General features: G+C 40.1%; 2 protein-coding genes across 2 annotated transcripts; both read right to left on the bottom strand.

Annotated features, from left to right (window-relative positions):
* Positions 1-7,614: 7,614 nt before the first annotated feature.
* Positions 7,615-42,012, bottom strand: PAXBP1 (PAX3 and PAX7 binding protein 1). The gene is made up of 18 exons (XM_060010385.1): positions 41,528-42,012; positions 39,963-40,091; positions 35,049-35,225; positions 33,267-33,488; positions 32,638-32,741; positions 31,510-31,727; positions 30,811-31,000; positions 27,118-27,241; positions 23,613-23,712; positions 23,410-23,525; positions 21,343-21,542; positions 19,731-19,875; positions 18,926-19,047; positions 18,018-18,094; positions 17,590-17,656; positions 13,966-14,112; positions 12,153-12,307; positions 7,615-9,424 (listed from the first exon to the last, which is right to left on the bottom strand). Exons 1-18 carry the CDS (start codon positions 41,868-41,870, stop codon positions 9,307-9,309), a joined length of 2,754 nt encoding a protein of 917 aa, XP_059866368.1. The 5' UTR covers positions 41,871-42,012; the 3' UTR covers positions 7,615-9,306.
* A 15,570-nt stretch (positions 42,013-57,582) lies between these two features.
* EPCIP (exosomal polycystin 1 interacting protein) lies at positions 57,583-59,432 on the bottom strand. Its single transcript, XM_060009813.1, has one exon. It carries the CDS (start codon positions 59,430-59,432, stop codon positions 58,773-58,775), a length of 660 nt encoding a protein of 219 aa, XP_059865796.1. The 3' UTR covers positions 57,583-58,772.
* Between the last annotated feature and the right edge of the window lie 6,394 nt (positions 59,433-65,826).

The following is a 65,826-nucleotide window of genomic DNA, read 5'->3' as shown; positions in this document are numbered from 1 at the left end:
TAATGGCTGCTTTGGAACAACTCTGTTCGCTGCCTTTTCTTCTGGTGTGCTCTGGAGCCCTCAGGAGCACTATTAAAAAAGAGTGCTCGTAAAATGTATATCTCAGAAATAACTAAATTTCCTTGTCAATTGCATTATTATGAACTTTCAGCAAATCTTTAACCGTGGTCATTTTTAAGTCTTTTGTCATTTACAGACAGTTCTGGGTTTACTCTGATGCTTTTGCAAATATGTTCCTATAAAAGGGTTTCATCTTCAAGGAATTCATGGAAAAGACTCTGACAAGTACAGGTTTCTGGTAACTGACTATACTGCTGAACTGGATGAATAAGCATTTTCAGAACTCTAATGGAAAACTGATGAATTCATAAAAGTTTTAACAAAAGATCAAGATGAAAAAATAATTAATTACATGGGACTGAATGAACTGATGAGGATGATTATAATTCTCGTGACTTTCTGTTTGAATTAAAAAAAAAAATCCCACAAGGACTCAGAGGCAAAAAATATACAAATCAATTTGCACTGCAAAGTAAAGGAGCTGTTACAGTGGAGGATTCCTGGACTGAATGTCAATATTATGACATAGTATGAGTGTGTTTCGTGTTTGGTAATTGCAACATTGTTGCTTTTGTTGTGGTCATCCATTTACAATGCTTGGTGTCAGTTTATTTATCTCTTGTAAAAATAAAATACAGTGTGTGTGTGTGTGTGTGTGTGTGTGTGTGTGTGTGTGCGTGTGTGTGTGTGTGTGTGTGTGTGTGAAAAAAAAAATAAGAGTGCTCAGCTGTATGTACAGTGGAGTGGAAAGTTCCAAGTCAGGATCTCCAGACTCCAACACGGCTGTACGCAGGCCGAGGCAGCTATGGTCAGCACTGAATGGTGAGTAGCTCCTGCCATCCGTGTTATCTCGTAACTAAAGACATCTTATCCTTTCATCCTATCCTCATTTTTCAACAAATCATTTTTCCTGGTTAATATCAGTGTGTCCCACGGACTTCTCATTCCATTTCCACTTAATAGACGTAAATGCGGGAATGAAGTCAAAACCCGGAGGGTCAAAAGGAATTGAAAACCTGAAGAACTCAGCACCCCGGGAAACTGTTTCCTCTTGCCTTTGCTCTTTCTTTGCTTCTTCCCCTTCTTGCTTTTATTAACAGCAAAAGCAGAATTTAAATCTAGCGTGTTGCACAAGATCATTTCCCCCTCCAGGCCCTGTCATCTGGCTTGATTTAACATTTCTTCATCCATTTTAGAGAAGCTGGACCCACCCTGGTTTCAGGATACTAAAGTAGCTATAGTTCATTAGAAAAGAAACCACTTCCTTTATAGAAGGAGATATGCAGAAACACAGGTTTAGTTCTGAGAACTGGAGGGGATTTCTCTCATTTAATATGTACTATCTCCTTAGAAAAACTGTTTTGCTCTTGGTAGTGGTTACTAACAGCAGCCTCAGAATTAAACTCATTAAGATACTCTACTGGTCCTTGCTTGCTCCCCCCCACCCCCCGCCAGAAGAACCCACTTCAATTGGAGGTTGCACTGGACAGAGAAAAATGAAATGGGAGTGGGTGAGAATGGATTTTTTCTTATTTGCCTTTTCAGGTATAATACTTGTATAGCCCCGAAGGAATACCAGACAGATATGCACCAGAAAAACACATGTAAGGTTATGGCTCCAGAAGATGTGTTGATGTTATTGAGTATGTTGCTTGGAAGTTGCTTCTTATGACAACTGAGACACAGAAAAGTTAACTTGTTAAAAATTACTCAGTTTGAAGTGAAGTTGGGACCACAAACAAACTTGCCCACAGCAAAACTTCCAGTGCAACTGTGTCTGCGTGCGGCTGCTCTAGGAACCTCTCCTTTCTCAGAGTGGGAAATATCTGTGCTAGGCCCTTTTAGAAGTAGATGTTCTGCCTACTCCTGGTTTCTTTCGATTTTGAACTAAGGCAATTTAGGTCAATGTTTCTTGGTTCTTGGTCTGAATTGCTGCTTTTCTTTAAGTTAAACTGGACTCATTAGTAGAGCTGTCAGTAGAAGGCCACAGCTTTACCAAACCCTTTCTTTTTGTTTTTTTTTTTTTTTTGGTAATGGTTGGATTTTATTTTATTTTATACAGCAGGTTCTTATTAGTTATCTATTTTATACATATTAGTGTGTATGTATCAATCCTAATCTCCCAATTCATACCACCACCATCACCCACCCCCGCTTTCCCTCCTTGGTGTCCATACGTTTGTTCTCTACATCTGTGTCTCTATTTCTGCCTTGCAGACCGGTTCATCTGTACCATTTTTCAAGATTACACATATATGCGTTAATATACGATGTTTGTTTTTCTCTTTCTGACTTACTTCTGTATGACAGTCTCTAGGTCCATCCACATTTCTGCAAATGATCCAATTTCATTCCTTTTTATGGCTGAGTAATATTCCGTTGTATATATGTACATCTTCTTTATCCATTCATCTGTCAATGGACACTTAGGCTGCTTCCATTACCTGGCTATTGTAAATAGTGCTGCAATGAACATTGGGGTGCATGTGTCTTTTTGAATTATGGTTTTCTCTGGCCAAACCCTTTCAAAATAGATCACTGTAGTCATGAAATAAGCACATGATCAGGGTTTAAAAACATAAGGGCCATTTTATTAGTGACTTTTAAAAACTTTATTTCTTCTTTTTCTTGTCTCTCTTTCTTATTTATACTTCTTTATTACAGCACATGAAAATAGCTGGACAAATTGTCAACAAATTTGAAGAGTGTCTTTGGGCTTGGCTGACTTAAAATACAAGTTAGGTGGTATACACAAACTTCTTAGTGAGGTCCTAAGGGCTTACAGAGATGGGCTGACACCATCTTGAACCTTGAAAATGAGCATGAGGGGCTTCCCTGGTGGCGCAGTGGTTGGGAGTCCGCCTGCCGATGAAGGGGACGCGGGTTCGTGCCCCGGTCCAGGAAGATCCCACGTGCTGCGGAGCAGCTGGGCCCGTGAGCCGTGGCCGCTGGGCCTGCGCGCCCGGAGCCTGTGCTCCGCAACGGGAGAGGCCACAGCAGTGAGAGGCCCGCGTACCGCAAAAAAAAAAAAAAAAAAAAAAATTAAAGGTAGCAATTGGACAGGCCTGTGGTGGGATGAAAAATACCACCTCCAAAAGATATCCACATCCTAATCCCTAGAACATGTGAATATTAATTTACAGGGAAAACAAGTCTATAGATACGATTGAGTTAAGAATTTTGAAATCATTTTGGATTATCTGGGTAGGCCCTAAATGCAATCACAAATGTACTTATGAGACAGCAGAGGGAGATTACACACACACACACACACACACAGAGGCAGTGTGAAGACAGAGGTAGAGACTGCAGCAACGTGGCCACTAGCCAAGTGATGTCAGCAGCTACCAAAAGCTGGAAGAGGGCAGGAAGGATTCTTCCCTAGAGCCTTAGAAGGGAGCATAGCGCTGCCAATAACTTCATTTCGAATCTCTGGACTCCAGAACTGTGAGGAATGAATTTCTGCTGTTTTAAACTACCCAGTTTGTGGTAATTTGTTACAGCATCCACAGACAATCAGTAAAACAGCCCAATAGGTGTTTCAGATAACAGCTCCAATAGCTTCGATGAATTGAAGGCAAACATGATTTTTAGGGACTTCCCTGGTGGCCCAGTGGTTAAGACTCTGTGCTTCCACTGCACGGGGCATGGGTTTGATCACTAGTGGGGAAACTGAGAACCCGCATGCTGCAAAAAAACAAAGAAACAAAAACATGATTTTTAAATGTTGGGTTTTGACCAAATTATTTCTCCTACGGACAATTCCCTGTATCAGGTTGAAACATGTATTTGCCGTTTCTTTAGGTCAAAAACACTTATGTCACCGGTAAATGATGGGATTTATTAATTTAGAAATGAATATCCCAATGACAAAAAATATACCATATGTTACAAGGCTATGAATTTTGACAGATTCACCATGTAAATTAGTAATAGGGCCTACTTTTCCTGGATTTCCTTATCAAAAATACTAGAAAGCATTTGGCAAATTTGGGGAATGTTTACAGCCTGATTCAGTTATCTTTTTTTTTTTTTTTTTTTGCGTTACGCGGGCCTCTCACTGTTGTGGTCTCTCCCGTTGCAGAGCACAGGCTCCGGACACACAGGCTCAGCGGCCATGGCTCACGGGCCCAGCCGCTCCGCGGCATGTGGGATCCTCCCGGACCGGGGCACGAACCCGTGTCCCCTGCATCGGCAGGCAGACTCTCAACCACTGCGCCACCAGGGAAGCCCTGATTCAGTTATCTTTAATAGCTTTTTTTCAGGTTACACAGCCTAGAGCTAACCTTCATATCAGGATCTGCAGAGACCTATTATACAGGCAGGGATGACTCCTTGTTAAAGAGAAAATGGTGGTCTTGAGAGGCAACACAACAGTAGGTTACAAATAGCGTTAGCTGTTTGCTTTGAATAAGTTCATAGTAAAGGACAAGATTTTAAACTGGAAAAACAGAAATTTTGTCAGTCAAAAATATAGTAAGTTTGAGAGCAGAATCGTTGTGAGAATAAAACAAACAAAAACTTCAAAGACTGAAAAATTGCTCACACATACCAGAGTGAAGAAAATTGCAACTGGAGCAAACAAGGAACTTGTATGTGACAAAAATGGTTTTCATTTGGAAAAAGAAACCAAGTCAAGAGAGCTAGGATGGTTTTAGTGACACACAAGGATTATTGTGGAAATCAAAGGACCAGAGCCATAACAGGGCTTGGCCTTCCTGAGATCAGGGCTGCAGGATGTTCACTCTTCAACATGGCTCTTGGTCCCTAAGCAGCAGGCACCTCTGGAATTTTAACATCTAAAGGTACATGTAAAAGGTAAGCTTTCATGGTCAAAGTGCTTTTGTAAAGTAGCTTAAAATGGTTTCTACAGGATTTGTCAAACTTTTTATCATTTACCATGTATTTTGAATCATCAAGCATGGGGTATAAGGTACATTTTCCTAAAGATCTTTCTTCTTAAAATTTATTTTATTGAAGTATAGTTTATTTACAATGTTGTATTAATTTCTGCTGTACAGCAAAGTGATTCAGTTATACACATATATACATTCTTTTTCATATTTTTTCCATTATGGTTTATCACAGGATATTGGGTATAGTTCCCTGTGCTATATAGTAGGACCTTGTTGTTTATCCTTTCTCTATAAATAAAGGTTTACATCTGCTAAACACTAACTTCCAATCCACCCCATCCCCCCGAACTTGGCAACTACAAGTCTATGTTCTCCATGTCTGTGAGTCTGTTTCTGTTTCATAGATAAGTTCATTTGTGTTGTATTTTAGACTCCACCTATGTGATATCATATGGCATTTGTCTTTCTCTTTCTTACTTCACTGCTATGAACATTGGGGTGCATATATCTTTTTCAATTAGAGTTTTGTCCAGATCTATGCCCAGGAGTGGGATTGCTGGATCACACGGCAACACTATTTTTAGTTTTTTGAGGAACCTCCATACTGTTTTCCATAATGGCTGCACCAATTTACATTCCCACCAACAGTGTAGATGGGTTCCCTTCCCTCTACACTTTCTCCAGCTCTTGTTATGTGTCGATTTTTTTTAATGATGGCCATTCTGACCAGTTTAAGGTAGTACCTCATTGTAGCTTTGATTTGCATTTCTCTAATAATTAGCGATGTTAAGCATCTATTCATGTGCCCGTTGGCCATTTGTATGTCTTCTTAGGAGAAATGTCTATTTAGGCCTTCTGCCCATTTTTCAATTGGGTTGTTATTTTTGTTGAGTTGTATGAGCTGTTTGTATATTTTGGAAATTAAGCCCTTGTCAGTCGCATCATTTGCAAATATTTTCTCCCAGTTCGTAGGTTGTCTTTTCATTTTATGGCTTCCTTTGCTGTACAAAAACTTGTAAGTTTGATTAGGTTTCATTTGTTTATTTTTGCTTTTATTTCTATTGCCTTGGGAGATGAACCTAAGAAAACATTTGTATGATTTATGTCAGAGAATGTTTTGTCTATGTTCTCTTTTAGGAGTTTGATGGTGTCATGTCTTATATCTAAGTCTCATTTTCCTAAAGATCTTTTAAAGTAAGAGCCCGTGAACTGGTGGACCACAATATACATTCTGAGACTCTGTGCTTGGCATTCTCATTGTACAGGATGACTCTAACCTCTGAGCCTCTGCTAGAGTTAGCACCGACAGGGCTGGGAGGAAGCCAGTACAAATTACCGGGGCCCGGAGGTCCAGAAGCAGACCATGGGCCAGTCAACACTGCCTATCAATACCAATTCCATATAACAATTTTTAGCCTGTCTGCCTTTGCTGGGAAATCTGTAGTCACACTCAGCAGCTGTGAACCTAACACCCATAGATAAGTTTAATTGTTCTCATTTTCATTTACTTGACACCACAGACCAAAGTGTTCTTTGCCATAGTCAGGGAATGGCAACACTCCCTTTACTATATGGATATTACAATGTTAGAAATGAGAAGAGTTACCGTAACCGTAAAGAACCACTACAATGTAGCAACTGACCTTTTCATATTGTATTTTGCAGCTCTAAAACATTTGACCATTTTTAGGAGGATTTCATGATTTCAAGGGAAATTAGCATTTAAAACAGAATTAGGCATTCGTCCACACTCACTGAACTATACATGTTTACAGAGGGTAAACTTTACAGTTTATAACTCATACCTCAATAAACCTGTCTTTAAAACAATTAGGGAACTCTACATTTTAGTATATTCTCATGAGGAAGGTACTTGCTTGAAGACTTGTGAAATTCTTGGCCAGTTCTGGGTGATGAGGTTATCACTGCAGACAACCATGGTTCAAATCAAATGAAGCTCTCTGGGAGATGATGTGAAACCTAACTGTTTTCCTATGAGATTAGGAAGCTGGTGTGGTAGACGTGAAATTGTGCCTTAGATTTTCTACAAGAATCTGGTTGTACAGGCCATGCTCCCCAAGAACTGCTCTCCACCAACTACTGAGCACAGTGGGGTCCAAAGGCAGGCCAGCTCCTGGAGACATGAAACTCCTTAGAATCGTAACTTTGTACGATTCTGCAAGGCCCTGTCAGCCTTGCTGGAACTTTCTTCGAACTGCACTGATGTCTGACACCTTCTTTAATTCCTTCCCTGCCTCACGACCTCTCAGCACTAAGGCTCTCCCAGCCTCCTCCCGCCTCCTCTCCTTTGCCCCTCATTGTTATTCCCTGCCCCAAATCTCTTGTATCAATATACCTAACGCCATCTCAGAGACTGCTCCCCAGATGACCTGAACTAACGCACTGGGGGATTTATCGCCCCCCCTCCTTACTTTGGCTGAGGGTTGCTCCCAGGGACATTAGGCAGTGGACACTCCAGCCTGTAGCACAGGCCAAGAGAAAGCCCTCAGGCAGAGCTGCAGGTCTATGCAGGACACCATGGCATCAATAAGGATATGGGTCACCATCCTCACCTGGTAGAAGAGCAGTTACAGTTCCTTATGCCTATGGTTTACGTTGTCTCAATAAAGTAACTTTCCTTTTCAAAAATCTTCCTCATCTATTTTGGAAGTATTTTGGAAGACTGCGCCAAAAGAAAAAACTGCAAAGACAAAACCTCAGCTTTATTAAAATGTCACTCTCTGAATTTATCTTTTGACAATTTCCTTCCTAAGAAAGAATGTCCTTTAGCTATTTCAGGAATAAAAAACTTTGGGTTGTGAAACGAAAACCACTTGTTTTATGCACAGTTCTATGCTAAATTCACCTGACATCAAGGTCCTAGCGTGGTGTTCAAACTCATTCCTAAAACAGCCTGATGGATGTCACATGATGAAAAATCTGAGTTTACTTTAAGAGTCCTTAAATGCAGATATAGGAAAAGTAATCGGTTCAGTGCATTTGGAAACACAAATTTAAGAAACAAATGATGTGCATGTCATATATATATGCGAGTTTATATGTTTTAGTCCATTTAAGTTGAGAATAAGTGTTCTATTTTAATTCTATTTAGTAGGCCACTTTCTCCAGAATGAATCTGTAGGGATAAGCAATGATCCTACAATAAAGATAAAATTGACAGAGCAATTAGAGTGCATGACACTGTTCTAAATATTATTTGACTTGACCAAGGGTACACATGCTAATAGTCTCACTATATTAGTCATTTGAAATGCTCCAACTAAAATTAGTCGCCAGCCAAATATAACAAAGGTTCTATTTAAAAATTAATTTAATGCTTGGCTAAAGCTTAATTACATATATAATTATCAAACAATAGTCCTTAATTTCCAAAAAGTTCCTCTTTTGAAAATCACAGAATCAGAAAGCATAAACTTTAAAACAAGTTCTCTGAGTATTTACAACATGGTATAAACATTACAGAAGACCATGGATATTAAACTGCTTGGGTGTAGCTCATCAGCAAGGCGTGTTCTTTATTGCATATCATAACTCACATATGTGAGATTTAAAATATAATGCTAGATTACTAAAATCCAAATGCATGTATTTTTTTAAGCTGGTCAGGGAGTAAAATCATGAATGAGACAGGAGAGTCAGCCCCAAACCATGCATTAGGTTGTGGATCTATTATTTCCAAAAATGAAACTTCTATGTTCTTTTCAAAAACCTACGTTGCATATATTTATTTAGAGCTCACATTAAACGTACAGTTGACTGTAATGCTAATTCAAGGAAGAAAAGTTCACCATTCACCAATGACTAAGTCCACACTCAACTCTCAATTTTAAGGCAGCACAGCTACGGTGATAGCAACTGCTAACCAAAAGGTGACGAATACTTAGTCACTTGCCAGCCCTTTTGTTGCAACAGTGTAGTAATTTCCCTAAGACAATTCGCTACTGAATGATTTTCTGCTGTTAAAAGGCTTACTCTGTAGAAAAACACCACAAATTTCCAGTGTGAAAGTAACTCCATGGTGGTATAAATATATATATATATATATGCATAATTATACAATATACACTGCACACATTGTTTACAGAGAACAATTAGCTGAGAGAGTTAATTTAAATGACCATATAAAATACTTCTGTAAACAAAGTATGACAGGCAGTTAAGGAAACCATTCACAGACTTCCTAGAAATAATCTGAATTCATTTCATTCTGAAGAAATCGCATTTAAAGACACAGTATTGAATATTAATAATGTTCTTTGTATTAAAACAAGAGTCAATATTTTACAGTTTAAGAAACTTTACATATATACAAAATTTTTACATTGGGAATGGTATTAGAACAAATAGGCTTCTTTTCAGTCTCATAGATCTATTTTCCTTCGATCAAAGACTTAAATTCTTTCACATTGTGGTCACTTGCAACAGACATAGCGTGATCCAGAGCTCGAACACTTGCAAGGAGTTTTACTATCTGCTTTATGTTTTCCCTAAAGGAGAAAAAAGGAAACACGGATCAGCAGGTTACAGCATGTGGAAAACAAAATTGTCCATATTAAAAAAAAAAACCTGCCCATGTTTAAATACCCAGAAACAGAGGACCCATTTTCAAAACTAAAAACACCCCAAAATCTCATTCAGATCCATGATTTTCATTAACACCGAGAAAGGAGAGAAAGCACTCTATTGCCTAACTTAACTACTTCAGAGCTCTGCCTTCCATTCCTTTCCAAACCAGAGTCCTAGCTCTCCTAGAGTACACCTGGAACACAAATTATATTCGTGGGTATTCATGACCAACCCATCAAGAGCCAGAGTAATTTCCACTCCTCCAAAGTTCACTAATAAAGTATAACCTGGCTTCTTTTTTTTTTTTTTTTGCGGTACGCGGGCCTCTCACTGTTGTGGCCTCTCCCGCTGTGGAGCACAGCCTCCGGACGCTCAGGCTCAGCGGCCATGGCTCACGGGCCCGGCCGCTCCGTGGCATGTGGGATCCTCCCGGACCGGGGCACGAACCCGTGTTCCCTGCATCGGCAGGCGGACTCTCAACCACTGCGCCACCAGGGAAGCCCAACCTGGCTTCTTTTATCACCCAGCTAGAAGTCATTCTCAGTAATCCTCAAATTTTAGCATACATCAGGATTACCTAGAAGAGTGCTAAAACACAGATCACCAGGCCCCACCTTCAGATTTCTGTTCAGTAGGTCTGGAGCGGGGCCTGAGAATTTGCATTTCTAACAAAGCTCCCAGGTGATGCTGCCAGGAACTACTTTTAACATTCACAATAGTTTGAACCACTTGTGAGAAACAACACACAATGTGACATTACTGGCTGTCTCTTCTCTACAAAATTGTAGTAAGCACCTTTTAGGGAAGGATTATAATTTTTAAGATTTTGTGACTCACACTCATAAAGTAGAACCTACTTTATGTGCACTGCACACAGCAGGTGCTTAAACAGCTGCTGAAATTCTTTTCCATAAAAAAGTAAATAGTGTTTGTCGATACTTACTCCCAAACAAAAACAGTTACATATATAAATCAAAGTTAAAAAAAAAGTGAAGTGAATAGGATTTATCTGGTAAAAAACAACACATTGAGAAGAAATATTAGTGCCAATAAATAACAACCAACAGCAAAATGACATGGTAAGGATGAAATAAAAATATAAACCAGGGAATTTCCTGGTGGTCCAGAGGTTAGCACTCCAAGCTCTCACTGCCAAGGGCCTGGGTTCGATCACTGGTCGGGGAGCTAAAACCCCACAAGCCACACAGTGTGGCCAAAAAAAAAACCCCAAAATCACCTGGCAAAGATTTTTTTTTAACCACTGAAGTATTTACTATCTACTTTGCCTTTAATTTTATTATAAAAGATAGCAAATTTTCTCTCAAGAAAATAAGGTTCTTTTTCCTGGAAGGGGAACAGGGGAAAAGAAAAGGATTTTGTTAGGGGGTATGACTAATGGTGTGATCAAAATGAAAATGAAACTCTGACATTAGGAAGAATATATGAAATGAAACTTTAAAAAATAAAATTCGTCTTTGGGAATTCCTTGGTGGTCCAGTGGTTAGGACTCGGCGCTTTCACTGTGGTGGGCCTGGGTTCAATCCCTGGTCTGGGAACTAAGATCCCACAAGCCATGCAGTGTGGCCAAAAGAAAAACCAAAAAAAACACGAAAAACAAAACAAAAATAAAAATTCTTCCAAATGGTGGTACTAGTTGTTATTATTACTACTACTTACTTTTTATGCTAGAGATCTACCCCCAAATTCCATGAACACCCAAGACAATGTACTGGAAAAGGGGTAATGGTTTGTTCATTCCTTCCTTGAAACCTTGATAAAAAATATGTATAAGCTGCTCCCCATAAATCATGAGTGATGACTTAGTCTATGATACGGATATAGAAAAACTCAACATAGAGCAGAAACATCTCAAAATTGAGATATAACCTTCAATATACTTTGGGTTTCAGTAGCTATCTTTTCTAGGGTTTATATCTGTAAAACGAACCTCCAAAGACCAAGATCCATGACATTCTAAGAGCCTGAGATTTCCCCAATTATTCAAGGGAGGAGACAGAAAAAGCAATGATTCACTTACCAGAAATCTTCCCTTAATATCTTCATAAATAAAATATTGAAAAAAGATTAGGTAAAAGTTGCAAAAATGAAAAATATAATGTGTATTTTTGGTAGGTTTATCAATACTAAGTCAATGTTTACAATTTAAAGTAAAATATAGGGCTTCCCTGGTGGCACAGTGATTAAGAGTCTGCCTGCCAACTCAGGGGACATGGGTTCAAGCCCTGGTCCGGGAAGATCCCACAGGCCGCAGAGCAACTAAGGCTGTGCGTGCGCCGCAACTACTGAGCCTGCGCTCTAGAGCCTGCGAGCCACAACTACTGAAGCCCACGTGCCTCGAGCCTGTGCTCTGCAACAAGGGAAGCCACCACAATGAGAAGCCTGCGCACCGCAACGAAGAGTAGCTGCCGCTCTCTGCAACTAGAGAAAGGCCGCGCGCAGCAACAAAGACCCAGAGCAACCAAAACTAAATAAATTAATTAATTTAAAAAAAAGAAAGAAAAGAATCAAAATAAAATAAAAATTAAAGTAAAAGATAACCATGTCTCTACTGAAAACATTTTAATAATACTAAACCTAACAACTAAAGACTCTAGATCACTGTTTCATTCTATAATTACAAATAATTACCTTGCATTTCTTTTTTCCACATCAGAGCACCCGATACTGTTTCTGTAAATTGTATCTGCTAAGTGTACAAGGTATCGACAGAAGTTTTCTAACTGAGAAATAGTTCTTTCTCCTTTCAGATTCATGAACCACTGCTTGGGGAAACAACTGATCACCTATGAAGAAGAAAGATGTAAACAGTTAAAACAAAAATAAATTAAAGCATCTAAAAGCTGAGTCTAGATAATGCGTATAATGTACTTAACTAGAAGACTTGCTATTGAGCAACATATAGCTAATTACTTAGAAGGGATATTCTTTTAAACCTGATTTTCTACATAAACTATACAAATACACCTAGATATACCCTAATTTTAAACTTCAATATATAGACACTCAAAGTAAAAGATAAATAATTTCTCCAATATTTAAGTAAATTAGGGACATAAAATTGATAACCAATTGCTTCATTTTCCAGTCTTCCAGAAAGCCCTAAATGAACTGAACTGTCCTTTGATCAGCAGCTTTCGATGTAAAAACATGTATAGCATAAGTACCAAACTGCAGCCTCTCCCCGTGCCAAACAGTTCAGTAAGCAGGCATCCTTGCTGGCAGTAGGAGCCGTGCTGGCCCAGAGAAGTGAAGAGAGCATCACACCGGAGGGGCAGCCTAGGGCAAGAGCCCAAGCAGGACGCGAACAGGGCATGGTGGCAACCTGGCATGGGGTACCAAAACCCGAGCAAGGGGAGGCTGTTTCCCACCCGGGTGAAAGCAGCCAGTGGGTAGAGACAGCTCCCCACCAAAGAACCCAGGGATGCTTGGAGAAACAACGGATTCCAGAGCTGGGCCAAGCAGGTACAAGATAAGCCTGGAACATCGTGTGCCAGAAAGCAAGAAAGTGCTCCCCCCAAATTAGAGGACATGCCACAAGGTCACAGAGGTCAACTTGAAGGGACTCACACTAATGAAGTCTAGGACAATTCCTGACAAAGATGCAAAATCTGAATCTATTCATGAGAGAATATCAGACAAACCCAAATCGAGGGACATTCTACAAAATAACTGGCTTATCATCTTCAGAAGGTATGAAGGTCAAGGAATCAAGCACTCTTCCAGATTAAAGGAGACTACAGAGACGTGACAATTAAATGCAAAGGATGATCTGGGAATTTCTTTTGCCAGTTCCTTTGGATATTATTGAGATAGCTGATAAAACGTGAAAAGGGGCCTAAGGATTAGGTGACAGTAATATATAAATGTTAATTTCCTGATGTTGATGGTCATATTGTAATCGTGTACAAGAAGATCCATGTTTATAGGAAACAGACACAAAACTATTTGAGGGTGAGGGAGTATCATGTCAGAGAATTACTCTGATATTGTTAGGTCGAAAAACTGTACTGTACTTGCACATTGTCTTTAATCATATGATTGTTTAAAAAATAGTTTAAAAAATTATCAAAACTGTATAACTCACGTATATGAAGTAAAAAAAAATTAACTAAAATTATTTCTTAAATGAGAGAAGAGACCATTTCTTTAGTAACACTTAAAATAGCATTCATTCAACTGTTAAAAAATTATCCCCAAATTAAAACTTTTATTAATACCTATAAAAATATTGATACAGATAGATGGATAGAAGGACAAATATACACATATATAACAGTACAACTTTTTATGTAAAAAATGCTAAGGGGAGATTGTCAACATTATACCAACTTCGATAATCAAAGGGGTTTTCATGAAACTCTCAAATCTCTTCAAACAAGGAAAACTTAATCCATCTTAACTCGTATGCTTTAAAAACTACAATACGTGTCATTTAACTCACATTTTGGGCTTTTTTGATGCTGTCATCGCCATATTCTGAATTCTGAAAAGCCATGAGAATGTATCTATTTAATAAACCGTCTATTGATAATTCCTGAAGAGTTTTGTTTGAGAAAATGCCATACCATTGAAGAAAATTCCCTAAGAGCTAGAAAGAAGAAGAAAATTATTTTCCCCCAGTTTTATTGAGATATAATTGACATGTAACATTGTGTAAGTTTAAGGCATACAACAAAATGATTTAAATATATATTGTGAAATAATCACCGTAAGTTAACATCCTTCCCCTCACGCAGTTACAAATCTTTTTTCTATTCTCTTAGCAACTTGCAAATATACAATACACTATTGTTAATTACAGTCACCATGTTGTACATTACATCCCCAGAACTTATCTTATCTTACAACTGGAAGTCTGTACCTTCTGATCCCCCTTTATCCAATCTCCCCACAACTCCCCACCTGTGGCAACCACAAATCTGATTTCTATTACTAAAAGTTTGGTTTTTTGAGAAGAAAAAAAAATTGAGAGGCAATGTAAAGCAGTTAAGTACAAAGTAAATTACTTACACAATAAAACACCTTATGAAATACCCTGGACCATGTCTTGCCAAAGCACTAATAAGCAGTTTTGAAGGGTCTGAATATTTCTGATAATGACTGAGGTTAACTAAAATTTAAATAGCCACATGGAGCTAGCGTTTACTATAGTGGACAATGCAGATACAGACCATTTCCCATCATAACAGAAAGTACTGGTGGGCAAATGATGATTCTTAGATAAATGTCCTCCCTTGAAAATCATGCCTAAACCAGTCCTGTGACCCTGCAAAAAGATGGAAATTCTTTTTTCGACTACCACATTGCATGCTTACCAGACTTCATGAACCTGGATATCGGAACTACTTAAGCTCAATACATATAAAATGGAAGCCCCCGCCCATTCCACCATAAAATTCTAAGTTCCCAGTATTTCTCATCTTAGGAAATGGCAACGCTATCCAACAATTCAATCGAGCCAGAGCCTACATGAGCCTCATCATTCTCGACCTCGCCCTCAAGCTGTCGAACCCCACCTCTCCCCATTCTGTGCCTCTCTCTCAGTCCTTGCCGCCATGCCCCTGATCGAAGCTGCCGTCATCTCTTTGTGGGCCCTGCAGTTATTCAACTGACAACGAGCAACAGCGCTGGTCTAGTTCTCCTCCAGCAGGGCTCTGTGAGAGAACTAAAACCTACAGAAAATGATCTGAGTGACTCCTTACATAATTTTCCCAAGGATGGTACAAGCTAGTACCATTCTAGCTGCATACGCAATGGAGGCCTTAGGGCATCAGGTATTAATTCTTCCACAGAAACCCAGCTGAGAAGAGCTGCTCAAGAGTTTGACTGGCCTGAGTTAGACTCCCATCTCTGCCACTTAACAAAGGCATGAGCCTGGGCAGGTTATTCTGTGCCTCACCGTCCCATCAGCAGAGTCAAGCTCATAGGGCTGCTGTGAGGATTCAATGAGATAATGTGTGCTGCAGTGCTTGGCACACAGTAAATACGTAATAAGTACTAATTTCCATTGTCATCATTACTATCCTCACCTACTTCATTTCATTATCCCCACACAGAAGCCAGAATATGTTAAAAAGGGCAATATTTTCATGTCACTTCCCTACAAAAACCCTTCCACAACCCATATAAGAGCAAATGATTCTCAGCAAAGGAACAAAAGCAATTTAATTTTAAAAAGGATAGTCTTTTCAACAAACTGTGCTGGGACAAAGGAACGTCAAGGCCTCATGCCCTATATAAAAATTAACTCAAAATGGATCACAGACTTAAATGTAAAACCTAAAACTATGAAATGTCTAGGAGAAAGGATAGGAAGAAAACTCTGTGGCCTTGTATTAGGCAAAGATTTCTTAGCTGCAACACCTAAAGCACAACTCATAACAGGAAAAGATAATAAGTTGGACTTCATCAAAATGAAGAACTTCTGCACTCTGAAGCACTGTTAAGACACAGACGGGGGGGAAAAACTCTTTGCAGATCACATATCTGATAAAGTACTTGTTTCAAGAATACAAAACTCAAAGCTCAATAATAAGAAGAACCAATTTTTAAAAATGGGCAAAAGATTTGAACAGATACTTCATCGAAGAACATATACAAATGGCAAGTAAGCACATGAAAACATGCCTGGGCTTCCCTGGTGGCACAGTGGCTAAGAATCCGCCCGTCAATGCAGGGGACATGAGTTCAAGCCCTGGTCCGGGAAGATCTCACATGCCGCGGAGCAACTAAGCCCATGCGCCACAACTACTGAAGCCCGCGTGCCTAGAGCCCATGCTCTGCAACAAGAGAAGCCACTGCAATGAGAAGCCCGCGCACTGCAATGAAGAGTAGCCCCCGCTAGCCGCAAGCAGCAACGAAGACCTAACACAGCCAAAAATAAATAAATAAAAGAAATAAATTTATTTATAAAAAAGAGGAAAAAAAAGGAAACATGCTCAACATCATCAGTTGTTAGGAAAATGCAAATTAAAATAATAACAAGACATAACTATACATCTAGGAGAATGACTTAAAAAAAATAAAAACCCTGAAGATACCAAGTGTGGTGAGTGGTGAGAAAGAAGAATAACTAGAACGCTAATATATTGTTGGTTTAGAAAACAGCTTTGCCTAGGTATTTATCCAAGTGATGAAAACTTATATACCCAGAAAAACCTGTGTGCAAACAGGTTTATTCATACTTACTCCAAACTGGAAACAATCCAGTGTCCCTCAATTGGGGAATGGATAAAAAACAAAACAAAAAAAACCTGTGGGATATCCACCATACGATGGAATACTACTTGGCAATAAAAAGGAGTGAACACAAGACAACACTGATAGATCACGAATGCATTCTGTTAAGTGAATGAAGCCAGACTCAAAAGGCTAGTTAGTACGTAATTCTATTCCTAAGACATTCTTATAAAGAAAACTACAGGACAATAAGAAGGGGTGGCCAGGCTGTAGGGGTGGGCTTGACTACAAAAGGGCATGGGGAATCTGGGGGAGATGATGGAAGCATTATACATCTTGATTTAGGGAGTGGTTACATGTCTACATGTAAATTAGAGCTCCCCTATCATCTGAACTGCTCATCTCTTCCCTAACTCTAGTCATCCTGGCCTTTTCTCAGTTCTAGTATACCCTGCTCTCCCTTACCTCAGGGCCAACTAATAACCTAAATATCACTTCCTCAGGGTGGCAGGGAATCTTCTGTGATTCATCTGTCAGGTATTTGTGACCTTTGTCATATGCTCCCATACAACTTTGAATTTTTTTTCAAAACTCATCACACCTGAGATTACTTATTTGCTACTGCCAATTGAGCGTGGTTATAAACGCCATGAAGGCTCTACTTCTATCTTAATTCAGTGCTATATTTCCGCAACTTAGAGAGTATCTGGTACTCTCCTTGCTGTGGTTTAGTAAGGCATCTTGTTGGCTAGTTTGGACCTTACTGGAACTCAGAATACATTTTCACCTCTGCAAACATCAAACCTGAATAAACTTTTGGAATAAAATTAGTTTGTATGAAGTCAAACAAAATCTGAAGTCTTTTAGATAGCCTACAGACACGTACCTTAACTGAAGACCAAAACTGTCGTTGAAAAAACAAGTAAGGCCCAGAATTTTTATTTTCCAAGACACTAAGAAAAAAAGAGAAACACATCATGATCAAAGTTGTGTGATAAATGCCATCTGATTCCTAGAAGATTTCTGTAAGTAAAAGGGGTGAACATAAGAAGTTAACTAATTCTTCAAATTTTCAAACAACTGTATTCCAGAAGGTAATTTTAAAAGGTAATGGCAATTTACTGTGAGACACTAAGGGTTATGCTGCATAAGGGAGCAATTTCCCCACTGAGCCACTCTCTTTGGGCTACACGTTTATACTATGTAGGTAAAGCTTGTATTTCAAGCTATGCTTAGTTTTCCGGAGTTTAAGAAGTCTTCTCTGAAAAATAATGGAGAATATTATCATCTTTAATGTTCTTAGGAGTTACTTACTTTTTGGGATACAAGGGCATGAATACATCATCATCTAAAGTTCTTCTCATTCTCAATAGAAGTGCTTTTAGGTACACCTAAGGAGTTAAAAACAGATCATGCATTTTAATAAGGGTTATGATAAAAGTTAAATTTTAGTAAATAAAAATAAGCAATATTCCAAATCATACAGAGTATTCAATTTTGAGTGAACAGCATCTCAAATTTTTTAACTTTCCCCACTGACGGTTCTAAGGTCTTTAATATTTACTACTTACTCTTCGTTCAGCCCTCATGAATTACCAAGCAATGAAGCCATTTAGAAATCTTCCAACCTCTTAACCTACTATATAAAGATTTAAGACCAGACCTATAATCTGGTTCCTCTCAAAATGAGGTCAGTGAAAATAAAACAATGATAAGGAGTACTTTTTCATATCTAAATAGCTCATAAGAATGTTCAGTGCAGGCAGTGGCAATCTGAAGTTCTGAAACTTTATAAAACAATACCTCATTATTTTACATGCTATCTAAATGTTTCAGCATTTAAATTATCAATTGTTACCCATTCCAGTAGTTTTTCTTTTCCCGAAAAAAATACAGGTCTTCAAGGGATGTGTGATTAGTCCGATTGAGAATGGGGGTGGGGTGGTGAGGAGGGTGAAAACAGTACAAACGAGAGGCTATCTAGACTAATTACATCATCTTTCCCAATCGATATTCTGAAACTAAAAACTACTATCTCAAATTTTGTATATTTCAGGCTATAAAGGACAGATGCCTTAAGTGGGAGAATCAGATTTTCTTGCTGGCTCAGAATATAACCACTCATTCTCTCAACTCTTGCTCATTTTCAAAGGGAAAGGAGAAGACAAAATAATAAATTAAAAAAAATTTAAAAAACCTTTCATAGATAATAATTAAATTACCTGTGTATTTTTGTTTTCTGCATTCACTACTGAAGGATACCCATTTATTAATTTTAGAGTAATTCCAACCATTCTTGAAGTCTGTGTTGTAGAAAAGGGGTCCCACATATTTTCAGCTATCACTATTAAGGGAAAAAAAAAAGCAGAATGTACTGAGATACAGAAGTAAACTGCTGCTGACTTGAATCTGACGTCAAGCAGTCCCCAACTTAGAAACGCCAATCATGACGTTTTTCTTCCTCTAGAGTGTAAGCTTCAGTCTTCTTTGTCCTCTTAACCGCGGGAATGTTGAAGATTAGGCGCATGTGGCGAGGGGACAGATTCCTATGATTTTCTGCTTCTTGGTGAAAATAAAGATTCGGGAAAGCAGGATTTCTGTATCCTAGGAGATGCTGTGCCAGCAACAAGAATTTCCACCTGAACTTGAGCTTTATTTTTAATATCAATATTTTAAATAGGTCAACAATTCCTAATTTGTTTGTGAGAAATGGATGAAAGTAATGAAACTGCTCCCCAGAAAAAGGCATATCCCCCCTGAAACTATGTACTCAGTTCTGCTTCAGGCAGTTCTTAAGAGCCTGAAATTTGCCTGTGGATCAATTACTGCCCCCAATTCCAGGCCCTCCCCAAGATGGTCTTTAAGTCCCAAGTTAAAAGATAGGTACCCTTTAGCCATCTCTGGGTCTGGTGGTAACTTTATTATTAATAATATAATTTCTATGAGAAAATATGTTCTGATTAAAAACTCCTAAAAATAGATTTGAAAAACCCAATGTGTTTGAATGTTCAATTCAGTAATCTCTACCTGTTAGTTTAGGGAGAATCACCTTTTCCACAATGGTAGGTAACAGTGCAACATCTACATCATCTTTTTCTTGCTCTCGCTCTTCACAACCGTAAAACAGCAAAGATTCAAACCACAGCATATTCTCAAAGTCACGACATTTTGCCTAGAAAATAGTTAAAAGGTTACCCAAACATTTAAAATAGTGGCTATTTCTGCTTCCAGTCATGAAAAGAGTAACAGGAACTGGATTTAGCCTTCAGTCATAAACTAAAAACTGGACAAATATATGAAACATCTATTTTCAGACAATGGACCACAGGCAGTATAGGACTATGACCCCTGAAAGAACGGAATCAAATGAGGTGAGCTCCTGGTCAGAAGAGGAGATCAGGGTAGGCAACTGCAAGCAGAGCAGTCCTGCTGAGTTAGTAGACAATCTAAGCTCAGGAAGGCTGGAACGCTAGAAGCTGTGGGGCAGAGGAAGGAGCTACACAGAAGGAGAGCTCCCAGATTCACACGAGTGTCCCCGAGTCTCTGCTGGACACTGAGAAACACATGCACAGGGTGGGACTCCACAAGGTCTGGCAAAGAGCAATCAGGAGCTGGGAGCTGAATGGTTCCCAGAGCTTAGATTTCTTTCCTCTTGTTTTCAGGGCTTCAACCTCAGTCTTCTTTTCGTTACAGTTCACATATTCAACCCAGCCCATCTCATTCATGCCCACGGCTCCATCCATATGTTGGTAACTTCCAAAACCGTATCATAAGCATGACCACTACATGTAAACAGACAATTTGAGTTTCCTCCCTTATGTAACAGGCAAAGAGGTCCTATTGATTCCACCTCTTAAATCTATCAGTTTATCTCATCCTCCTGATTTCCATCACCACTGACTTAGTTCAGGGTCCCATTTCACATCTTCCTCATTGAGCTTTCCCATGATGTTCTGTTTTTCTGGAATCAAAGAACCAAGTTCTTATTCATTCATGTTCATATCTCAGCGTCACTACATGTAATTTTAGTTGACTGAGAAAGACACTGTATAAAAATCGAAAAGCAAGAGGCAGTTCTCTTGAGAAGGGACAGAACATAAAAGGAAAGATCGTAAGATTATGCCCAGTGATAATGTGTCAATTATAGCCCTGTGGGTGACCTATCTCCCCTGAAAAACACTTTGCTGAGGCTTACATCTCTAGCTTTGAGGTTACAACTGCCCAAGGCATCATGGTATATTGCTTTTTTTTTTCTTTTAGAAGAAAGTGTTGCTTTTGTTTTTTTAAAATTAATTAATTAAATTTATGGCTGCACTGGGTCTTGCTGTGTGCGGGCTTTCTCTAGTTGCAGCAAGTGCGGGCTACTCTTCATTGTGGTGCATGGGTTTCTCATTGTGGTGGCTTCTCTTGTAGCGAAGCATGAGCTCTAGGTGCGCGGGCTTCAGTAGTTGTGGCTTGCGAGCTCTAGAGCTCAGGCTCAGCAGTTGTGGCACATGGGCTTAGTAGCTCCCTGGCATGTGGGATCTTCCCGGACCAGGGCTCGAACCCATGTCCTCCGCATTGGCAGATGGATTCTTAACCACTGCGCCACCAGGGAAGTCCAGTATATTGCTTTTCAACAGTGATAGAAGCCACTCACCTCAAGAGGAGTCCAAGTGAGAAGCTGCAGCCTTATGAGGGGGTTGAACAACTTTGGCAAGCAAAGGCCGATGTAAGCATCCTTGTAGGATGTGTAGTATTTTGAACGCCATGCTTCAAACTGGGATTTAATACAATCGATTGAACAGAAACTTTCAAGGACATCTTCAAATACCTTGCTGGACTCTTTTGAAATGCGATCTAAAAACAACAACAACAAAACCCCACAGAGAATCAAAACTCAGTATGCAGTACAAAAAACACAGTTCAAATATTTTCAGTGTTTTCTTTGTAGCTTGAGTATCAATAAGATAGGCTCATTAGCAAAGGAATAATTGTTAACTGCAACTTAAAAGAAAAGAACCAGAGGTAAGTTTAGGTTCCAAACGTCTATCATGCAAACCACAGTGCAGGTAGTCTCCGTTCTGCATAGTTCCAATATGTACTATTATCTGTCACCACAGTCTAAATAACACCTGTCCCCAAAAACTCAGTTCAAATTTCAAGCACCATGGAAGAGTAACTGTGAGTAACTGCAGAAGCACAAACTCTGTTATCCAGCTCTTCAGCCCACAAATCACCACGTAAATAACAGATGTGTAGTATCATTATCAGTGACCAATCACATCTCATCTTCTGTTGGTGATTGCAATAACTGACATAGACAGGAATCAGCAATGGATACTAGGATCTTTAAGTAAAAGGTTATTTAACGCTCCATATGACTTGGAACAGCAGACTCTTTATAACGAGGAGACCAAGTCGTGACAACCTGCTTCTCAAGACCCATCTTAACACCACTAATAGTGGGCAACCTAACACTTGCCGTCTGGTATCATGCTGGTAACAGCATCTGGTGTGACGTATTCTTGCCAAAAAAGCTTTAACCTGAATCTACTCAAGACTTAACTTCCAGTTTACAAGAAATATAGCGACTGGAAGAACAAGTTAAAACCATGAGGAAACAGACAAATTTAGAATGTAGGACGTTTTACAAGATAAGTGGCCTGGTCTCTTCAGGAAGTTAATGCCTTAAACAAATAAAGAAAGGGGTGTGTGTATGTGTATAAGGTATCATGATATTCACTAATTCTACATAAAAAGATGTAACAACCAAGTGCGATGCAGAACCTTGTGTGGATCCAGGTTTAGAAGATACAGAGTAACAGCAACGGTCCCAGGAATTCTGGGCGGGGTGGCGGGGGGCTGTTACGGAGGAAAACTGAATGCAGACATGATACTAAAACTTCTAGGTAATTTTCGCAGGTGTGACAACAGTGTGGCAGTTAGGTAGAAAAGCATCCTTTTTTTTTTTTTTTTTAAAGAAGACATTAAAGATGTTAAAGTTTTTAGAGGGAAGTGCCACGATGTCCGTAAGTTAATTTCAAATGTTTCAGCAAAACACACACAAATCCAAAGCAAACTTGGCTAAACGACAGTAAGAATTGCTGAATATGGGTGACAGGTGTATATGGGTGATCACTGTGCTATTCCTTCCAGTTTTCCGTATGTTTGGAAATGTTCACTGTAAAAAGAGTGGGAGAAAAAAATAAGCTTATCCAACTAAGTTCCAAAGGGCTCGCAGTCACTACAATTCCAAGTAATCACAGCCAGTGGTGGGAAATAAAGACTTTTACTAGGGGATCCTTCTGGAAAGGTCTTCATGTAACAGAACTAACTATTCCTCTTGACTGAATTATTCGGGGCTCCCCAAATCAGGAATTCCCTTCAGGGCTGAATGCCCTACTGCCAACCTTTACCTTTCTAGACCAGACAGGCTGCATTAGGGCTGCCCCTGGGATCTGAAACATTTTCTTGTCACTTTTAAAATTCTGTGATTCAAAGAGTGATATCATTTATAATGCAAGTACTAGATGAACCCCACAACAAAGTGTTACCCCTAATTTTGAGAACTCCTCAATAAAAATGGGTGCGAGTTTTAATAATTAAACCAGAGTGCCTAGTTCTAAAGCAGAGGCCACAAAACTTCAAATGATTTCATGGTAGAAACCACAGCCAAGGAGAAAGCACATTGACAGTGAATCTCATTTCCAAATAAATGTCTAACCTTTTTCCAGATTGAAATTTGTAATATCTGTAGATGTTTCTTCGTCATCACTGGACAGGCCTTCAAGGTGATCTGCCATCTTACCGGTTTGCTCTCTGGCTTGTCTACGACGAGTCCTAAATAACAAATATCAAGTTCCCAAACCAGATAAAAGAGACTCCTCCCTTCACAAACAAACCAACAGCAAGCGTCTGTAGAATTACCTTCTGGCCTCCCGTTCTGCAATCCGACGTTTTGCGTGCTCTTGATACAGTGCCCGATCTCGTCCAAAGGAATCAAGATTTGGCGCCATCAGAGCTTTATCTGTAAAACAACGATGGTTAAAATTAAAAGCCTTCCTTCAGCAATCTTGAGGAAAGAGTTTGCACAGAATAAGCCATAATGATAGACTGCTTTCTAATCTGAACAGCAGGATTCTGCAGTAACCGATAAACTGGACAGTTTTCTAGTTTAGAGCAAATCTCAGTATTAATCTGTGTTCCCACGAAAAGGAAGAGAAAAATAAATGGAGAGTTCAACAACACTACACAAATGCAAATGGGCTTAATCCCTGTTCTTATGTCTAAGTAACAGAACTAGTTTATGCTATCATGATGACCAAATAAATTAAAAATCTAAATTACTTGTGTAAAGGGAAAAATAATACATTACTTTTTTAAGGACGAACTTAGGCATCACATGTTGAATGATACGACAGCAGAGACACAAGTAGGAAGGATGAAAAAACAGCTTTGTTGCAGGAGTTTAATCATTTATTCTATTTCATTCTAATTTTTCTTTGTAGAAATTTATTCTCTATTACTATTTTAAGAACAAGGGCAGAATCAACATATAGACTGAAAATCATATCTGATAGGACCAAGTTGTGCTTTCTCAAACCCTACTTTCAAAGCACAATTCCCTTATTTCTTTTTTCCCCTATTTCCCATCTCTCTTTTTTTAATTTCTAGGGCAATTTTCTAGCTTTAGCTTTCAACCTTCCTATTTAAATTTATATTTCACTTACCACATGTTTAGTTTCTGAGATACAGCTATTCTTCTTAGAACATTCCTTTTCTATAGCATCCTCTACTTGTGCTACGCGTAGGATCCCTTCCAACATCTCCCTGAGGACAGCAATTATGTTTTAAATTTTCTCCCGTCACCTGCATTGTCTTTGTTTCCTCAGTCCCTTTGGTTCTAACTGCTTGTGTTGATCACCATGATCACTAACTACCTCCTACGTAAGAATGAGACTGGAAGTTTCGTGGATGTAGGTGGGAGCTGTCTAGCAGGGGCATCTCCATCAGATCCCGGGTACAAGTCAACTTTCTGTTGGGGCCCCCAGATGTTATAGTCTTTTCTCTGGACCCACTCTCTTTCTCCAGAGAAGAATCTTCGAATCTCTTGCCTAGGGTAGAAGGAAGAGTGGGGCAAACACCTGTCTGTGACGCTTCCTCATGTCTACATTTAAGTTCTATGCTACGGAGATATTCTGTATTACGTGGGATAGTAACGAGAAGCACAAAACCCAAAGGGTGGTGGCGGGGGAGGGGGAGATCACGTGCAAAATGAAAGACGTCAATTTAAGGCTTTTCCATAGTTTTTTTCCTGATATCAAAGATGTCTCACTGATAGCAACAACAGGAAAAATAAAACCAAAAATGAGCTGGTATCCACTTCGGTGTATCCTAACTATCCTAGATCCTACTACTTTTAAAAGTTGACTCTTTTACTGAATTTTTCATTCATATTCCAAAATAGCTTGGATATTAGGAAGTATGTTCCAGAGTTCAAATTACAAAAAAAGATCAGTAAACAAAATGCCCCAGCTCTACCTCAACTGGAACTCCACTACACACCATAGATGAATTGGCTAAAAAGTCCCAAACTACAGAAATGATTCCTGCCTCTTTAAGAGCTACCCTTCATTAAAGAAATATTTTAAAGAAAATTCTCTACTATAATAAATACTTAAAATGTTATTATATTTACAGCTTTTGTAAAATATATATTGAGGGAGATACAAGAGAGTAGATGACTCGAGCGAGAGCCTCCCTCACTTCGGTCAGAATTATATGCAGTAACTGTGATAAGTGTTTACAAATCTAAACAAATGAATTTCTGGCTGTATTTTTGTTTCTTTAAAAAAAGATCAGAAAAAGAATCGATGCTTCAGTACCCCATGCAATTTTTCTCAAATGTTTGGCAATTAATGAATACTCCCTCTAGGAAAATACTTTTCACTTTCTCATTACCTTTCACTTCTTTGCAGCTATCAATCTAATTAACATCCATCATTCAACCCTTGCTTCAAATTCCATATAAGTAAATACCTCCAAATTGTAAAGAACAGATTATAGGCAGGAAAAAGCATTTGATGAAATGCATGGCTCACCCAACCGTTTAACTTAAAAGGAAATTACTTCCCGTCATAGGTACAATGATTACCTGTAATTTGCCCCAGAAATCTGGTTCTGTCTGGATCAAAAGTGATTTGGGCGGGATGCATTAGTTATTTAGGTGCCCCAAATGGCACTAATCCAATTTAAACGTGTACGGCAAAAACAGAAGGTCAAAGCCATTTATGTGGCTTACATCTGAGTCTGACTCATCTGACGGCCATGTTACCACCTCTTTACGATGCTCCAAAACCCATCCAGCACACAGGAGAATGCTTTCTCAGGGATTCAAGGTCTCTCTAATTTAGAGGACACGCTATATGACAAAGCATTGTTTTCAGAAAGAATAACAGGGCCCTCTGCACTTGGAACACCTGGGGTGGTTGTTTAATATGCAGATTACTGGACACCATCCAAGACCTGGCAAGAATCTCTGGGGACAGGACCAAGAAATCCGCATTTTAAATTAATATCATGGGTAATTCTGATGTACACTTCCACTTAAGAACTGCTGACATAGGGACCGAAGAGATGACAAAAGAAGCCATGAGAAATCCAACGTAGGAAAATTCCTATTACAGCACCCAAGAATATAAGAGGGCAATGAAAAAGCAGAATTAAAATGTTTAAAACGTCTGGTTAAAGAATTTCAGCTCAACTATTTAATAAGAGGTTTCCAATTAATTTTGGTTTTCCATAACACATATCATAATGAAAGGAATATAAATTAAATCTCCAAATTTTTACACTAAAATTTCAAAAAGTGTAGGCACCAACTGACTTACTAAAAAAAAAAACCCCACTATATGAGGCAAACTAGAAAATACAAAAAAATTTTAAATACAAAATATTTTGCTTTATCTAAGGGGTGAAGCTCAAAACTCCCCTCATCTTGGAGTTGTACCATTTGTTATGTAATAAAGCCCCCTCTCCCATACAGAATTTCCCAGCCCCTAACTCAAAACCTTTGTTGTGATCAACAACAGCGTTTGTATTGGTGTTAAAATGGGGGGAAAATCAGTTAGGGCCAAATAGGTACTGGTTTTAAGATAAAATACTGATGATGTCTTTACTATAAAGAATGAAAGAATGCCCAAAGAAGAATAAGATCGATAGAATATTAGTACATGATTTGAGTTCCTTCGCAAAGCTATATTTTCTTAAACACAATCCAAGCAATGCTAATTTTAGATCTACCTGACACAAGAGCAAGGAAATTTGTTTCTTTAAAAAGAAAAAATGCTCTGAGACGTCTAATTTTCAATTAGGATGCACTAAGTAAACAAGGTTGTTTAATGAATAATAAAAACCTTCAAGATGGACTGACTTGAATGGCTTGAAAACTCCGAAGATTCATCTTTAATATCATCTTGTCGTCTTTGGACAAGGCGGGAAGCTCGCTGTTTGTACAGCTGATGTATTGCTGATTCAAGTTCATTAATCAGTGGCACCTGTAAAAATACAACACACTCCGTAACACCAAACTCCTCAGCTGCTTATATATTTGAGGGTTCCATATTATTTCCGGATTTCTGAAAAAGTACCCTCTGGACAGAATAATCATGAACTCTCAATGAAACACAAATAGTAATTCAGTTTTATGATTTCTGGGAAACACCACTTCTTCTTTTATTCCGTATATGGAGCTATAATGTCCAGTGCCTAGTTATTGGAGCAAAAGTTTGGTTAGGTTAAACACTTTAACATTAGGAAAGAGAGCGAGTAAAGAATTGTCAGAAATTTTAGTGCTTCTTTTAGAATAAAGTACTTGAAAGTCCTTTTTAAAAGTCCATTTTTAACTTTCTAGCAGCATGATCTCCCTTGCCAATTTCTGTAGTTTAAAATAAACCATTATTGCCGTGTAATACCAAAAGATGCAATGGCACCTTTAAGGCTTTATTACACATTTAAAACGTGAACTGCATTCATTCACATTAATTAATATGGTGAATAAAATTTCTAGCTACCACTAACCTGTCTAAAATCAATCTATCTAAAACTCAGAAAGTTCTTCTCTTCCTGTCAAATGTTTAAATTTCTCCATATTTGTAAGTAAAATAACAAAATTCTTTGCATAAATTGTCAGTTTACAAAGTCAACAAATTTTTCCAGGTTAATAGCCACAGCTAAGCATTCACTTGGTTCATATGGAATACAAAAAGCTTACGGAATGAGACCTAACTTAAAAGGAAAAACCAGAAAATGTTCTCTTTATAAATACCTATGCTATAACCAAATGCTATGAAACTCTCACAAACGCTAACAACCACTACACATACCTGAGGAAACCAGAAATTCTAGTTTCCTGATGGTTAGTGCAAATGAAAAAACACATTAGAGTTTGGGAACACTGGCACCAAGTGTTATAGCAGCGTCCTGAACTGAACAGACTGGAAATGGAAAATAAGAAAAGGCAGGTGGAATACAAAGATGTCTGTAATAAAAGCAATTTTATACACTTGCATGATCCCATTGCAAAAGCAGCCAATGTTCACAGAAAGGTCAAACTGATGGAGTTGTTTTATTCTTTAATATGCCACACCATGGGCAACAATGTCCCCAAATCTGCACTGATTTATCTTGGTGATATGAGCTGAGCCCACAGACTCTAAAATTAACTAGAATCGATTTTTGAAGCAATTACTGTCATATTATTGTGACTTACACTTACCTACCCCCTCATTTTTTCAAACTGTGCAGGACTAAAGACAAATGTACCTATGCATTCCTTTAGTCCTGGAGATTATTAACACTCCTCTACTATAAGAGCTGCACGCCTGAGGTTGCATCAGACAGAACCTTAATTACTCAATTTATAGTTAAAATTCCGATAACGTTCTTTTCCTGTTTAGGTAATTAAAATGCCTTTTAACAAAGCCCAGAGAAAATTCTACTGAGAATAAAAGCCCTAAAACACATTTTCGGCTCTCATTCATGTTTCTTAACGATACTAATTTATCTCAAGAGTGCACCGTGACAATTTCTTTACCCTCTCCAAACTGGAAATTGTTATTGACTATCATTATTTCAAGGCTAAATTTAAGACAAAGAACACAGAAGGAAGATGACTGCAGGAAAACAAAACAATGTAAAGTTAAAATAATCTGCAAAATAATTAAAAATCTAAGTTCAAAACCACTTGAACTTTTATAACAAAAGAGAAAAAAACAAAAGAATGTTTCGATTTTGATGGTCTTACCCTGAAACAATATTTTTATAGTATAACTGGAATGAATATTCAAATCTATCCAATTATTCCTCAGTATTTCCAAAATGACAACTTATGATATTATTAACTCAGCAGCAGACTCAATAAAATCAAATGCATATGAAACTGTCAAAATGAAATACTCATCTTTAAAAGGGAATTATCTACTTCTCTTTTAATTAAACTGTAGTCACTATATAATAGATACGGATTAAGATCTGCTCCATAAACATTTATCTAAGTGACTCTGTAAAAACGTATCAGCACAGTCTGAGGGATACTTCCCTAGGAACAGGGTAATCAAGGAGAGATAAAGTACACTAAGTGTTTTTAAAATAGTAAGCAATTGACAACTATATGAACTAGATATTCTACTAGTCTCTTTAACTCAAGAATGGTACAATCTAGTTGATCATATTACTGTCGATATTTTTTAAGAGTTCAGTTTGCAATTACAAGCGTGTAAGTTTACTCAAGTAAGTTCCAAAGCAAAGACCCAGATACTTCAAGAAAAAGCTCCACGGGGACAAATCTCACTTACAAAGTATGGTTTAAGACAGAGATCCTTTCTCTAGTCACAAAAGGTTATTAGACCTGCTCTCGGCACCATGTCCCCCGGGCTCATACGGGCTTTATTAGTAGGAAGGACACAACTGCCAGGTCCGACATTTATGTCCACTTCTCCTCTTGACTCCAGCCCCTCTGCAGTCAAACCTATGTTTCTTTCTCACCCCTGTATTTGTCACCCTAAGGCCCAGATCTGCCACAAGGGATATCACAGCTTAGAATGTAGCTGCTTCTCCAGAAATCAGGTGATAAGGACAAGAACATGAATCCTTCAGAGAAGACTTGGTGGATCTGACCAGACTGGCTGGAACCATTAAGATCCATTTGGAAGACACAGTTTGGCACTGTTCTTTAGCCAGCCTTTGGCCTTAAGATACTGAAGTAATCAACGGAGATAATAAAAAGTTAAAATACTGTATGCTTACCGATTCTATGCTAATTCATATGGCCAAGAATAACAGAAAATGTGCCTTCTAATCCTGTATCACTTGCAAGTTTATAGAAACAGGATATTCAAAAGCACCATGATTTTACTTTTTCTTAAAGAAAAGGCTGTGAAGTCCACAAATGCCTATAAACCAATGCATCAAACGATAACATGTATCTTAAAGAAAAATCAATTAAAAGGCTGTTTGAGAAAAGGATTCCCGGGCAGCTAACAAAAAATGCAAACAAATGGTACAATAGGATGCAAAGAATTGTGCCAACTGACTGTCATACTAAAAAAAATGAACTTGGAAGAAATGAGACCTTAACAGAAATTATGGCCAATGAATGGTTTCTGAAATGGATAAAGCACAGGCTTATTTAGATGAAAGCTATTAGCAGCAATGGCAATCAACTTTATCTAGGGTAAAAAAAAGCTAATAAAATATTGCAACTTTATGCATATTTGGAATTACTTGTAGAAACAGTTTAAAGGCAAGTTTAGATTTGAACCATAAAAAAGAAAATTTCATGAGTCCCTTATATTTTAATAAATCAGGACAGGCCAATAATCTACCATTAAATTAAGGCAGGATTTGCCAAAGTCTTATTTAAATATGCTTTGAATTATCTTTTTTTGTTTTCTACAAGGCACTAGATTACCCCAAGATAGAAGGTTGTTAATGAAGTGGAGAAAATGAAGCATGACTTTTCATCACTTCTAAAGTTGAATTCAGTGGATATTTTCTGAGAAATATAGAAATCTAGACCTCCTTAATTTTGCCTTATTCAAAGAGATTAATATTTTTGCATTCTTACCTTTTCACTGAAACACTCAAGCAAGTCTTGGACATACCCTCGCATTTCTTGCAAAAATTTATACCGTTCACCAATACCCCCAGAAGACCCTTCTAATCTTTCAATAGCCCTGGTGGAGTCCACTCGGCTTTGCAGATGTTTCTCATGCTGCTGTCGATTTGTTTTGTGCAGTTCTTTCATGGAGTCCAACCTTAAGAACAGAAAAGGATAAATATAACACATTTACATCTGAAAGTCTATGCTGTCAGGACTCTTGCAATATTTATAATAATGCATTTAGTTCCACTATTAGAATATAAAAATGCTTGGAGTGGATCTTTTCATCTGTACTGCTCTTTTCCTCAAAAAAACGGCAGTTTACAGACTTCATATAAAGTTATTTGGTGGGCTAACCAAAATCTCACTGTTTTGTTTTTCCCCCCATATCTTGACTACACTTTTTCAGAGTCCAAGAGGTGCAAATTCAGAACTGTCTTCAACAAGATCACGGAGTGGTATTTTTAAAAACTTTTCGAGGCTTCCACAGAAGTAATCCAAGAAGGTAGCAGAACAAAGTATGAAGTCATCTTCTGTTTAGCTTTTGAAGACAGGCCAGTGAATCTTCTTTGCCGATATTCTGCATCTGCTACCCCAGACTACATGTTGCCTGAGGGAACGGAAAGCTAGAGGACAGGTCTTTAAGAAGTTGATCTGCCCTACCTGTCTTTAAGCTGTTTCTTTACCAAATCAATAGTAACGGGAGTCATCTCATTACTGGGAGTTTTGAAAGGGACTGTATTATCTGTTTTTTGAGATTTGGCATCGGATGATCCGTAGGCTGTGTAACTATAAGGAATGCCATAGGATGAACCGTAAGGCATTGTCTGGTAAGTGTTCTGGTAGTACATGTTCACTTCAGTGGGCTGACTTGCTTGAACCTAGAAAAGAAATGGGATGTATATTAAAACTAGTTGCTGAAACTATGAAAAGAAAAATCCCATGCCTTTAGTGTTAAACAAACAAACAAAAAAACCACTAACAATAAAAACTATACCCATTTTCCAAATAGCATGTAACTAAAATAAGTAATTGCAGAGCTCCTCAAAATCAGATAAAAGTAGGGCTGGATTCATTTCTAATTCCTATGCGATTACTGGATTCATTTCTAGTAACTTTCGGGAAAACAATAACAAAGAATTTTAGAGTTAGGGACATTAAATTGTGTCAAAACACGAGCAACAAAAAAAATTTTATGTGGTATTTCCACTGTACTACTTACTTCTATAAAATAAATTGTTACAACTATCGAGGAAGATATTTTTCATCTACAATAAGATTTTTGCATTCCTGAGAAATCCATCTTCTACAAAATAATTTTTAAAGTCAGAAAAAAATGAGCTCTATAGGAAAGAAACACCTTTTCTATACAGTGGTTTCCAAACTTTAGGAGCAACAGAATCACCCAGAGGACTTGTTAAACAAGATGGCAGGGCCCCACCCCCAGGGTTTCTCATTCACTAGGTCTCACTCGGGAGGGTGAGAATTTGCATTTCTAACAAGCTTCCATATGATGCTGATGCTGCGGGCTGAAGGACCAGTTAGAGAAACAGTTACCTAAGAAACCAGAAATTCTTCCATCATTTGGATGGTAAAAGGCAAAATATAATATAGTTTCTTCTAACAGCTTACTGGATACATAACTTTATATAATTTTCCTCATTATGTTACTTGAATGAATGACAAAGGATCAGTTCAATGTGCAATATGTTTTTACTTTAACAAAATAAGCTAAAATTTTTTTTAATTTCTTTTTTTTTAATTTTTGAAGCTTAATTCTTTGGATCTTACCTGAGGGATATTAATTCCTTTTCTTATCTGCTCCTGTTCCCATCGGCTGAGCTCTTCATCTTGTTCTCCAGTTACTAAAGCATCATCATCACTCCCCTCAATACCTATAGCCATAAGCAGCAAAGTAAATAATTCCAAAAAACAGCGAGGGAAGAGATGCTACCATGATATTTCACAAAAATCGAGCAAAACTATTGGCATTAACTCAATCTTACTAAAGTTAAAATGTCTATTATGATCTCTCCCGCATTTGATACTTCTGCTTTTGCTTGTTTTAACACACAGCATACCTTAAGCAAAAGGCAGTATCAATGTAACAATTAAAACCTCAGATGGGTTTCCTAACCTCTGGAAACCTAATGCCTCCTAAGAATGAAGAGCCAATTACATATATTTATGTATGTTCCGTGCTTAGCACAATACTGGTCACACAGTGCTCAACAAACACTAGCTACCAAAATCATGCTACACTTTTCAAAAACTTCCAATAAGACACTTACACCCAAGCAAGAACAGTTCTCTAACATTAAACATAGTTAAATAAGTATAGGTACTTTTTATCTGATGGTAGTATCAAATTATATTTAATAGCAATGAAACAGGCTTACTGTCCCATTAAATCAAGTTACCTATTTCCTCCGCAATTTTCTGCCTTTGTGATTTTTCTTTCACAGAAAAAACTATACGGCGTTTCTCATCATCGTCTTCGTCGTCACTGGCATCATTCTCATCTTCTCTAACAAGGCGGCCTTTACCAGGCTCACTATCGTGAGGAGTGAAATCTCCCAATTCCCGGGCCATCTGACGCTTTTTCCTTGCAGCGTGTATAAAAGCTGCATCTGGAATTTCTCCTGGAAACAAATGGTGAGGATTATAAACTATGCAATATTAGGGAATAAAGTTTCTATTTTCTTGAAAATATGAAAGATAAGTGAATCTCGTCAAGACAACCTTGTCACAGTGATGTTCTAATGTTATCTGCTGGCATCCCCGGCCCCCTTCCCAAACTGTGGCTGCAAAACAACTGATTTATTTTTAGTTTAGTGTAAATGAAAGTAAAAGTCGCTAGGGAAACTAAGAAATATGTATAATGGCAATATGTACAGGAAGCGGGGGAAGGGAAAATCCACCAAAGCAGTTTTATTTTAATGGTATATTTTTTCATTTTTAAGAAGTAAACGAAAGCAATAAAATCACATTTATTACTAAACCAGAAAACAAATAAAAACAAAAAAGGTATCTACAATCTTACACCCTAAAAAACACTATTAGATTTATAGTATATTTCTCTTGCAAATAGTTTTCAGTTGACCTGTAAGCACACTGAATATATAATTCTGTATCTAATTTTTTCTTCATATTAAAACATAAGCTTTTTCCCATGTTGTTTTGCATAAACATAATTTTTAGTGGTTTACAACATTCACTCAATAAAGCATAATCTACTACATAATCAAATTAATTGACATTTTCACCTACAGTAAAAATTAATGCCTTGCTACTCTTCAAATTGTTATTTAAACAACTATATAATATCCCATCATGTAAATGCACCTTAACTTACTAAGCCATTCCTCTCCTGCTAGACATTTTCTAAATGTTGCTCATTGCAAATAACGTTGCAATAAAAACATTATTTCCTTGGATAAATTTCTCGCTATGGAATTACAGGGTCAAAGACTAAGAACATTTGAAATCTACTGATTCATACTGTCCAACTGCTTCCCATATAGACTGTACCAATTAGAATGCTACTAGAACTATATACATGACTTTTCACAACTTTACAAACCCAGAGTAAGAATTTTATTTTTTTTAAATTTATTATTATTTTTTGGCCTCCCTGCGCAGCCTGTGGGATATTAGTTCCCCGACCAGGGATTGAACCCCGGCCCACAGCAGTGAAAGCGCTAGGGAATTCCCACAGAATAAGTATTTTTAGATTTTATAATGAATTAAATGGTTACTCTTCATAATTTAAATTTGGCTACTAAGCAATTTATTTATTCAAAAGCTGATTAGCCAGTGAATATATCTACAAATTATTTCCATAAAAAAGTTAAAGAAAAAAAAAGTGTGAACATAAAACTAGCAGCAATTTTGCCTTTGGTAGCAGTTCTTAAAAATGTTAAAATCTTAATCTGAAATACATAAAAAAAGGACTTTAGTACCATTTACTTGAAGCCCTACATTTGCTTTGATAATAAAACTGCCTGTCTGAGAATGAACTTGGGAAGTTGGGAAGTTTCTCGTTTTCTTACTTTCTGTATTTGCAAAATGAAACAATCTGGCTTCAAAGAGGGATGTCATAAGAAACACCACTTTGCTAACTCCTTCCTAACGACCATCTTTACAGACAGCTCATTCTTGAGGGCTTACTTCAGTTCTAAGGAGAATTTGCAAGTACACACCTGGACGGAGAACATTCAAAGAAGATAAAGCATTTGAAAAGGCTCCGGCAGCCTTTGGCTTTTCTTCCTCCTTCTCGCTTTCCATATCCATTTCATCTTCCCCGTGTTCACTGATGATAACTCCATCTTCTTGACTGGTGTCCTTAACATGACCTGTTTTGTCCAAAGGAGGTTCGCCTACATTTTTGAAAAAAGTAATAAAATATATCTAAAACAAGATCCATAAATTAAGGAGTCACTTCTAATGCAATTATGGGCTCAATTCATTAAAGCTTGAACTATTTTAATTGTTTATAAAAAACTAAAACCACTGATGTGTGAAAATGAATAATCACAATAAACACAATTGGGAGGTAACAACAATACAGGGGACGCAGGGATGCATGAGGCCTGCCCAATCGCTACCTTTAATTTTTTTTTTTTTTTTTTTTTTGCGGTACGCGGGTCTCTCACTGTTGTGGCCTCTCCCGTTGTGGAGCACAGGCTCCAGACGCGCAGGCTCAGCGGCCATGGCTCACGGGCCCAGCCGCTCCGCGGCACGTGGGATCCTCCCGGACCGGGGCACGAACCCGGGTCCCCTGCATCGGCAGGCAGACTCTCAACCACTGTGCCACCAGGGAAGCTCGCTACCTTTAATTTTATCAAAATTTTACTAGTTTATCAACTAACTGTTTCTCCCTCTAAACTCTCATAGGTAACTGTTCAAACCTCTTGGAAGCATTATTTCACTTTACATGTCAGTATTTCGTTAAACTCTAAGCCCACTTGAGGCAGCTTTCTATCAAGAACAAAGATTACAGACCAGATAAACCTCTCTGTAATGAACACTTTACGGGGTATCATCTTAGTTCACAGCCATTTGTCACCCATCATCTGAAGGGTCGAGACCCAAAAGTCACATTTACACTGTGTAAGCCCCTCACCCCATTGCCATGAATGAACGTTTAAGAGTGGATGTGTGACTAAACTTGATTTTTCTGGCAATCTGGAATTGGGACACAGAGACAAGTCAGAGACTAGGTGGCACTAAAAACCACATGCAAACTAGGAAGGGAGTTGTGGAGTAGCTGTACTTGGCCACGTGGACAGAGGAGAGAGCTCTCTAGTTCTCAGGCCATTCCCGAGGCCAGTTTCAAGACTGTTACAGTGGTTTACTTCACACCAAACGGTTTACTTTACTTATAACTAAATAGTCCTATTACACCCTTCCCAGGCAAAGCTCAGAAAATCAGTGTTTTTCACCTTGAAGTACTGAACCTGGCAATGCACACAAGAGGCACCATGAATATAATGGAAGAGTAAAACAAAAGTTCATTCTAAATATGAAAGATAAACTTCTGTTGTTTCCCTAGCATGCTCCCCTCCCTCCCCAAAACTGCTTCAAAAGTTCTTAGTTCTTCTCAAACCATATTCTACTTCCCTAAAGAAGAGTGCTGGGGATAATGACTCCCCCCACCCCCCAGCTTTACTGAGAAGATTTAGGTCATTCTGCTTTAAGGCTCTTTAGTTTTTTAAATTTACCATCCTACCTCGTTAGCCACAGACTCCCTCTGAAGTGACTTCTAAGGCTATGAGATTTTAAAACTCAGTTTAATCAGATGTATAAAGATAGATATAGTCAAGAACTACCCATTTCCTTCTGCTCTCAATCTACACTACATCAATGGCTTTTATAGACAAAACAGAACTACAAGAAGGTTTACTAGATCAGATATGCCCAGATAAAGATTTCTGCAGACTTCAAAAGATTCAGTGTTTCAATAAGTTGATAAGTATTTGCTTGTGACTGAGCAAATACAAGTCCAAAACATGGCTGACAGGTGAATTTTTGTGACTTGGTCATATATTATCCTTTCAGACAGCTTTATAAAAAGAGATGCTAACTAACCTTTTCTAGGCTCCTCTTGTGCCTCAATTTCTTTGACTGCTACTTTAAGAAACTTGCTGTCACAAATATTCTCTCTACTTTGAATGATTTTTTTAGGTTTGCAGCTGTTTTATTTATAAGTATACATTTAACACAAGGAAATAAACACTGACACATGGAAGTCTAGTTAATAGTAGTGTAACTATGTATCATTTGGATGATTACATGATTTTAAACAACAAACTACACTGAAAAATTAATGCGATAAAATTCTTGGTCATAATATTATTAAGAATATATAAACTGAAATTATGATTGCTCCAAATTTGAAAATGGAAGTGAACTCATTTGGACAGAGTCAGAGTTTAACATAATCTGAAAGGAGGTGGGGGTCAGGCTCTCCCTCTCCTTTCTTCTGTCTACAAAGACACACAGGCTTCTCTTTAGCAAAAGAACTTCTACTTGATCCCAATTGTTTCTCTACCGTCCTTTCCTTCTCCCTCTGCCAAACTTCCCAAAGCAGCAGTGCAGACCTGCTACCCACCCCTTCCTCACCAATTTCCATGCCTCAACCCTGGCAAACAGCCTTTGATTTCTCCCATTCCAAGCTCACCAACTAACCCAAAGGCTGCAGCCACAGCTAATTCATACAGTATCACTGAGCAATTTAGTAAAAGATGTTCCTTCCTCCAAACAGGCACAGAGCTTGGCAAGTAAACTAGCCTCTTTTGCCAGATGCCCTCCTCCGGAAAAGAACACAGCAACCCTGCCAATAGCCCTTCCTCAGCCCTTACTTTTCCTGACCTTTCTGATACTATTTCACACAACTGACAGTCATCATCTTGAAACTTTCCTATCTTTTCTCCTTTGGACTTTATGATTCTTTTTATCTCTTCAGTAAACCCTCTTCTCTACGTGTATGCTTATTACAGGTAGAAGTCTTTGGTCCTCAGGAATTTTTCCTTTATCTACTCCCTCATCAACTCCATTTACTCTGGTTTTAATGATCACCTCAATGAGCACCATACCTAAACCTACATCTCCAAATCTTCACTGGCCATTTCCACTCAAATTCAAGTTTAAAGGTAAACTCATTATTTTAGGAATATCACAAAAGTAGACTGATATGACCCTTGTTTTCAAGTTAATGCACCTCTGCCTGTCTAAGGAGGGCTGGGGTAGGAAAAGCCCGGGATTGTGATTTGATGAATGAGAAGAGCTACAGAGCGCCATCACTTCAGAGATGACGACCTATATAACACAGAGGCTCCACCTTTGGGGAGGACATTAATTGAGTTATTGGGTGAGTAGGAAATCCGTTATATGAAAGTAGAAGATAGAAGAGGTCACAGAAGGTGGCTTCAAAAACCTTGTACTTGCTTCAATTTCTTAACCCAACAGTAAATGGTCCTTTCTCAGTTCTCACTTTTCCTGACCTTCCTTGTTCGATTTCATCGTACACAGTTGGTTCTCAAGAGATCTGGAAAATATGAAGCAGCTTCCTAGAGTCAAAAATAATCAGTTCCCCTAAAAACCCTCCTCCTCCCACCTGCATTCCCTATTTCTGTATATCATACATAATTATTATCTCAGTCACCTGGCACAAAAGCTCAAATCTGACTATTTCTTTCAAATCCAATAGCTGACTCATACCTTAGGTCTACCAATTCTTCCCTTGCAATACTTCTCAAATCATCTTTTACTATTTCTTTTCCCACACCCACAGCAAACATTTTTAACTCATCCACAATTTCCCACTGAGTCAGGAAAAGCCTCCGTCTTGCTCAGCTGAGACCTTTTTAAACCCACTACTAATGGATTAAAGCTGGCCCTTGCATTTCAACTGCTTTAAGCCTCCAATCTCTCCCTGTGCCAATCCACGCTGCATGCTAACACCAGGTTAAGATTTCAAAAGGCATTCATCATGTCGGCATCTTGCAGGCCGCTGAAACAGCAACCCTAAATCCCTTACTAGATAGTAAACATCCTTCACATTCTGTCAGCAACGTACCTTTCACCCTAAACCTCCGCTTCCTCCACAAATCGTCTACTTTGGCCTGTCAGGCATACTTGCTCTTTTCCAAAACAGCCTAGGTCACATTAATCTTTAATATCCCCATACCTCCCCTAGCCTTTGGTATTTAAATTATCAAAAAGCCGGCTTCAAATTCCACTTTATCTAGGAAGCATTCCTTCACCCACCTCTAAAAAAAATGTAGTTAAACTTCACCGGACACTTTGCCAAATACTGAGTCCAGTTATACATTTAAGTGATGCTGTCTCCAAAATAAGATCGCAAATTTGAGATATAAGGACATACTTTTCCACATTAAGCATATAGCGGAGAACTGGGAAATAATAATTCTACCTTTAATTCCATAAAATAAAAATATTTCCCTAAAGCACTTGCAGTGAGAATAACTCATATTAGCATATGATAATGGAACCACTTTCCTAAGGACAAATAACTGCTTAAAAATTTTAACTTAGATTGTGAGAGGACATGAGAGATGTCTGTACAACGCAGGCAGGGGCCACACACTGAGGAGTCTTCATCTGTGTCGCTGATGAGGCTGCTGAATGGGAGTATTGTCAACATTAGATTTAGGGCATTCCTAAAAGTTCTCTAAGAATTAAACCAACTGTGTAAATAACACCAAAGGAATCGAAAGCTTGTCTCTACAAAATGCAAGTACGGGAATTTGCACAGTACTCCTTCAAATAGGAATAAACCTGTATCTCAGGTTTAAGTGCGAAACCTCCCTTCTCTGTTCAACAGCAATTGGAACACTAGTAGGAAAATTGGGAGACAATTTAGTCATTGCAGCAGAAACATTCCTGTGGCAACAGTTCTGTCTTTTTAAAAAATGCATTTACAATGCAATTGTCTTATAATTAAACAAAAGAACTGTATCATTACTCAATTTGTACCCGACAACGACAAAGTCAACTGAACAAGTTCACTATATATACCAAATCCATTCAAACCCTGTGAGAAACAGCTTCATTTTGTCATTTCTAAAGAATCATATTCGTTTGGTACTTACTGTCAGCTGATGAGTTGATTTCTGTCTTAATCTTCGATTTTTCAAGATCTTCTTTATATTCTTTCTTAAGCAATTTTACTATCTTTTTGCTATAACTTGATTTCTTCACTTTGAAAACTTCTTCACTTTCTTAAAAAAAGAAATTAAACGAAGTCTGTAGTAACCATTTTCAGACAGTGTTTTCCATTCTAACTTGCAAATTCTTCCAAATACATACTCATACACGCCAAATCATTACATAACTTGAAATTATTTCAAATCTGTAATAGGTTCTCAAAAACTGAGTCAACTTCATAGGTTAATCTGGAATAATGCCAATTTGAGACTTTTTAAAAGGCAAAACACATGTAACTGCAAAAAATTGTCCTGTGTCCTACTGTCTTCCTTGAATCATCTATTGCAGGAGGAAGAAAAAGTCATCGAAAAAGCACCTGATTATCATATTATTAAGGTATCCGAAACAAAACATCCAAAATCAAAAGGTGCTAGTTTACAGAGCTGTCAAATCCGAGTAACTCTATATTCATCACAAACTGACATACTGTTATTTCAAGACTAAGCTGAGAGCTAATCACTTTTCAAAAATAAGTTTTGATGACGTATCCATCATCCTTGATTTGAAAACTTTAAAAGTCAAACGCACTTTGCCAAATTGTCCCTGTATCATTAAAAACAAAAATGTGGCTGTACTCCTCTCAAACTTAAGATAAAAAACAACAGGAAAGCCAAAGAGAAACTGCCTATTACTGGAAACAAGAAAGCATCCCGCACCGAGATGCTTCATAACATGGACTTAATTGGGTTATATAAACACACACTCAACAATTCGGGAGGTAAAACGGTTTAAGATTTAAGGCTCATTTACGATCAGAAATCTAAATCCACTGCAGCCTGGCCCCTCACACCAGACTGGATAAACTGCCCTGAAATACCATTACACTGTCTTTCTTCATTGTCCAAATGTCAATGCGAGGAAGGCCGCACATCTGTACCCCTGTTTACTTTTATGGGTAAACTGAGGCTCCGCGATCGCAAGGGACTGGCCCCAGGTGACTCAGAACCAGAGCTTCAACTCCGGGCGTCTGTTCCCAGACCGAGTACTCCTTACACACCCGGCCTTCCCGATCAAGGATGTCTAACCAGGACGAGAACGGCAAAAGGGGTGGGCACGGTGACCTACAGAGGGCTCAGAGAACGTGCCAAGAGCAGTATGGGGACCTGACTCGAGTTCTCCCTAAAACACACCCGCCAGTTAAAAGAAGCAGGACAGGGAACACTGAATTTCCACTTGAAAAACTCAGAATGACTGATCTGAGATCCAGGAATAGGAGATGCACGGGAGGACGATGAGAAGGAGGCGGTAGTTAAGAAAAGGCTGGTGGCGGCGCGGGAACACGTCCCCAGCCAGAGCAGAAGGCCGGAGGCGGGGACAGTGTGCAGCGGGTCGGGCGAGAAGGGGCTCCGTTGCCGGGGGCTGAGGCTGGGAGCCCAGGGAATGCGGGGACTCGAGGTGGATGCGCGGGGTAGGGATGTCGGGATCTGGGAGGTCGAAGCGCGAAGGTTACCTTCGTCCTCATCCTGGAAGCTGAGCAGGCTGGCCCGGGGCACCTCTTTGTTCTCTCGTGGCCTCTTGCGCGGCTTCAGCCCGTTGCCGGGCTCCGCGCCTCCCGGGAAGCAGCCCCCGGCTTCAATCCCGGGGCCCGAGGTCAGCGCGGAAGGCGGAGGCAGCCCCGGGCCCAGCAGCGGCTCCCCCCCGGGGGCCCTGTCGCCGCCGCCGGGGCCCGGCTCTTCGCCGGTGCCCGGCGGCGGCAGCAACGGCGGCGGCTCCTGCTCCTCATCGCGTTCTCGCTCCTCCTCCTCCGAGTCATTCCGCTTACGCACGTTCACTCGCCGGGCCTTTCGGAACATTCCCGCGGCCCGCACGTCTGTCTCCCACCGGCACTCACACCGCGGCCCCGGCAGCGCAGAACTCGCGAAGGCGCACGCGCGCTCCCCCCCAAGCTTCAGCCGAGTCGCGTCTTCCCTCCAGCGACAGTGCACCCCTGAGCGCGCTTGCGCTCCCGCTCTCAGTACTTGGGGAGAACTCCGCGCCTCTCGCGAGAACATCAACTGTTTGCACTGTCCTCTGTCGGCGTGGAGGATTATCGGCATGGAACTCTGAGACTTCGGTGCTATCCGACGGGTCACAAAGAGGATCATAGAGATTAGAGGACAGAGTAAACCCTGCTGTCCCTCAGCCCAGGGAGCTGCAGTGCGCCTTCTGCACTTACGTAGTCACGCGAGGAAACCTCCCGCCAAGCGCAGGGAGGGGCAAATAGAGAAGGAGGAGGAGGGGAGGGAGGAGGGGAGGGAGGAGGGGAGGGAGGAGGGGAGGGAGGAGGGGAGGGAGGAGGGGAGGGAGGAGGGGAGGGAGGAGGGGAGGGAGGAGGGGAGGGAGGAGGGGAGGGAGGAGGGGCGGAGCCAGGTTTGGCGAGGGAAAGTGCAATCCAGCGGGTAGGATGTTACTCTCGAGACTGCATTGAGGTGTGGTATGATAATTATAACTAACTCTACTGAGTAGCACTTCGTATTTCTACAGCTTTATGGCTATCGAGCACTTTCAAAAACACTGAATCTCATTTAGGATAAAATGTTCCTTGGCCTGATATTTTAGCCACCTTCCCTCTGTTACAACGAAAGCAAAAGTGTTTTTGGTGTTTTCGAAAGAATGCCAGGTTTGCTAGCAGTTCCGAAACTTGGCTGATTTCAGAAACAAACGGAAGGAAAAATCGACTTGAGGGTTGGAAATGGTTGTGACACATTTCAGACTTGTGTCACATAGTAACAATCTTAACTGCCAAGGGCGGAACCGGGTATTTGACTTTGAAGTGGAACTCACCTGCTTTCTCATTGTACCACCAAATGTAGGGCCTTGTCCTTCACTTATGTGCATATATGCGAATTTTCTTGTCTCAAAATTCAAAAGGTGACAAGGGGCATTCATTCATATAGTGAAGAAAGCCCACCCATCTCTAGAAGCCTTCCAGTTCGCCGGCAATGTTAAAAGTTTCTTATGACCCTCCAGAGGTATTCTATGAACATAAAAGAAAAGATGTATATTTTATGAATTACCCTTTTTACACAATGTGCAAACAGTGCATTTTTAGTCTAACATAAATTGGAGATCAGTTCATATCTGTTCATAAAACGTTGTCTCTTCTAATACCCACCTGCATAGTGATCCACGGTTAGACTGTACCATAATCTATTTAACCAGTCCCATTAAAAAATTGGTATTACGGTTATTTCCAGTCTTGCTGTAATAATCAATGCTGCAATGAAAAGCTTCGAAAAATGGTCACTAGTAGGATGAACTAGTAGTGGAATTGCTAGATCCAAAGATGTGCGTTTGTAATTTGGCTAATTCTAAGTTCTTTATAGCAGCTGTGCCAGTCTGTACTCCTACCAAAGTGCCTACTTGCCTACACCATCCTGTCAAAATTTCACTTGAGATTTAAGTTCCAAGTTGAAAAAGATCCCAAGCTCAAGAATTTCTATATCATACACATCTGCCTCTGGTTTTCTTTGATTGGATTGAGATCTGCCCACCCATCACTCACTTTTGGAAACTGGCAAGATGATCTAGGCTGAGAGCGTCCTCTGTAACATTTTCTTCCAGTTAATAGGAAACGTTAATAACATCTAGCTTCCATTCTACTCAAATTACTCTAAGTTCTTATATTCTGGCTATTCAGCATTGATTTAAGTTCTGATTCCAACAGTGTTTCATTGGTGAAATTGAACTCCAATTCCTATCACCGAAGATTCAAATTGTGCCTGGTCAGCCTCTAGACAGCAGCTCCAGAGCCAAGAGACAGATTTGCAGTAACTTGATTAGGGTAGAGGCAACAAAGACAAGGTCCGGAGGACTTAAGGACTATGTTAATATTTTGGCTTAAAACCTCAAAAAGATCTTCCACTGTACAAGTGGCGATTGAATATGGGTAGAGAGGAGACCATTGGTAGTTTTAAAGCAAGCTAACAAATGAAAAGACAACATGTATTTATAACTTTGACAATCTACCTATTCAGATAATTGAAGGGCAAAGTTAAACTCTTAGAAGTTATCTTGCTGCCAAAGCAAGCCAGAGGTCCTTCTAGAGGTTATAGACCCTGTGGAAATTAAATTCCTGAAACTGACTAGCTGCTTTAATTGCCTGTCATCCAGTATATTATCTGAAACTAATTATTTTATAAAATGCTCTGTGCTTTGAGTATTAAACTGACTAATTTGTTTATTGAATACAGTATGTCATCACTTTTTTTTTTTTTTTTTGGCCATGCTGCATGGCACATGGGATCTTAGTTCCTGCACCAGGGGTTGAACCCGAGCCTCCTGCAGTGGAAGCTCAGAGTCTTAACCACTGGACCTCTAGGGAAGTCCCAAGTGTGTCATCACTATTTAATGTTGGAGTGCTTTTAGTATCTGGGAAGACAAAGACTGCTTCCTAAGAACTCTTACATCCATCATTTTGTTTGAATCAATCAGTTCAGTACTTTTTTAAAGTTATCTTTCCAAGCAATAATTCTGATTCATTTTTTTCCCACCAAATTGTGACTTTACATGGATTAACTGGCCCATAAATTCAAACAAAAAAGGCAAACCACTTTTGTTTGTTTTGTTTGCCAACTCAGACTCTATAGTCTGGAACGATAGTTACCAAATGCAGGTCTATGAACCTGTGAAGTTTTCCCTAGGCAGCTGCCAGATGAGAAGAGTAAGAACAGTCTGTTCATGTAGAGTAGCCAGATGTCCTTTCTTGGGGGGAAAAAATGGTCCTTTATTCAGAGATTGTCTTTCTCTTTCCATGTTAAGGTACTGAAATCTCTTTCCTTATATGAAATAATGATGATAGTATATGGTAGTGTGTTTGTTTGTTTTTCTGCGGTACGCGGGCCTCTCACTGCCGTGGACTCTCCCACCGCAGAGCACGGGCTTCGGACGCGCAGGCTCAGCGACCATGGCTCATGGGCCCAGCCGCTCCGCAGCATGTGGGATCTTCCCGGACCGGGGCATGAACCCGTGTACCCTGCATCGGCAGGCGGACTCTTAACCACTGCGCCACCAGGGAAGCCCTGTTTGTTTGTTTTTATACACTTATTTGGCAAACTAAAAGGTAGTGAAAGCTATGAGTCCTCCCAAATCGTTTATTTTATCTAAAAATTTTATTTGGCAGGCAAATAAGTAGTCTAAATAATAGTCTAATCTAATAGTCTATGAATCCCTGATCTACAGATGTTTCTTTTCTTCCTAAAACTATAACTCACTAATTCTGTTCTGGAAAAAAAAAAAGCTGAAGAAATCATTTAATTATTTAATTAAATTATGTTAGCCCTTGCCTTGGCGCAGACAGCTGTGCATTAACTTAAAGTAAAATGTAAGTTTCATGGGGGAGGAGATTTTATGTTTTGTTCACTGCTAGCTTTAGGGCACCTACCATAGTGCCTGGCACACAGTAGGCAATAAATATTTGTTGACGGAATGGTACTAGACATTATCTGTGTATTTAATTAGTGATAAATGTTTTACCCTATGTTGATATAAATCAATATTTTCAACAGTTTACATCTCTTTATTCTCAAAACAAGATCACAAGACATTCGTTATAAGTTACTGGGTAGATTAGTTCTTAAAGTAGTTATAGATACCTCCCCTTCTGCCTTTGGGAACTGCCTCCTTTGGGAGAAAGGCACCCCACCCAGTGAAGGCTGGAAGACTGGTTACATTGTACTGATTAGGCAAAGGATAGGGACCTGATCCAAGGTAGGCCAATCAGGTTCTCCCAAGATTTTGCTCTTGAAACAGAGACAATGAGTCCCTGCTTGTGGCTGGACTTGCAGTAAACTCAGAAGCTGTAGGAAAGCCATCAATTACCATGTCAATTCAGGAGCTGAGAAAGCTAGTCTGTGTAGAAGGAGAGAAGGGTGAAGCAGATGTGCTAGAAAGCAGAAGAGGACAAAAAGAATAGCATATGGGATTCTTGTGCGTTTCCCGGTTCCTATTCTCAACTCTTCTTAAAGCAGGACTGCACTCCTGTCTGTGGGTTCTCTTAGATACCCCCAGAATCCTTAGAATAAATGTTTTTTGTTTTTTGCGGTACGCAGGCCTCTGACTGTTGTGGCCTCTCCCGTTACAGAGCACAGGCTCCAGACGCGCAGGCTCAGCGGCCATGGCTCACGGGCCCAGCCGCTCCGCGGCATGTGGTATCTTCCCGGACCGGGACACGAACCCGTATCCCTTGCATTGGCAGGCGGACTCTCAACCACTGCGCCACCAGGGAAACCCCTTAGTTTTTAATTAATGGAAATAAACTTGAACTACTTTAAGCAAACATGCACACAAACAAAACATCATCAACGACAAAACAAAACAAAACAAAAAGACAGGGCTTCCCTGGTGGCGCAGTGGTTGAGAGTCCACCTGCCGATGCAGGGGACACGGGTTCGTGCCCCGGTCCGGGAAGCTCCCACATGCCACGGAGCGGCTGGGCCCGTGAGCCATGGCCGCTGAGCCTGCGCGTCCGGAGCCTGTGCTCCGCAACGGGAGAGGCTACAACAGTGAGAGGCCCGCGTACCGCAAAAAAAAAAAAAAAAAAAAAAAGCTAAGAACACTAGGACCAAAGAGTTCTAACGAAATAAACAAGAGTTATTTTAATTTTGTAGTAATGGTAATTTTATCCAACTTAATAACTCTTCAGTTATAGCTTTTGTTCAGAGAGATTTTCTTTCTTCCTTTATTTTTCTTTTTTAAAGATATTCATAGAGGTATGCTCACTGACATTTAAGCAGTGGGTTAAAGTGAGGAAAGCTCTTTACCTTGCAAATACATAGTTGTTGTAAGTAAAGAGAGACAGGTATCTCCATCCAGAGCAGGTAAATGGTCCTCTTAAAAATGTTAGAAAATTTCTATATTCTTTGTCTCAAACTGCATTTAGCCATTGTATCTAATTCAGTAAGATTATCTTTTCAGTCAAACCATGATTATTGATGGGATCCAGATTTAAAAGTCAGACTTTTAAAAGTTAAAAAAAAATTTTTTTTGCCATATTAGTATCCCCAGTGGAAAGCCACTCAACTTTTATAAATGTATTGGCAATTCAACTGTAATGGCTATTCCTTACATTTTCTGAAATGACAGTTTCTTCAACAAAAAGAAAGAAATTTCTCTTCATCCAAATTTAGAGTAACATAAAAGTAAACGATGTTTTATTTCCTTGCATGGAAATACTGAAGTTAGTCAGTATTTTTAAAATACATCTTCTACTTAGACCGGGTAATTGTATTATCATCCATTCATTCAACAATACTTATTGAGCATCTGCTATGGTCTGGGCACTATGCTAGGCAATAGGAATCAATATGAACAAGGCAGATGTGTTGTTATAATGAACAAGAAAGGTGTGTTCTTTCGCCTTCTGGATCTTTAGTCAGGTGCTGAAGACAGATAACAAAACATGTAAAAAGCCAAAAATTTATTACAATTGCAGTTAATATTATGAAGTCAATAGGATATTATAATGCAAAAACCACAGATATAAAATCATAAATTTCAATTTGATTCATTTTTTTCCTTTGTGCCAATGGCCATTTAATTATTTATTTTAAAAGATTTGTTTATTATTTATTTAATTTATTTTTGGCTGAATCAGGTCTTAGTTGCGGCATGGGGGATCTTTCGTTGAGGCGCGTGGGCTCTTCGTTGTAGTGCTCGGCCTTCTCTCTAGTTGTGGTGCACGGGTTCCAAAGCGCGTGGGCTCTGCAGTTTGCGGCACCCGGGCTCTAGTTGAGGCCCGTGAGCTTAGTTGCCCCGCAGCATGTAGGATCTTATTTCCCCAACCAGGGATCGAACCCTCGTCCCTGCATTGGCAGGTGGATTCTGTACCACTGGACCACCAGGGAAGTCCCTGGCCGTTTAAATACCTTCATCATTAGTAAATATGGAAAGATTTCTGAGATTGTGCAGAGCATTTTCCTTCAAGATGGTTACAGTTAGTAGCTCCAGGATGTCTCTTTTAGTAAACGTTTCTTTGAATATTTCATGCAAAATGAGGAGCAGCTGAAATCATTTTATCTGTTTAGTATTTTATACCTTCTAGTGTTAAAATGTAAAAGAGGGGCTTCCCTGGTGGCACAGTGGTTGAGAGTCCGCCTGCCCATGCAGGGGACGTGGGTTCGTGCCCCGGTCCGGGAGGATCCCACATGTCGCGGAGCGGCTGGGCCCGTGAGCCATGGCCGCTGAGCCTGCGCGTCCGGAGCCTGTGCTCCACAACGGGAGAGGCCACAACAGTGAGAGGCCCGCATACCGCCAAAAAAAAAAAGTAAAAGAGTATATAATTCATAATCATAGTACCTATATGATATTTATATTACATTCACAATGGACACTTTATGAATACATCTAAGAACTATACAACCAATGCAAAAGCAAAAATAGTGATGCCTCCTTTGTGAGAGAACTCACTTAGCTCTGTTGGCTCAATATCATTTGTACAGTACTGTCTTTCCTTCTTGGGGAAAAAGTCAAAAGCAGATACGTTATTAAAGACAACAGAGTTGGGGACTTTCCTGATGCTCCAGTGGGTAAGACTCCACACTCCCAATGCAGGGGCCCCGGGTTTGATCCCTGGTCAGTGAACTAGATCCCACATGCATGCCACAACTAAGAGTCCACATGTTGCAACTAAGAAGCCCACATGCTGCAACTAAAAACAAAAACAAAAAGATCCTGCATGCCACAATGAAAATCCCGTGTTCCCCAACTAAGACCTGGTGCAGCCAAAATAAATAAATTAAAAAAAAGACAACAGGGCTTCCCTGGTAGCGCAGTGGTTGAGAGTCCGCCTGCCGATGCAGGGGACGTGGGTTCGTGCCCCGGTCCGGGAAGATCCCACATGCTGCGGAGCGGCTGTGCCCATGAGCCATGGCCGCTGAGCCTGCCCGTCCGGAGCTTGTGCTCCGCAACCGGAGAGGCCACAACAGTGAGAGGCCTGCGTACCGCAAAAAAAACAAAACAAAACAAAAAACAAAGAGACAACAGAGTTATAAGTATCTCTTATGGTTATAAAGACAAAAGAATGTTTTTTTTTTTCTGTGTTATTTAGTTTTACTCTAGGGCAGCAAAACTATACAATAAATACACAGTAACATTATAGTATGATTACAGAGGGAAGCATCAAATCAAGCTTTGAATTTTATATTTAATATTTATTTATTTATCTTTTGGCTGCGTTGGGTCTTCGTTGTGGTGCACGGGCTTCTCATTGCGGTGGCTTCTCTTATTGCGGAGCACGGGCTCTAGGCACGCGGGCTCAGTAGTTGTGGCTCTCGGGCTCTAGAGCGCAGGCTCTAGTTGTGGCGCGCGGGTTTAGTTGCTCCGCGGCATGTGGGATCTTCCCGGACCAGGGCTCGAACCCGTGTCCCCTGCATTGGCAGGCGGATTCTTAACCACTGCGCCACCAGGGAAGCCCAAGCTTTGGATTTTGGAAAAAACTAAGTTGACTTTTAAAAATAACCTTTGTCTGATTTTAAGAGTACTACCTGTGTTACTACATTTTAGAAATTTAGAAAATGTAGAACAATACAAAGAAGAAAATAAGGATCAATTATAATCTTAACAGTTAATTTTTGGTGAATTTCTTTCCAGAATTGTTTTATGAACATTCACTCATTCATTCTTAGTGGCTTCAACATTCCAGTGCAATATCTACTTGGAGTTAGTTCTCTAACCTCCTGACTCTAGTCCTCCTATCATAATCATTGCATCTTGGACCTCCTCCAAGTTACTAGTGAGTTACAGGGAGTCTTCCCCAGTGAAAGCTTCACTTCCATCCTTCTAGTCTGCTTACTCTACCTCCAGTCCAATGAACCCATGACTTTTCACTGCCCATCCTCTTGCTTCTGCCTTTGTTTCCCTCCTTATCCAGATTGGATTTCATGGGGACAAGATTATAGTCACTCCCTTGCAACAACTTCAACTCCCTTTCCGCCTCCTGCTCTGTTGTACTCACCCAGCAAAACCCTAGTCATAGTTGAGCTAGACTGTGGCCTTCTCTTTATCTGTCCGAGTGGCTAATTTTTCCTATTTTCTCTTAAATTAACTACAGACTTCAAATGGACACTAAATACATTATTTTTCTTAGTAATACATTATTTGAATATGCTTCTCAGTTTCAATCAGGCAGATGACGTAGTCAAATAATGTGTAAGTTTATATGGGATTTTAATAATATAATCAGTGAGCTCAAATACATAGATAGATAGAATTTTGTACTCTCCAAACAGAGTCCATTTAATCACCTACATCATCTGTGAGACATTTATAAATATCAGTCATTAACCTGGCTACCAAAAAAAAAAAAAAAAAACCTGAACAAATTCTTCAAAATAGAGATTTTTATAGGGCACGTTTTCCAACCAGAGAAAAAGTTAAATGACAAACCAAATTCAAGAAGTTGAGTGACACTTCCTAATTAAAAAAAAAAAAAAAGCCTTAACTACTTTGGAATTAATAAACCATCTTCTAAATCTCTGAATCAAAGAGGAAATAAAATATACATTTTCTAAAACTCTAGAAATTAATAAAAATGTTTTTCCATATAAACATATATGGTACATAGCTAAAGGGGTACACAGAGAATAATGTATAACTTTAAGTTTATAATTACCAAAGTGAAAACAGAAATAAAGTATTCAGCCTCAGAAATGACAAAGGAAAGAAAAACCCAGCAAAACAATTCAAGAATGTGTGGAGTAGGGATAGTCAAAGATAAAACAGTAATTAATAAATCAGAAAATAATAAAATAAATCCCAGGGCTTCCCTGGTGGCGCAGTGGTTGAGAGTCCGCCTGCCGATGCAGGGGACGCGGGTTCGTGCCCCGGTCCGGGAAGATCCCACATGCCGCGGAGCGGCTGGGCCCGTGAGCCGTGGCCCCTGAGCCTGCGCGTCCGGAGCCTGTGCTCCGCAACGGGAGAGGCCACAACAGTGAGAGGCCCGCGTACTGCGCAAAAAAAATAAAAAATAAAGAAAATAAATCCCCAAACATAGGAATTACAAGGAAAAACCCAAGCTTAATTAAGGAAGAATACAGAACACACATACATATCCCCACAACTTTACATATAACCAGACACGAGGAAGAGCCGAATTAATTATGAGAAAATGTGCTACGGAACCCAGTGGCAATACATTTGAAATTCTACAGAAAATGTGTATTCTAGCAAAATACAAATTTCACAACTGACTTAAGAAGAACCTAATAGCTCTTAGCAAACCAATAAGCAAAGAAGAAGCAGGAAAGACTTTAAGAGGTAAATCGACTTTGAGTTAAAGATGTGGGAATAACCATAGGTTTTTTTTTATTTTTTTTTTTTTTTTATTTTTTTTTTTTTGCGGTACGCGAGCCTCTCACTGCTATGGCCTCTCCAGTTGCAGAGCACAGGCTCCAGACGCGCAGGCTCAGCGGCCATGGCTCACGGGCCCAGCCGATCCGCGGCATGTGGGATCTTCCGGGGCACGAACCCTTGTCCCCTGCATCGGGAGGCGGACTCTCAACCACTGCGCCACCAGGGAAGCCCCTAACCATAGGTTTTTATCATTTCCTTCTCCCATCACTCCAACGAAACAATGGCAAAGGCTTAAAATGTGTAAACATATGGCAATGAAGAGAACATGAGAGAGTCATCTGCACCTTAGGGATTTCAACAAATTTATCTATCTAGTATTTTTAATGTTCCCTTGGTCAGTTTGCTTTCCCATACCAGGAGATTATTATGTACTTGTTCTCAAGCCCTTCATGCTATCCCCAACTAATAACTACATAATTCTTTACTGAAAAGAGAGAATCATCAGAGGGAACCACATCTACAAACCAACTTGTATCTGTACTCCTCTTCCTTGCCTCCACTCATGAAAATGGAAAACGTGGCCTTCTCCCTATCAAAGATGAGTTCATCAACTTGTGCTCAGAATTCTATCCCCTTAAAGCCTTCACTCTTTTGGCCTTCCTGTCTTCTGCCTCATCAACACTTTGTACTGTGTCATGTCCACCTGCATGCACACTATATTAGTAAGTCCATCCTAAAATTTCTTTTGATCACTCTTTCCAGCCACTGCTCTGTTTCTCTGGTCTCCTTCACAGCCAGACTTCTCCATACATATACCTTCACTAACTCCAGCCCTTTTTCATGTCCCATTCATTCCTCAAACCTCTCCAATCTGACTTCTGTCCTTACAACTTCACTAACACTTCCATTATTCAGGTCACCAATGACTTACCTCTTGCAAAGCCAGAGGACCCTCCTATGTTTACGTTATTTGACCCATCAACAGCCTTCAACAGAACTGACCCCACTCTCCTACTTAAAACACTGTCCTCTCTATGGTGTGCTAGGGCTGGCTCGTCTAGCTTACAGAGCTGATTCTGCACATCTCCCAACTTCAAGTTCAGTGATGCCACATTGTAGCTTGAAATTGGCCATGGTAGGAGTATTTACACCATGGAAACCAGCAAATGCCTCAAGTTGGACTTCTTTTTCCTTGAGAGCTGATTATTAAACGTTTACCAGAACACCATTCCTTCAAAAACACCCCAGCTCATGTTATTTCCTTCCTCACTAACCTTGTCAACCCTTTATTGGCTCTCCTCTAAGTGGTCCCTAAGTATTCAGGTGCTTTATTGTTTGATCCTGGGCCCTCTTTTTCACTCTCTTGTTAGGTGACCAAACTAAGTCCTGTGGCTTTAAATACTCTTATAGTAAGGATAATCTTAGTCCTGTGACCAGTATGTATCAGGTAGCAAGCTGAAGTTGAATTCAATTAAATGACAAATAAGTATTCTCCTTTTGAGAAATTGCTCCTGGCTTGATGTAAGCCCTAATAAAGACTGAATATTTAACCATGGGACACCAAGTGACCGTATGATCTTAGCTGCCCCAAATAAACTGAAGTTATCTGATCTGCTAAAAATATAATGATGGGCATGAAAACAGCCCTCTATACATGAGTGGAAGTCGTATATATGTGACTGGATGCTAGCGGTCTTGAAGACACAAGCAAGTTGAAAGAGTACTTACCTGTTCTCTGTGCTTTGTTGCTCTTACTCTTTTTTTTTTTTTTTTTTTTTGCAGTACGCAGGCCTCTCACTGTTGTGGCCTCTCCCGTTGCGGAGCACAGGCTCCAGACGCACAGGCTCAGCGGCCATGGCTCACGGGCCCAGCCGCTCCGCGGCATGTGGGATCTTCCCGGACCGGGGCACGAACCAGTGTCCCCTGCATCAGCAGGTGGACTCTCAACCATTGCGCCACCAGGGAAGCCCCGCTCTTACTCTTGATGCATTGCTCACTGTCCCTTGAGCCATACCTATGACCAACTGATTAAGGAAGAAAAAATTCAAGTCTAGAGCACATATGGTTCCACACGATGTGCTGGCATCATCTGAAGTGGGCTCAGTAGCATTATAGCCCCAATCGGGCATAGGCATGAGGGAAATAGTGAAGGGAAACCTTCCCAGCAGAAGAACACCAAGCAGTGCATCTGGTTGTCTGCTTTGCCTGGAAAGAACATGGGTAGAACTACAGATCTATTCTGACTCATTAGTAGTAATTAATAGCTTGGCTGGATCACCACTTCTCAACTGGGGCTCCTAGAGACAGTTAGCCTTAATGTCCTAAGGTATCCATTTAAGTAATAAATTAACTTATCTTGTATGCATCTAGGCGTGTTCCATCTTGGGAGAATTGAGAGAATAATCATTCAAATCATTTTCTATCTGATTTACTTCTCTCACAAAACCCAGAGGAGGAAAGGCTGGGGTGAAAGTTACAGGACTTGGAATAAGACAAGGAGATGTGGGGAAGAGTTACAAGGACAGACTCGGAATAAGCACAGGTAGGAGGACGTTTGTGTCTATGTGAATACTCCAAAGTGCCCCCACGAAAAAGGGTGCTCACAATATAAGGTGGATGACATGACTCCTTCTATAGATACCAGTCTACCTCCTTCCCTAGCTCTTCCTGTGCTTACCCAATGGACTCATGAACAAAGTAGCCACGGTGTCAGGGGTGAAGGTTCTGTATGGATTCAAATGGACTTCTGATCTGTTTAGCATCCAACCTTGATCCCCCAATATGGAACACTCCCTGGGGGGATGAGCCAGTTTCATTATACTAGACCCTTTCCCTCATAAAGGGGACAGCAGTTTGTTCTCACTAGATAAAATGGTTGCTTATTCTACGGAGTTGCCTTTTCCTGTGTGTGCCAGTTAATTTTATGTGTCAACTTGACTGGGCCAAGTGATGCTCAGACAGCTGATAAAACATTATTTCTGGGTGTGTCTGTGAGGGTGTCTGGTAGAGATAAGATCACCCTCACCAGTGCGGATGGGCATCATCCAATCCTTTGAGGGCCTGAATATAACCAAAAGTCAGAGAAAGAGAAATTTACTCTCTATGCTCGAGCTGAGACGTCTATCTTCTCCTGCCCCTTTTTTTGTCCATGCCGCACAGCATGCAGGATCTTAGTTCCCCAACCAGGAATCAAACCCGCACCCCATGCAGTGGAAGCACGGGAGTCTTAACCACTGGACCACCAGGAAAGTCCCATTCTCCTGTCTTTTATAGCTGTTGGTTTTTCCCCAATTCAGGATCCAGTGAAGATTGCACGTTATATTTAGTTGTCATGACTAGTTAGTCTCCTTCATTCTAGAACAGCTCATCCCTTTTTTTAAACTTTCATGACACTGATATTTTTGCAAAGTCCAGGCCAGTGTTTTTGGTTTGCTTATTTGTTGTTTTTGCAGAATGTCCCTCAATTTGGATTTGGGTTAGATGCAGGTTTAACATTTTAGGCAAGAATACTTCATAGTTAATGTGTCCTTCTCAGGTGTATCACATCAGGCAGCCCATGATGCCAATTTGTCCCATTAAGTTCAGTCACTCATTTAGGGACCTTTCTCCATCATAAAGGTACCATTTGTGGTTTACAAATACTCTGCAGGATGATAATACTTTTAGACATATTTCATCCAATCATTTTAGCATCCATTAATGATTCTTTTCAGAATTAATTATTATGGTGGTGTTTGCAAAATGGTGATTTTGTATTTCTATTATTCCTTCTATATGTATTTGTTGCCATTCTTCTGTAAAGTAGTACTTTCCCTTCCCCATTCCCACTTCTTTCTTTTTCTCCCTCCCTCCCTCTCTCCCTCCCTCCCTCCCTTCCTTCCTTCCTTCCTTCCTTCCTTCCTTCCTTCCTTCCTTCCTTTGTTTTGACAGTACTAACTCCTGGAATTTTTTTTCAAGTCAATATGCTAAAATCCACTCTGGTAATTGATCATATTGATACTCAGATGGTCCCTTTGTGACCGGTGGAATTCTTTAAGCTGACTTCTATATTTTTTTATATGTCCCCATCAATTTATTGAGCTTTTCTTACTTTCTGTCACATTAAGATGTTCCAGGCTCACCCTTAAATTTTTGCTGCCCTAGCCCTGTGCAATCAGTTATTTCTTCAAGGCCCTATTTTCTTTATAAAATTTTTATTTATTTATTTATTTAGGCTGTACCAGGTCTTAGTTGCGGCCTGCGGGATCTTTTAGTTGCGGCATGCAGACTTAATTGCAGCATGCGGGATCTAGTTCTCCAACCAGGGATCGAACACGGGCTCCCTGCGTTGAAGTCCCGGGGTCCTATTTTCTTTGTTGTTGTTTTTTTGTTTGTTTTAATGCGGAATGGTTTTGAGGAACCAAAATGTAGGTATCGATGTGCTTTTTGCTACAGGAGTGTCGTTGCTTCTTGGCCCTCTCAGTGGATAAAGCTAAGAAATATGTCTTTAAAATGTCTTTTAAAACACTACATATCAGGGTTTTACTTATTGTTTTGTTGAGTGTGATGGGAAAAATGTTAACAGTGCAGACTAAACGTAAAAATGTATCATGTCTGTAGCCCTTACATTGTGACTAGTCCCCTAAATCGAGGAAAATTTCCTCCAGTATTTGAAACCAATTATTTGATTCAGCAAAGAAGTTGCTTACATCATTGACTAACAAGTGACATTCCCACATACATCTTTATTGTTTAACTTTCCTCTTACTCCTAACATAAATGAAAATATCAACCAACACTTACGTCAGAATTATACTTGCTCATCAATTGGCGCCCTAGGTTGGCTTTGGATACAAGATTTTGGCAAAAATCAACTAAAGCATTCTTTGAGAGTTAATTGCGTACAGAGTTTATAATAAAGAGCATTACACATTTTATTATCATTTGTAAGTTGTGTGCTACACATCCTTTCTATCAATAAAATTTATAATAAACTTATGCACATTTATATCTACACACAGACTTTTGTGGGGAGAGCTGACGGCTAAACTTTCACTAACACACCACTGATCAGAGGCGACAAGTGGCTAGTCCCAGACTCCATGGGGACCACTGACATAGTTTGACCCACACAGTGGTTTTTAAAGCAACAAACAAAAAAGCAGAATAATGTGCCAACGTTTACAAATCACCTGGAGTTCCTAATTCCCTTGAAGGATCAGATCTGGCCCTGCTGTATTGTCCCATGGCAGTGACACTCAGCCAGCTTGCACTGCTGTGGACCCTTCAGGTGGATGTGCCTGCTCAGCTCGCCACAATCCCCACCGCTCCCTATTGTCCTCCCAACCCTGTGACTGAGCGCCAGATGCCATGTTTCCCCATGTATATGCCTATTTGTCCTCTGTCAGCACAACCTGAACCGCATTTCAGTCTAGAAACCTGGCAACCTCAGGCTTGATTTATAACTTAATTAGCTTTCCTCCTCTATTGATTTAAGTCCCATTGACCCACAATTATTTCTTATAAGAATCACTTAAAACACATGTGAAAGGGCTCTGAAACTATTAAAAGCCACCAAATGGAAGATATGCACATTAAGATGCTCATAATGTCTAACATCAGTTAAGTTTATACTTTATTAATAAAAATCTATTAAAATTCAATTTGCTACATTTTCAGTAACTAATGATAGTAAATATATTTATTATTAATCTTTTCACTTGTATCCTTCTTGCCATTCTTTCTCCCTCTTTTTTTCTTCTTTGTCTTTTTCCATCACTTTAATCTTACCTCTCAAATACAATGTCAGTAATGAGGTCATTACATTTTTCTATTAAAATTCATATTTTGGTCTTAGTTTTGGCCTAATTTAAACACTGACATTATAGATGCATGCTAATTAGCCCTAATGGCCAAATCCCCCACCAATTACGCAAATGTAGACATTTCAGGTTATTTCAGTCACCCTGTGTTAAGGTTAAGAGAAAAATGTGATGAATGTGATATAAAGTCATCAATTCCAAGACAGCCTGTCATTTCATAATAGAACTATTTCTTATTATGATATCATAAATTCAGTAATGTTTCAAATTCTTTGCACTCTGAATTTAGACATTTATACCATAATTGCCACAGATTCTTTATATTCCACTTTAATGGTAAGTTGGGTCTCTGGGAGAGAAGATTTTCTTCGTACAATGATGAGTCAGTTTAATTAATTAATTTTTAAATGTATTTATTTATTTATTTTTTGGCTGTGCCACATGGCTTGCAGGATCCTACTTCCCCAACCAGGGATTGAACCCGGGCCCTCAGGCGTGAGACTGCGGCATCCTGACCTGGACCACCAGGGAATCCCCAAGTCAATTTAATTAAAAAAGAAATGTGTTAGTTCCTTGTATCAATGCACATAAAACCATTTTGTGTTAACCCCATCATACAAAGTATCTTGACTTTCGTTAAGTTCTTTCGTTAATTATTAGTTATTATCTATTAGTAATCTGGGCATATTTACCCATGGGAGTAATGTTATAAGGGACTGTTACATTCCCAGGCTAGTCCCTAGTGTAGTCAAACATAGTTCTCCTAGTATTAATCTAAGTTCCGATTTCTGGAGCAGGAGAAGGAGGTGGGGGATGAAGACAATGAGAGGAGAAAGGGGGAAGTGGTACAGCGGGGCCGACGATAGTAGGCAAGACAAGAGAGGGACATGAAGGGCTAGAAGAGGAAAACTTTCCCTGGGTTTAGGCCTTGCTCTAAGGAAAAAACCCAATGCACTTGGCCTTTGTGACTTCCAATTTTGATTTCTGTATCCCTTCCTCAGGACCCTAGTGTCCTCATTCAGTCCTAAGGTCCCACCCTATCCTCCAAGCTTCAAACCTCCCTCACTAAACACACTCACAAGATTCCCTTTTCTCAATGTGAATATTCTTAACAAGATATTTGGAAAATACCAGTCTAAGAGAGCCTAATCATTCTGTGGCAATCACAGTCTCAAAATGCTGAAGTCTATCATTCTCTACTTAGGGGAATTCCAACCTATCTAACAAAATGAAGCAAAAAAAAAAAAAAAAAATTAAGGCAATGTTTTGAAGGAAGGCGCCTTTCTTGGGGGTCACCCCCTCTGCTGAGCTCCACTAAGCAGTTCCTGGGGTGCACTGGTCTCTCCATTTCTGATCTGACATTTCTCCACCTGCCCCCAGTAGCAAGGACCTAGCCTCTAGTTGGCCCTCAAGGCTCGTTTCTGGACTGAATCAAGTAGGTTTTTTGGCTCTTTTTATTTTGTTTTACCATGGATGGGCATGGGCAGAGCAGAGGGGGCCGGCAGAATGGGGGCTGGGGGTGAAGTGAAGTTGAGGATAGGAATACCCATGACCTTGTTCACAGATTCCTTGTTGAAATGATCCATAATGTGCCCAAGGTCCCAAAGGTTGGACACAGCTACAATGTTAGTAAATGAATGTGACAACATAGCTTTTGTTGCTTAGAACTGGGAAGGTTTTAAAGTAGGAAAAGTAGGGGAAGTTGCTGGCCATGCTGGCAGAGTTTGCAATACTGTATGATTTTAAGGATGACTCCCTGTTGAAAAGTGCCATGTCTAAGAAGGAGATATACATACAGGTTTGCCAGCTTTGGTGTAACAACATGGGCTTCTCTCTGGATTCTCTCTCCCCACCATCGTGGATGAGTAAACTCTGCTCTGGGGAGGGATGCTTGGCCTCGGTGCTGATGCGAAGCCTCTTCAGACCGCAAATAGCCAGGTACTCAGTGGGGAGAACGTTGGCACTGCACAGAGAAAGCTTCAGGTCCCGGACCAGCGTGAAGTTCAACAGGGGTCCCAGTGCAGATGTGTCTGTGAACCAGATGGTCAGATGGTCATTGTAGCTGGTTTGCTCGACTGCAAAAGGCAGGACGGTTTTACAGCTGCACATCAGGTTGGCCAAACTGTAGTCACAGTCCCGGATGTCTGCAGAGCAGCTGCACTTCCGAATTGTGTTTTCCTTCGTGAAAATTAGCGTGCCGTTCTTCTGAGCTCTCGCGAAGCAGCCAAGTGCAAAGACGCCCAGTGCACCGAGCACAAGGAGGCTGCACCCAGAGGGTGGTACCATTCTTGTCTCAGGGTGGGCCAGCGAGCTTCCCCTTCATGAGCCGATTCACTGGAACTCACCTGAAAGAAAACGTGCAGCTCTGCGATCACAGCCTCTCATTAGAAACGTGCAGCTTCCGGAAAAGGAGCCCCCTACATAACCCGACTTAAACTTTCTCTCTTGCAGTTTCTAGCAAAGGCAGGTAATGCTAGGAGCCCAAGTGCAGGCAACGCTCTTTTCTCAGAACCTCCTGGGAGGCCTCAGCCAGTCCCATGAACTCTGCCCACCTGAGGGGTAAAACTCCCCGTGGTGTCTGTTGGCAGTGAGACTAACATGTCAACAAGTAAGCAAGAGCAGATGCCGGACAGGAGACCTACCGCAGCCTGTCTGTGGGCAGGGATTTGGAGTGTTCTAAGCGCGTACTTCCAAACTTCCTCCAAACTTCCCGTTGCCAGTACTGAATACCTGACTACTCTCTAAACAGGCACATATCCCCACCCCCCCTCAATATCTGACTTCCTGGTATTCAGGAGACAAACAGTTCCTTGTCGGAATCAGCTACCCAAGTGCTACCTGTTAACACAGCATGAATACCGGTGAAACATTTAGTTAATGGTAAACTTCAATTTCTAACTAGACAAACATGCTCCCCTCGATCATATTAATCTGTTTGTAGGACCATTCATACTTTTCCTGGTCTCCTAGTCCAGAATTAGAATCCACTTTAACTGTGTTACTCGACAATGAAAAGATTAATCACACACCAGTTAATCACAATGATCCTGATTTATCTACTCCTTTCCCCGAACAAATTTTATAAATTGACTTTATTAAATAACTTACTATAGGGCTCCAAAAGGAAGCAATGTATAAGCACTGTTAAATGACCTAAATAAGGTAAGAATGCTTGTTTAATTTAAAGAGCAACCCTGATGTCCAATTTGGGGGGAAATGCCCTACAGTGCCTGGCGTATAATAGACGTGTGGTCTTCTTTTATGGTGTGATTGGAATAAGACATTATGAAATAGGGCACCAGATTTCAGTTTTGCAAAACTAAGGAAATTTCTCCTGAGTTAGCTGATGACTGAACAGACAGACCAAACAATACAGTTCAGTGCATCTATACATACGGTGGTAGGCATGGCAAGATACTGGGGATAAGACCTCTGAGTAGGAGAGTCCAGAGCGAGTGATGGCCCCCTGCAGGAAGCGTGGTAAGGAAGGACTGATGGAAGGTCACTCCAGGGAGTTACACATGTGTCCAAAGAGGATGGTGACAGCAGGAAAGAAGCTAGGCAGACCTGCATTCCTCAGGGAGTAAGATGAGGCTACAAGATGGCAGAGTAAGTCAATGTGAAATCTAAGGTGGGGGGCAGAGCTAAAAACGCTGGGGTCAGGTACACAGGCAGACAGCACAAGTCCATCAACAGGTTGGTGGCGTGAGTGCTGGGAGATTAAAAATCAGCTCAGTCAAGTAAACGTGAATGGATGGTAAGACATTGGCTCACAGCAATCCTAATACATTCATTCATTCAACAAATGCCCGTTGGGAGTTTACTAGGTGGCAGGCGCTTTGCTAGCCCAGGGGATACAGCCCAGAATAAGACAATGAGCTTATGTTCTAAAGGACTTGATTCTGCTTCCAGAGCCCAAGGTGGGTCAGGCCTACGTGTGAGGACCAGAGGCTATGAGAGTAGGGAAGGGAAAGGAGGCAAAGGCAGGAGTCAGGTAAGGCCAAGCAGAAGAAACAAAAATGGGCAAGAGCCGGACCCTGCCCCAAGGGCTCATCTGCAAAAGAGGAAGACCAGGAAGGCTGAACCGAGAAAGCTCTCCTGAATGTACACACAAATATAGGATCATAGGAGAGGGGTAGGCTAAAATCCAGTCGGGAGACTGGATAAGGCGTCTGATAGTGTTTGTGTTTATCTTGAAGTTGGCACAGGGTTTTCTTCTTTTTTTTTTTTTAAGTATAAGTAGTGTTTTTATTCTTTCTAAAAATGGATTTTTCAAATAGGTTTTTAAATTAATTTTTATTGGAGTATAGTTGATTTACAATGTTGTGTTAGTTTCAGGTGTACAGCAAAGTGAATCAGTTATACATATACATATATCCACTCTTTTTGAGATTCTATTCCCATATGGGTCATTACAGAGTACTGAGTAGAGTTCCCTGCGCTATGCAGTAGGTTCTTATTAGTTATCTATTTTACATATAGTAGTGTGTATACGTCAATCCCAATCTCCCACTTTATCCCTCCCCCACCTTTCCCCTTGGTAACTGTAAGTTTGTTTTCTACATCCGTAACTCTATTTCTGTTTTGTAAATAGGTTCATTTGTACCATTTTTTTAGATTCCACATACGAGCGATATCCTATGATATTTGTCTTTCTGTGTCTGACTTACTTCACTCAGTATGACAATCTCTAGGTCCATGGCACAGGGTTTTCTTAAAGGATTTATTCATTAGTTCATTTTGTAGTAAAAGAAAGGGCTTTGGGAAACATGTAGATCCAGAATTCTCCCTGAACGAGAGGCTTAACAGTTTTAAATTGTGTTAGAATGTGGTGGCAAATACCCCACTTAGTAAGGAACAGTGCATAATTTACTAAATACAGATAATTTTAGATGATCACCTGTCCCAGATTCCACAGGAGGTTTCTAGGACTTCATGTCCCAGTAACCCCAGCATCCCAGAACTAGAAATGCTGTCATCGTATCAATGGCCTGCTCTGACCCCAGCCTTAGAGGGAAAGGGAAGGATGGGCATCTATACATCAGCTGGAACCTGGTGACAAGTGTCTACCTCATTCTTTTAGGTGCTGTTACCATTCAGAGGAGTGCATGGAAGAAGACAAGTGGTAAGAAGGGAAAAAGATATGGATTTCCTGGAGCTCTCCAGTGGAGCTGGAGATCCCCAAAGGGATTTGTGAGCAACTTCCTAGCAGTCAAGGCCCTGGCTGGGCCTCAGCAGTGAGGGCGCTGCCTTCCGGACATCAGGGAACTTGAAGGCCAGAACAAGGAGGCCAGATGCCTGAAGCCTCATGAAGGGTTACAGAGGGGGACAAGTATCCCTGGTAACCAATTGATGGGGTTTCCACAGAGATGCTAGTTGGACATTTTTCTCCTTCAGTTTTTTTTTTTAAATTTTTATTGGAGTATAGTTGATTTACAATGTTGTGTTAGTTTCAGGTATACAGCAAACTGAATCAGCTATACATATACATATATCCACTCTTTTTTTAGATTCTTTTCCCATATAGACCATTACAGAGTATTGAGTAGAGTTCCCTGTGCTATACAGTAGGTTCTTATTAGTTATCTATTTTATATATAGTAGTGTGTATATGTCAATCCCAAACTTCCGATTTATTCCCCCCCCCCCCCGCTTATCCCCTGGTAACCGTAAGTTTATTTTCTATATCTGTGACTCTACTTCTCTTTTGTAAATAAGTTCATCTGTAGCCTTTTTTTTAGATTCCACATATAAGTGATATCATATGATATTTGTCTTTGTCTGACTTACTTCACTCAGTATGACAATCTCTAGGTCCATCCATGTTCCTGCAAATGGCATTACTTTGTTCTTTTTTATGGCTGAGTAATGTTCCATTGTATACATGTACCACATCTTCTTTATCCACTCCTCTGTCAATGGACATTTAGGTTACTTCCATGTCCTGGCTATTGTAAATAGTGCTGCAGTGAACATTGGGGTGCATGTATCTTTTCGAATTATGGTTTTCTCCAGATACATGCCTAGGAGTGGGATTGCTGGATCATACAGTAGTTGTATTTTTAGTTTTTTAAGGCTCTCCTTCAGCTTTATCATGGATTTCTTTCTTTAGTTTTGTTGAATGTGGATTATGAACACCCTACTTTCACTATGTATCTCTTCATCTGTGGGCAAATTCCAGCCTGGCATAAGCAGAGCGAGCACAGATACATCACATTGCCCCCGCCCCTTGACCTGCTCCTGCCCATGGTAGGGGGGGCACTGTTGGGAAAGACACTCTTTTCTCTGGGGGTTGCTCAGCTTGTAGAAGGGAAATACGAATCTATCGGTAACTGCCTTGTGTCCAGAATGGGTGAGCTTGAGAATGAAGCCAACACAGAGGAAAACAGAGACAAGAAGTAGAGAGACATTCCTAACAGTCTTTTCCTCAGCGCCCAGATCAAGCCACGCCTGACATTCTTCCTTGATTTTTTTTTTGTTTTTTTTTATTTCTTCCTTGATTTTTTAAAAATATATGAGCCAAGTTGTTTTCCCTACTCAAGCCAATCTGAACTGGGATATCTATAAGAAGCGATTAAAAGTGTCTTGGTACGCTGACATTTGGCGAACTATGATTTTTCAGTCACTCGGTAAACATTTGTTGAGCGCTTGCTTTGCGCTAGGCACTGTGCTAGAAGATAAAGGTAGTAGGAGCTTCGTCAAGGGCTTATACCCCAGTCGAAGACACACTGGAACCAATGATCACACAGTAATGTGGTAATAATTCTAATAACAATTTGTATGGGATATTAAGTCTGTACCTAGGACTGCCTGGGAGTGGCTAAGTTCATAATATCTGCTTAGAGAAATATTTCTTGAGTGAGAAACATAAAAGGAAAATTACCTACGTAATTAGCATAGAGTGACCAGAATTTTTCAAATCAAAAGTAGGATAGAGAGATTGACAGGATATGAGGTTGGCAGGGGTGGCAGTGGGAAGGGGCAGTCGAGGGGTCCTGTGGGGCTGGAATCCTCTGACTTCCTCTGACAGATCATTTCTCAGCATCCCAGTTTTTTGTGGGCTCCATCATTGAGATTTGCAGACTGTGTCCTAATATAAGCCCCCTCCACACCCCTAGGGTTGGGGCATAGGGAGGGCCAGGGGCATAGGGAGGGGCAGGGGGCGTGGGTTTTATGTGTGGCCATTCTGCTTATGCCATGCTGGAGTCTGCCCACTAATGAACAAATGCACAGTGAAACTAGGGCAAAGGTTCATTCCTCCCTTACATACAGCCTAATGCCATTAAAGGGGGGTGGAGGTAGGGAGGGTGTGCTCCGCTCCACGGTCATTCAGCGACTCAGGCTTTATTTATTTATTTATTTATTTAGGCCAATTTCTAGGGCCCTCAGCTCCTCCACAGTATTTTTTTTCTTTTTTTTTTGGCCGCACTGCGCGGCATGCGGGATCTTAGTTTCCTGACCAGGGATCGAACCCGCGCACTCTGCAGGGGAAGCGGGGAGTCTTAATCACTGCACCGGCAGGGGAGTCCCCTCCACAGTATTTTCTGCCCACATTTCATGGGCCGGAACTCAGCCACATGGTACCACGTGGCTGCAAGCAGCTTGGAAATGAAGCCCAGCACTTTGCCGGGAGAGGAGAGGAGAATGTGGGTATTGGTGGGCACTAGAAGTTTCTGACGTACCTAGGTTGTGAGATACAATGAACAGTTTTATGCACCCATGACAGAAGAAGCTCAGGTGGTGTGAGTCCACCTAAACTTTTCAGGCAAGATGCTGAAAACCATGTATGGCCGTGAAATCTTTGATCATTGAATCACTGAACACGTTTAGAAACCAGAGCTCCTATTCAGACTCATTTGAAATATTTTTATATCTCAGTTGGAGAAATCCTGAGAGCAATTAATACTAGCAGCTAGCTGCATGAAAGCAAAGACTCCTGAATTGAGCAGATACAGACATCAGTTACTTCAAAACAAATTCCACACAGATTCCTTCTCAATCTAGGATTACACCCCAAATGTAGATAATGTTTATACTTGGCTCCAAAAGGAATGTTTCAAACTGGACTAGTTTTGTTTATAAGAAGGTATTACTAGTAAGGAGATATTGTGTCAGCGGGAGGATAGCCTTTGGACCATTTGCCTGAAACAGATTTGAAATGTCATGAAGAATGATGCTTTGAATTCGATAGTCTTAACACAAAAGACAAGACATAACGATTGTGGGAAAATAGAGCGACACTCTCCAAATCCTTACAGCAATCAAAAATTGAGTGATTTCAAATTTTAATTCAGATGTAAGTTGAATTTGGAATTAGAAGTGATTTGTTTTTAAGTGCAAAGACAATTAAGGGAAAGACTCAATTGAAGAAACTGGAGAAGAGAAGCAGACGCGGATAAGATGCTCCAGCAAGAAGCAGACAGTCTGAAATATAAATCTGAACGCAGCACGGGGAAGAAAGGGAGAAGAAATCCAGCGTCTGGGCATCCCAAGAAACCCACTTTGAAGCAGGACTTGCGGAGCTAAGTGAGGATGTCTCTCGCAAATGTAATCCCCAGAGTGTGTCCCTGCAAAAATCCTTAAAGATTTGGAGGTGCTGAAAATGAGAGGAATTCCTGAAAAGGAGACAATTTGGAATCTTAGGTGTACCCACAAAGTGAGACGTGTACCCATACTCTTG

Source organism: Delphinus delphis, chromosome 4 (genome assembly GCF_949987515.2).
Source record: "Delphinus delphis chromosome 4, mDelDel1.2, whole genome shotgun sequence".
NCBI lineage: Eukaryota > Metazoa > Chordata > Mammalia > Artiodactyla > Delphinidae > Delphinus > Delphinus delphis.
This window is presented reverse-complemented; position numbering and strand designations above follow the sequence as displayed.

Bases quoted from the DNA above. Each gene is read 5' to 3' on its own strand.
- PAXBP1 (XM_060010385.1), bottom strand. From the start codon at position 41,870: ATGTTCCGAAAGGCCCGGCGAGTGAACGTGCGTAAGCGGAATGACTCG. The intron at 27,242-30,810 runs GTAAGAATGCAA...GTATTTTTACAG, and splicing joins TTGAGTGTTTCAGTGAAAAG to GTGCCACTGATTAATGAACT. The intron at 21,543-23,409 runs GTTAGACATTTA...TGTTGTTTTTAG, and splicing joins AAATTTCAATCTGGAAAAAG to ATCGCATTTCAAAAGAGTCC.
- EPCIP (XM_060009813.1), bottom strand. From the start codon at position 59,432: ATGGTACCACCCTCTGGGTGCAGCCTCCTTGTGCTCGGTGCACTGGGC.